Source organism: Prionailurus viverrinus, chromosome C1 (assembly GCF_022837055.1).
Source record: "Prionailurus viverrinus isolate Anna chromosome C1, UM_Priviv_1.0, whole genome shotgun sequence".
In the NCBI taxonomy this organism is placed as follows: Eukaryota; Metazoa; Chordata; class Mammalia; order Carnivora; family Felidae; genus Prionailurus; species Prionailurus viverrinus.
Window position 1 is genome coordinate 148,403,978 of NC_062568.1, and position 53,486 is coordinate 148,457,463.

The 53,486-nt window shown below is 37.2% G+C and overlaps 2 protein-coding genes and 1 non-coding gene across 7 annotated transcripts; all 3 read right to left on the bottom strand.

The window, feature by feature from the left end:
* Positions 1-3,184: 3,184 nt before the first annotated feature.
* IFI44 (interferon induced protein 44) lies at positions 3,185-24,718 on the bottom strand. 2 transcript variants are annotated; one of them, XM_047871577.1, is made up of 9 exons: positions 22,846-24,718; positions 22,138-22,601; positions 17,177-17,213; positions 16,273-16,468; positions 15,736-15,885; positions 10,617-10,788; positions 9,462-9,562; positions 7,069-7,270; positions 3,185-5,998 (listed from the first exon to the last, which is right to left on the bottom strand). In XM_047871577.1, exons 2-8 carry the CDS (start codon positions 22,589-22,591, stop codon positions 7,079-7,081), a joined length of 1,302 nt encoding a protein of 433 aa, XP_047727533.1. In that variant the 5' UTR covers positions 22,592-22,601; positions 22,846-24,718; the 3' UTR covers positions 3,185-5,998; positions 7,069-7,078. The 2 variants fall into 2 exon arrangements, with proteins under 2 accessions (XP_047727533.1, XP_047727532.1); XM_047871576.1 differs by having other exon boundaries at positions 3,185-7,270.
* Positions 24,719-27,911: 3,193 nt separating this feature from the next.
* On the bottom strand, positions 27,912-50,750 carry IFI44L (interferon induced protein 44 like). 4 transcript variants are annotated; one of them, XR_007154941.1, is made up of 9 exons: positions 50,629-50,750; positions 42,348-42,837; positions 41,772-41,820; positions 40,618-40,813; positions 36,779-36,931; positions 33,854-34,025; positions 29,348-29,448; positions 28,850-28,951; positions 27,912-28,100 (listed from the first exon to the last, which is right to left on the bottom strand). XR_007154941.1 is itself a non-coding variant. In XM_047872038.1 (9 exons), exons 2-9 carry the CDS (start codon positions 42,823-42,825, stop codon positions 28,078-28,080), a joined length of 1,344 nt encoding a protein of 447 aa, XP_047727994.1. In that variant the 5' UTR covers positions 42,826-42,837; positions 50,629-50,750; the 3' UTR covers positions 27,912-28,077. The 4 variants fall into 4 exon arrangements, 3 of the variants coding, with proteins under 3 accessions (XP_047727994.1, XP_047727995.1, XP_047727996.1); XM_047872038.1 differs by having other exon boundaries at positions 28,850-29,021; XM_047872039.1 differs by lacking the exons at positions 41,772-41,820; positions 42,348-42,837; positions 50,629-50,750 and adding an exon at positions 37,339-37,397 and having other exon boundaries at positions 28,850-29,021; positions 40,618-40,717.
* LOC125174131 (U6 spliceosomal RNA) lies at positions 35,587-35,693 on the bottom strand. Its single transcript, XR_007155263.1, has one exon. It is a non-coding gene; the product is annotated as a U6 spliceosomal RNA (small nuclear RNA).
* Positions 50,751-53,486: the final 2,736 nt, after the last annotated feature.

The window sequence follows — 53,486 nt, forward strand, 5'->3', positions numbered from 1 at the left end:
CATATAGTGTGATAATGCTTGGATGGTATCTACAAAAATCCAACAGAATGCAAATGGTAGAGAAAACAATGGTAGGTGGTAGATGGGAATGGGGGAGGAATATTACAGAAGGACGGTCAGGGGGAAATGAATAATGGTAATAGACACTTATTTACGGTTTACTGTATTTTGGACACTTTTCAAAAGGTGCTTTACCTATACTTTCTCATTTAATCCTCAAAACAATTGAGGTAGGTAAAGTAGCCACATGTACCAGATGAGAAAACAAGGCAAATAGAAATTAAGTAACTGCCCCCAAATTATGAACAAAGGCGTGGGGAAAGGAAGATGCATAAAAGAGTAAAGAAGAGTAAGTCACTGAGTGCAGCTCTGGTTTTACGGTTTGAGATCAAATATGTCCAGATTAGGAATGCCACCCTAAGAAGTTTGCACTCAGTACTATGTAGCTGAAAGGAATCCACTGTTAATCTCTGTGAAGGCAGCATTGGCAGGGAAACAGGTCATATTTAATTTAATGTTTTTGTGGCAATTTACTATAATAACTAACTTGCAAACCCTTGTTTCATATATAATAATCCTAAATCAAATAGAAATTAAAATTGAGAGAACATGACGCTTGAAGTATAATGTTTCTCCTGTTCCACTGGACTAGGATTTGCCTGTGCAAATTAACTCATGTAGAAGTGGGTTCAAGACTTCATTATCCAAAAGTAATGTAATTGGGGATCACATTTATGAAAAGCAAAAGGCAAAAGTACCCATTTTGTGTGTTCTTTGATCATCATAAGCCGTAAGTATTATATATTCAAATTTCTATTCTGCAGACTAACAAAAATGCTAAAATAAAACACATTAATATTACCTTAAAATGCAAATATGCATAAATAATAAGTCTAGGGGTACCTGGGTGTCTCAGTCAGTTGGGTGTCCAACTTTGGCTCACATCATGATATTGGGACTTATGGGCTTGAGCCCCGCATCTGGCTCTGCACTGATAGCTCAGAGCCTGGAGCCTGCTACAGATTCTGGGTCTCCCTCTCTGTCCTTCCCCTCTCTCACACTCTGTCTCTCTCTCTCTTTCTCAAAATAAATAAACTAAAAAAAAAGATAAAAAATAATAAGTTTAGCATAATGCCAGAAATAACAAAACATAACAGAACACAGCATTTCCAAATACTACCACATTTTCAGCACCAGGAGAGAATTATCTTCTATTTAAATTTTGCATACCTTTTACAAAATTAGACATTTAAAATTTTTTTAAAATTTAAAATTTTTCTGTTGTGATAGTTTTTTTAAGAAGTAGAAACTGTAAGGGCACATGGGTGCATCAGTCAGTTAACCATCCAACTTCAGCTCAGGTCATGATCTCACAGTCTGTGAGTTTGAGCCCGGCATTGGGCTCTGTGCTGACAGCTCAGAGCCTGGAGCTTGCTTCGGATTCTGTGTCTCCCTCTCTCTCTCTCTCTCTCTCTGCCTCTCCCCCAGCTCTCTGTCTCAAAAATAAATAAGCATTAATTTTTTTTAATTAAAAAAAAAAGAATTAGAAGCTTTAGCAGTTTTTATTCAAGCTTCCAAATTCAGCCTTCAGCATCATTTCTACTTTGTAGAGAATTGGCCAGTAGGGGGCATACATGACCAAGCCATTTAATATGTTTCTATCTGCTATTACAAATTTTGAATTTTAGATAACAGCATGCTCTTGAAGCCAAAGGTATATTTTCTTTAAAACCACCTATCAAACAGGCAAAAACAAAAACTTTGATAATTTGACTTTCAGTCTCTTTTTTTCTCATGAGCTACCAAGTCCAAGTCTTACCTTTGTTTTCAACTACGATAAAATTAAATTTATAATAGAGAGACATAGTAACTTATCAGTTTGTTGTTATACAAGATCGGTAATGTCCATCAGCATCTGAGTGTCTGTTTCTAAGTGCCTACACTGATCATCTAGTTATATATATTATCTAATCTAGGCCTTACAGCATACCTATGAATATAGTGTTGTTGTCATCTGTAAGATGGAGAAATGAGAGATTTTTTAAAAAATCACAAATTATGTAGCAGAATAGAGAACTGGACCCAGTTTTGTCTAATTCTAAAGTTTTTGTGTGACATTATTTCTCATTTTTTTCTGTTTTAATTGTGAAGTATACAACACATGCAGAAAAGTACACAAAATACAAATGCACAACTTAAAAATAACTATAAAGCAAATATCCATTTCACCACCATCTTGTTCAAAATAAAGGACATTTTCGCTCCTACAGAACCACCAGGTGAGCCCCTGATTCTTCACAACCCCATACCCTTGAAAGGTAATCACCGTTTTCATTTTTATAGTCATCATTTCCTCTCATTTAGAAATTTTGTGAAATTTATATAAATCTATTCACAATGTAAACATTAATTCATGTCTTTATTCTTTTGGTCAATACTGTATTTGCAATATTTATACTGATACATATAGTAACCCTTCTTTAATTTTCTTTCCTACGTGAAATGAAATACTCTATGTAGTATACATCAATTTATTATCTTCCCTACTGTTGATGAGCAGTACTGTTGATGGGTTGTTTCTGATTTGGGATGATAATGAATAATGCTACAATAAAAATTCTTATACATGTATTTAGATGCACATATAAAGAGTATCCCTAAGATACATAATTGGGAGTCAAATTGCCAGTTCATCAGGTCTGCCTGCGTATCTTCACCTTTACTGGAAACAATCCAAAAGTCTGTTACCAAGTGAACAGATAAAGAAACGTAGTATATTCACACAATGAAACACTACTCAGCAATAAAAAGAAAGAACTACTGACACACGCAACAATATGGATGAATCTCAAAACGTGCTGAATAAAAGAAGCCAGAAACAAAGGAACATATTCTATAAAAGTTCATTTATATAAATTCTAAAAAATGAAAACTAACTTCCAGTGGCAGAGTGCAGACCAGTGGTTGTCTGAGGACCAGAACAAGAGGTGGAATAAAGGGAATGGATTACAAGGGCACTTGTAGTTTAGGGGGGTAGGGAGTGATAGAAAGATTTCTTATCATGATTGTCAAGATTATTTTACAGATGTATTCATATGTCAAAACTCTCCCAATTTTACACCTTTACTATATGCATTTTATATGGCAATTAAATCTCAGTAAAAGTAAAAAAGAATCAGATTACTTTAGTTTCAATATTTTTTATTACTAATGATACAGAACATTTATCTTCTGTACTGGATATTATAATCTCCTTCTTCTTTAGAGTTCCTTTTCAAGTCTTTTGTTCATTTTCTTTTATATTTCAGTTTTCTTCGAGATCTGTAGAATTTCTTTATATATCTTTTCATTAGTTCTTTGCTAGCTGTATGTTCTTCCACACCTTGCTGTGTCTTTTCACTACCTTAATGGGATTTCTTGAATATAAAAGTTACTGATTTCAATGTAGCTGAATTTTCACCTCTTTTGAGGTTAAGCTTTTTGTATCTTGTTTAAGAAATATGACTTAAGAAATATTTCCTCCCAAGGAATAAAAGTACTCTTCTATTTTATCTTCTAAAAGCTTTTTAGCATTTAGAGACTTAGTCCACCTAAAGTAGACTTTTGGTTATGATGTGAGGAATTCAGAGCTTTTTTCCCCATATGGATGACCAACTGACCTTGACCATTTATGAATCGTTTGTTTTTCTATTCATCTGCGATGCTACCCCAACATAGAACGAATGTCCAGACATGCTTGAGTCTGATTCTGGACTCTCTGTTCTGTTCCATTAATTTATCAATGCATCAAAGTCAACGTACATTTTCTTGATATATCTCTTTATACCTGTTTTCCCACTTTGCTCTTCTTAAAGAAAGTCTTGGATATGTTTGACCCTTAACACTACTTTGTTAATTTTAGGATAATGTCAACTTCTTCATGATGCTACTTCTCATTTTCAAGCTATATTTACAAATTGAAACATGGTATGTTCACATTATGAAATCTTTATTATGATACAAAATCAGAAACACCCAAAATCATATGGCTTGTTTCCATATAGCTATAAATCAGAAAAAGCTTAATGCAACCTATATAGAATATATTGTTGACCTATAAGGAAATTATTAGAGCCACCCATTAGCATTAGAATAATAGAATCGATGAGAATAAATTATCTTTACCTATGTAAATGATATGAATCAAACAAATACACTATCTCATGAAAGAAGTCAGACCCAAAAGAGTAAATAGTACATGATATTATGTAAGGGATAAAAAAGCACAAGGCTAATCTACACAATTAGAAGTCAGAATAGTGGATATCTGGGGCATAAAGGGGACTTGTAGGATGTTCTGTTTCTTATCTGAGTTCTAGTTTCATTGGTTTGTTAAGTATCAAAATGTACTGAGCCATACAATTGTGAACTGTGTACTTTTTATGTGTATATATTACTTTAATAAAAGGATTTTTAAAGTAATTATTAATGATTTTAGACTTATTAATAAGACATTCTTTATAATATAAATGAGAAACTAGATGTAAGACTTCCCTAAATATAAGATACATATTGTGGTACCTCTCCAGCTCAGTTAATCCAACAGTGGTCATGTCCATAATAAGCTCCCTTCTTCTTCTTTTTTTTTTTTAAATTTTTTTAATATTTTATTTATTTTTGAGACAGAGAGAGACAGAGCATGAGCAGGAGAGGGGCAGAGAGAGAGTGAGACACAGAATCTGAAGCAGGCTCCAGGCTCTGAGCTGTCAGCACAGAGCCAGACGCGGGGCTCAAACTCACCAACTGCGAGATCATGACTTGAGCCAAAGTCGAACCCTCAACCAACTGAGCCACCCAGGCGCTCCATACTCCCTTCTTCTAATAATATATCACTCTTTCTGGGCAATTATGACTTAATTCTCTTCTGGAAAAGAGAAGTGATTGTTCCCAGAGGTCAAATATATGATTTGAGCTAGATCAATTGCAGTCCTTTTTTGGAGTATTTCACAATGACACGGGAAAAGAAAATCCTCTTCCTTTTCGGGTCATGAGGCTAAGTGAATGCCAATTTGAAACCTGGATTCGGGTAGTTTAAGATTTATCAAGAATGCTAACCTGAAAGAATGACAGCAATAAGCACAAAGAATGAAGCAGAGGGTGTATATCTGTGTGTGTGTGCATACACATGTGTGTGCACTTGTGTGTGTGAGAGAGAGTGAAAGAGAGAGAGAGAATACCTTTTGAATCCCTAGACTCAACCATTTCTGAGGCAGTTTGGTTCAACCCCAGCCTTTTCTATGGTTTGATTATTTTTTATTCATGTAATTCAGGTTGAGTTTTGTCACTTGTAGCTAAAATAGTTGTAATTGACAGAGTAATCAGATATAGTCCTTGTTAGTCTTAATCCTCCAGAACTCTTACTAATATTAATAGTCACATCCTGGAAGACAGTTTCAGATATTAAACAAACAAACAAACAAACAGATATCTATAGGGGAAAGAATACATTAACTGGAGACCCAAAGAGAAGCTCAAATACTTTATTATATGTGCTTCTGAAGGGAGCATTCAAATACTTTAGAAATAAAATAAGAAGGCAAAATAAGACGATGTGGGTGAGGATGAGAACATGCTGACAAGTTATATTAAAATAAACTTTTCCAAAGTCACACACACGCACACTGAAGTTAAACTCAAGTTTTACAAGAAGAAGCTTCCATTTTCCACAGATACAGAAAATAAATCCAAAAGAAATCACAATCTTTTTTTTTTTTTTACAATTAATGGCTTTAAATCTTGCTGCTCCTAGTTATTGGCAGGTATTATGATTTTGTAGGGCATCTTCATCCCAGACATAAGTAAAACATGCCCCTTCTGTTTCATCTATTTCTCTTTTTCCTGTATTTTCTTATTTCTCAATTTTCACTCTTCAATGATGAGATAAAAATTACTAGAATGTGAAGGGTTCACGTATTTGTTTCCTCCTTTTACATACTTGATAATTCCTTTTCCCCAATCTCTGATAAAAGAGAAACAAAATATTCTTAATGGTTTATTTAAGGAAAAGCAACCAGAAGGAAAAGGAATATTCCAATCTCCCCTTTGGGAGTGCATGTGCCCATCAAGAAGAGAAGAAATGGAGAAAACAAGATGGCGGAGTTAGTAGTAGCATGAGAATGTCTTCGTAGTTTGCAAGTGAGAGGGAATAAAGAGGATATTATATTCTAATTTGATTTCTCACAAACTAAAATAAGATTTGAGTATAGATTGAAACTTCTTTCTGTCTGATCTTTGATTGAAACAGTGCAGCATATTGTTGATAGAGGTTGAAAGAGACTGCATGTAATGCTAAAATCTGAGGTCATAAATCTGAAAGGCACATACATCTGCCATGGGCATTAAGACCATCCTGACCACATGGCATTAAGAGAAATTCTGAGGAGGGAGACACGTCAAAAAAGTCAAGTCGAAAAAGGCAGAAATGTAGGTACCAAGAAAGAGGAATGTAATCAAGGGACGCCTGGGTGGCTCAGTTGCTTAAGCGTCTGACTTTGGCTCAAGTCATGATCTCACGGTTCATGAGTTTGTGAGTTTGAGCCCCGCATCAGTCTCATTGCTGTCAGTGCAGAGCCTGCTTCAGATCCGCTGCCCCCCTCACTCTCTGCCCCTCCCCTACTCATACTCCCTCAAAAATAAATAAACATTAAAAATTTAAAAAGTAAAAGAGGCATATAACCAAAGATCACATCTGATCAGAAACAATGTTGATCCAATCCATATCAGGGTCCCAAGCAAAAAACGCATTTCAAGAGAAGAGGGCAAGGATACAGCTTGGGATGTTCAAACAGTACAAATGACAGAAGTGCATCATTTCAAAGATTCTATCTTAAGACAGGAGAAAGAGAAGTAGTACAAATCTGTGGGATATACCCCTAAGGGTGGGAAATCAGGAAAAGTGAGGGGAAAGAAAAACACATCTGGCCAGTGAGTTAAAGAGTAGGACCATTCACAGGACAGTGATCCATAGAGACACAATGAACTGCCAGGTACCCAATAGATCCAAGCAGGGAGTAGCCACACAGCTGATACCTTCAAGTGTTTACACCACTAAATTCTTGTTTCCTCGAGCGGTCAAATCTTCTAAGAAGTCATCTGAAATCCACAGCATATGTCTCAGCGCAGAGAGGATCAAAACATCTTTTATAGGGTCCAACTCCCACTCTGAGGTATAATTACTAACCACCAACATATCAGAAAGAGCAAATCCAAGTTTTTTGTGGACTGCCTCTAACTGCAATACAGAAACAGTGACAAATACTATTTTAGGTCAATATGCATTATGAAAGCAATAACAAAAAGCAGGAGCTTGGCAATAGTGTTCCTGTTAGAGAAAATGAAGATAGAGATCTGGTCCCATAAAGTACTTTCTTAAAGAACTTCACAAGGAGTCTTCAAAATCACTGCTAATTTTCATCAAGAATACACATAGTAGATTCCATATGAATTAGAAATTGAAAGGAACTAATAATTCTGTATAAAGCACTTGGAAATTGAAGCATTTTTAATACCCTTATGCTGGAGTCTATAATTTCCCTGTTTCCTATTAAAAGTTATTCTCAGGATTAATCTAGTTTTCCTAGACCAGTTTCATATTGATGTTCAATTTGTGCTTAAACTAATTTATCTATGGAATGATATTGCCCGGATTCAAAATAGGGTTCTGTTATTTCTTAGCACTGTCAAAAACACTGGCAAATATTTTACTCTCTGTGCTTTTGTTTTCTCATCTATAAAATGTGGTAATGACAGTACCCATCTCACAGGGTTGTTATAAGTATTGAATAAGAAAATTTATCACATATTTAGTACTCAACAAATATTAGCTATCATTATATCCTCCCAACTGGTATTCCCAAGTCCAGGTTCCTTTTGACTCTGATTTATTCTGCATGTGGGTGGCAAATTAAGTTTTATGAAGCTTTACTTTGGTTACACCACTACTCTTCATAGTAGCATCATCTACAATAGCCAAATTATGGAAAGAGCCAAGTGTTCATCAAATGATATATGGATAAAGAAGATATGTATATATATGTATATATATAAGATATATGTGTATATATTATATGGATATAGTATATCTTATATATATGTATATATATGTATATATATAATATGATATATATTATGGATATACATATGGATATATATTATAGATCCATATATATGGATATATGGATCTATAATATATATGGATATATCATCAAACTAGATATATGGATAAAGAATATATAATATATAATATATATATATATATATATATATGGAACTATTACTCAGCCATCAAAAAGAATGAAATCTTGCAATGACATGGATGGAACTAGAATGTATTATGCTAAGCAAAATAAGTCAGTCAGAGAAAGACAAACACCATATGATTTCATGTATATGTGGGATTTAAGAAACAAAACAAATGAACAAAGAGAAACACACACACAGAGGTAGAGAGAGAGGGAAAGAGATAAACCAAGAAACAGATTCTAATTTATAAAGAACAAACTGATGGTTACCAGAGGGGAGGCCGGTGGGGAGATGGGTTAAACAGGTGATGGGGATTAAGAAGGGCACTTGTTAGGGTGAGCACCAAGTGATGTATAGGAAGTCTTGAATTGCTATATTGTACACCTGAAGCTAATATTACACTGTATGTGAACTAACTGGAATTTAAATTAAAAGTTTTTTTAAAAAGAAGAGAAAAAAATTGTTATGATTTCCCATAATGCACATCATTAAGTAAAGTCACCTCATGCAAATATAACTTTCATACTCTATCTCCCCCTAGAAGGATTCAGCCCTCCACTAAACTGAATGACTCCATGCTCCCCCTACACACTGCTGTATTGACTTATGCTATCTTCATGGCCTGAATGTTTTCCCCTTTTTGTCTCTTCACCTCCTGAAATCCTCTTTCTCTTTGAAAGCTATTTCTCAGTGACACTCCAGTAATGAAATCTTTCCCATACACTTTAACACAATATTTTCCTCCTTTAATCTTTCAATTTTATTTTGAGTCACTTCATGACATTGTCATAATCGTACTCTGTCATCTTTTTCTCCTCTGACTCCCCCATCCCCTCACCTCCACTGATAAAACTGTAAGCTTTTGAGTGCAAGGAAGTTGTTGTAATTATCTGTGTCTGGTTAGAGACTAGCACACTGACTCGATTATGAAAGGTAATCAATAAATATTTGTTGAATTGAACCTAACTGAATTAAATTATAATAAATGGAATGATCTGTGTCCATGTGAAGATGAATATATATTTAATTTTTAAATCTTGGGATCTGATTTTGAATTATCCAAGTAATTGTTTTCATTCTTAAGTTCAGTAGGTGTCCATTTTTATTTTTACACACAGTAATATCATGTGATTATAGTGACATATCCTAGAAAGTGTGTCTACAAAGAAGGACATCATTACCTTGTGCTTCACAGGAATACATCTGTATATGTCTGTAAGGTCACCTTTTGTAATCAGCTGCATGCTATCCACATGAGTGAGCAAAACCACATGGGGCATACCTAGGTCAAACAGATACGTGTCATTTTGATCATTATAGACAGCATCAGTACTTTTCAGTTAATCAGTTATCAATTACGCAATAGGCTACCAATGAAGCAATTCCAGATATTTGGGAAGGGCCATCACCCATCAAAAATACCCCCCTCTAACTACTCATTAGTACTCAGAATTCCTCTGACATAGGAAATTCCCTTCAAGGCTTTCCGTGGTATGAGACTTCAAATGAAACCACCGCTTGGACGAGATAACTAAAATTGATGCTACAGTGTTGGTGATAGGTTTCATTTCCTCTCCAAACAGTTGTTTTCATGGAGGCTAGAGAAAAGACACCTAATAAACAAGATGGGGGAGAAAAGGCCTCAAGAAGGCAACAGAATGTGTCAAAGCATCCCAAATAAGTTGGTCTTCTGTTACAATGTTAGCAAGCATCGCCCTGCGCACCACCCTTCAAGGCTTTAAATTTCAGAGAGCAAGTAAATCACTCCATGCTTCTAACTTAATCAAAGTTAGAAGTGTGGTAAACTTGCTCTTTCCCAGACAGAATGGATAAGGCCAAGAAAAGACAGAATGGGGCACCATAATTCTCTAATCCTATTTACCTTCTCCTAAGACTTTTAACTGTCCCTTCCCTACCGAACATCTTACTTCCCTGATGCTTTTTCTTACTGAAATACTGTTTTCCATTTCTAATCACTTAAGGCTCAAGGGAAAATCTAGAACTTTTTGTAAATAAATTCATGCTAGGATACAATGGTAGCAGGTAATGAGAACTGTGCCAAACTCTTCATATATGTTGATTTGTTTAATCCTTATAAATCCCTGAGTTAGGTGCTATTATCATATTAATTTTATAGATTAGAAGTTAAGACGTAGAGAGTTTAACTCACTTGCACGAAGTTATAACACTATCAAGTGCTGGATTTGATTGAACTGCACTGATGGGCCAGGGAAGATTCACATATGCAATTTCTTAAGTTTTTCATCCTGTTCTGAAACCGTTCTACAATATAGTCTAATATATTACCCTTAGTGGTAAAGTGGAATGAGACTCACCACACTTTATCAATTGCCTTCGAATTTCTTTGATCTTTGCTATCATCTCATGAGAGATGTATTTAACAGAGTTGACATCAAGCACAAATGCCGCACAATGAATTCTGTCCTTCAGCAACGGGTAGTGAATATAGTTACAATGACTTGGTGTGATTGGTTTCATGGAGTTAAACTATAAGATAAACAAAATGCAACACATTAATTCTATGGATATTTATGAGCACATACGATGTATCAGGCACTGTGCAAGTCTCTAATATTATGAGAATAACAATCTGGCAGAGAAGACAGTCTATGCAAGTAGCTATCAACCCTTTCATGCAGGCAGGTAAAGCTTCTGTGACAGAGGGACACATAATCTGGGAGCTACAAAGTACATGGAGTTTGATAAAGGGAATAAAGGTATGGCAGACGGTGTTCTAGACAGAAGCAATGTGGGCAAAGGCGGAGGTGAGAGCATACAGAAAGAAATCCAGTATCATCACACAGAAACCAGGGATGAAAAGTAGTTCAAAATGGGATGCATTTACTCTTGAACTAGCAATCCCTCTGCTGGGAATCTGTCCCACATGTATACTGGCAAAAATACAAAATGATGTATGTACAAGCCTATTAATTTAAGCACTATTTGTAGTGGCAAAAGTCTAATATATCAATAGCAGAGAGTATTTCATGACTTCTCTAAACAGAGGGGAACCACAAATCTGTATTTCTTATATAGTAAAAAAATGAAAGTAAATGAAAAATTTTTATATGGTTGCTTATAAGAAAAGTATTTGAAGGGGCTTATATGAAATGTATTTGAAGGGGCAGAGAAAGAAAATGAATTCTTTGAATATACATTATTTTGTAAAGTTGAGTTTAAAACCATATTTCAGTACACCAAAATATATTGTATGTGGTTTGGGCAAATTTTAGTTGACCACTAAGCATGGGTTCCATACTTTTGATTAGAATTTTGGTGTACTTTCTATGATGGCTTGGAGAATGTATATAGCAGCAGTCACAAACTCATGTGTTTATAGAGGTCTGGTAGGGAATAAAAATGAATGGAGATGTCTAGTGTAAGATAAATATATTCAAACAGGAAAAAGAGAGCTATATAAATTATAAACATAAACATAAAACATAACTAAATTAAAAAACCCATCCCTAAATTAAAATCAACAAAATGAACTTTTACCTCCATTTGGGGGTCCTCACTACACAAAGAGAGACCATTTCTGATTGTATGTTTTTTCTGATTGACTTTAAAGCACAGTAATTTGTATACTCCTACTACTTGATACACCCCAAATGTAAAATACAATAATATTTTTAAATAAATAAAAAATTAAATAAATAAATAAATAATCTGGTTCAAATTTTAAACTCTTTCCGATTTTGATTACGAGTATGTTATATTTATACTAAAATATTATACTAAAATATTATACTAAAAGTGGTTATGATTAAACTGTTTATGGTACTGTAAGAATTTGTTTTTTTGTTTGTTTCAGAGAGAGAGAGAGCATGAGCAGAGGAGGGGCAGAGACAAAGGGAGAGAGAGAGAATCCCAAATAGGCTCTGCAGTACCAGCACAGAGTCTGACATGGGGCTCGATCTTACAAACCGTGAGATCATGACCTGAGCTGAAATCAAGAGTTGGACACTTAACTGACAGGCACCCCGGCACCCCGGTACTATTAGAGTTTTATTATGAGATCACAGTGAATATTTTGTGAGAGAAAGCAAATGAGTTGTGACATGACATTCTGTCATCTCTGGAGTCCTTGAGAATAGAGACTCTGAGAGAAAGCAGATAGAGAAGCAAGACAGAAGAAGATTAAGTAAAAACTACCTAGTACTGAATTTGAAAGAGAAGTTACTATATGAATTTATAATGCACCTTATCATAAAAAGATCTATTACTTACCTCTGTCCACCAAAAATGGCAAGAATCAATGACCAACCATGTAGCAATAACAATTCTAATAAGCCAAACCAAGACTTCTTAGAGAAATAATTGACTCAAAATCAGGCACTAGAAATATATAATATGTGGCTTGGACATCTCTCATACCAGAAATCAAGGAATATAGTAGGTTTTTAGGTTCATGTCAAAAGGACTCACGATATAACTTGTAGAGGCTCCCACTGGTCAGATATGTTAACTGTAATATAAGTATGGAGAAAATGGCACAGGATTGAAACACATTAAACATGTTCAATTCAGGGGTTCATAATGATAATAAAATAATCACTGGTCATTATTGGCAGATACAAAGAAACCACCTTATGGTTTCAGAAGCTTGTAGTAAAGAAAAAAAATCCTGCCTCTCCCATGTTAACTGTACCACCAGGTAATCAAACAGTAGATGAGGAGACTTTTATCTCCTCATCGAATAAATATAAAATAAAAAAAGAATGATGAAGATAGAATATCACATGTTCACGCCCTAATAAACACATGAATCTAGGCATTGAACATTAATGAATATTGACATTATTAGAAAAGCAAAAAGGATCAAATAGAACAAAATGTGCGTCTCCTCATGGAAGAGCACAGCACCTCTACAAAGTGGAAGCTGAATCTGAACATGCTTCTAGACTCAATTACCAATTTTCAGGGTGCATAGAAAACAAAAGACCACAGGAAACTGCATCAAGGGATGCAAACAGCAAAGTTGAGACTATGGAGAAGTCTACAGAACAATGGGATTTCTAAGAAAACAAACAAACAAACAAAAAAACACATTACAAGGAAAAACACCAAAAGAGATAGAGGCAGAATGTACAGGTTAAGAGTCTGAATAAATTTATTTCAATCATTCGCAAATAAGCTGTTTTTAAAATGCATGATGTTGAGGCACCTGGGTTGTTCAGTTGGTTAAGCGTCTGACTGTTGATTTCAACTCAGGTCATGACCTCACGGTTTCACGAGTTCGAGCCCTGTGTCAGGCTCAGAGCTGATAGTGGAGAGCCTGCTTGGGCTTCTCTCTCTCTTTGTCTCTCTCTCTCTCTCCCCCTCTCACTCTCTACCCTTCCTCTGTTCACACTGTCTCTGACTCTCTCAAAATAAATAAACTTAAACAAATTTTTTAAAAGCATGATACTTACTTATACAACAATTAGGAACTTGGACATTGGGTAATAGTTGATAAATTAAAAAATAATGATTAATTTTAGATACGATAAGGGTATACAGCTATCTATAACAAAAAGGTATATATCCTTACATAGATAAATGCATATGCATTTATGGATTAAATGTTATGACATGTTAAATTTGATTCCAAATACTATAAGAGAAGAGAAAGTGAATAGACAGAGATGATAGGCTATGAGTCAAAGGTTGTTGAAGCTGAGTAAATGAGAAGTCATTAAATCGTTTTGTCTCCTTTTGCATAGATTTAACATTCCCTAGAATAAAGTTGTTTTTTTAAAAAAAAAAGAATATTTTTTAAAAAAGCTTTACCTCTACAAGATAATGCTATACTAAAGAATGAAAAGCCCTTGCATGAATAGAACAATAAAACATGCCGTGTTTCTGGATAAGAACACTGGATACGTAAAGATGTAAAACAACTTTGGGTATAAAATTTTAATGTAATTTTAATCAAAGCAAATTTGAACAAATCAAACACAAACAATCAAAAAAAAAACCAAACAAACAGGCTCACTTGGAAAAGTATACCGTGAAAATAGTCAAGAAAAAAAACACAAGAAATAATGAATATGACTTGTCCAGTGAGACATTAAGACATTATTGATTGCTATGGTAATTAAAACAATTAAGTGATATGGTAACAAAATGAATATCATAAAGGAATTGATAAATGCATCAATAGAACAAGCTAGAGAATATAAAAACCAATCCCTGTATTTAGTAGGGAAAAGATGCAAAGACATTCAACAAAAGATGTTGACCCAATTGACTAATCATTTGGAACAAGGTGAATTAATGATTAATTCAAAATTTAAATGTTTATCAAAAGGACTAGAAAGTTATGGGGCACATGGGTGGCTCAGTCAGTTAAGCATCCAACTTCAGCTCAGGTCATGATCTCACGGTTCATGAGTTCAAGCCCCATGTCGGGCTCTGTGATGTTAGCTCAGAGCCTGGAGCCTGCTTCAGATTCTGTGTCTCCCTCTCTCTCTCTGCCCCTTCCCCACTTGCACTCTGTCTCTCTCTCTCTCTTTCAAAAATAAATAAACATTAAAAATAAGTAAATAAAAGGACTAGAAAGTTAAAACAAAAATTGATAGACTCAAGTGGCTTTCACTTTAATCCCCTCCTCTTTCTTGCCTGGAACACTGACAAGGCTCAGTATGAACATCTGGAGAGCATAATGATGAAAGCCCCATGTCTTAGCTTGGACTGCTATAATAAATTACCTTGTGGGGTAGCTTAAACAACAAAAATTACTTCTCACAATTCTGGGGGCTAGGAATTCTAAGATCAAGGTGCTGACAGATTTAGTATCTGATGAGAGCCTCCTTCCTGATTTGTAGACAGCCACCTTCATACTGTGTCCTCATATGGCAGAGAGAAAGTTCATCTTTCTTAGGTCTCTTCTTATAAGGATACCAATCCCATTCATGAGGGCTTTACTCTCATGACCTAATCACCTCTCAAAGGCCCCACCTCCTAACACCATCACACTGGGGATTAGGGCTTTAGCCTGTGAATTTTAGGGGGACACAAATACTTAATCCATAGCACCCCATGCTGAGGGTCTCAGAACAGAAAGTTAGAAAGACCCTTGAATTTAATAACCTCAGAGAGCTTCCACACTGACACAAAGCCACCTACCTTCAGACTTCCTATTACATAAGAAAAATGACCAATGTTAGTAAATTGATGTTAGTTGGATTTGTGTTTCATGTAGCCCAAGGCAGCTGAATATGTAACAGCATTCAGAGTTGTTATAACAGCTATAATAGAAGAGTTGTTTGCATGTTTTAATTCTTTGTAAAATAAAATATCAAGAAGAAGCAAATGATCTTGAATGGGTACACTTGAAGAAAATAAAAGATGATGCATCAAATTAGATCGGCATTTGCTGCTGTCCAGAGTGAGCAAAAATAAATGTTTTAAATATCAATTATAATCTTGCAGTGATTGGCCCAATCATACCTGGTATCTGTCAGAAACGTGGCCTTTCAAGATGTAGGCTATGTCATCCACACACAGCCCTTTTCCTCTCTCATGCAGGCCCATTGTGTCACACAGAGTAAAAGGCAGGAAGTTGCCATCCACCGTATCCTTAATGGAATATGTCCTGTACTACAGATGAGAAAAAGCAACTTTAAGAGCACACTTCTTAAAAAATTCCAAACAGAGGGGCACCTGGGTGTCTCAGTCGGTTAAGTGTCTGACTTCAGCTCAGGTCATGATCTCACGGCTCGTGAGTTTAAGCTCTGCACTGGGCTCTGTGCAGGCAGCTCAGAGCCTGGCGCCTGCTTCGGATTCTGTGTCTCCCTCTCTCTCTGCTTCTCCTTTGCTCGTGCTCTGTCTCTATCTCTCAAAAATAAATAAACACTAAAAAATAATAAGATTTTAAAAATTACAAACAGAGATAAAGTCTACACGTAATGAAGTTGATCACAAAGACTTCGAACCCAATTAACTGGACCAAAGAAGCAAAGGCTGAGTGGCCCTGAATGGACATACCGTGTTAGAAACCCCAGTTGGTTCAGAGCCCACCAGAGCCTGGTGTGTGACATGGCCTCGGAAAACAGACTTCACTGAGTTGAAAAAGCTAGACTTCCCAGCTCTAGTCGGACCCAGCAGCAGAATTCGCACTTGGGGAACGAGGTTTTTATGTGGTTTGTAAGTGTTCATGGCTGACAATAAGCTCTTGTGGAGCCTGTACAGACAAGACAATGTTAACAATTGAATGAGGGTAGGTCACAAGAACTTACCATAAATTTTTCTAGAATTTGTTTTCTTTTCTTATATATTATCATTTATTTTCTATTAGCAACTTGTTTTCCTATTAAAAGGGCATGAAACTATTCTACTTCACATCCTACTGAAAAAGAAGAAAAATAACACTTGTAACTAAAGTCAATCAGACATACAACCTTTCAGATTTAAGCAACCAGACCATACAAAACTAGTGCTAAATATGAGCTATGTTAAACATGAAAATAACTTACCAGTAATAAACTTTGAAAAACACAGCATAATATGTGACCTTTGGAGTTTATGGAAGTAATAATTTCTGGCATGTTCTTAAAGCTCTATAAGTATTCTCCAACTACCGACCACCACTTCCAAGGCAATTCCCTAAAGTAGTAGAAACGCTAACTGCAAAAATTCTAAGCAAAAGTGTAGACTTGCAGTCAAATAATTAGTTTCCTTCACATATGTAAAAGCATTAGGAATGTTCCCCCTCCTCGGTGTTCTTTCTGTTTTAACATTAGTATTATCAAATAGTTTTATGATTATAAATATAGTTACAGCTTATTCTTCACAATCCACAAGTTATCTGTTATAATTTGTGCTACCGATTTATTGACAGAACTTAGAATAAGTCTAAGATCATTAGCAGAATAACAGAACATTGACTTACTTGTTAATTCCTTCCAGAGTCCTTCTGTCCAACAAATCTAGGGAAATAATCAAATAAAAATGAAAATTACAAGTTGTTGAATGACTGGCTGACTGAATGAATGTCAATGCATTCACTAGGGAAAAATACAAAAATAGCTTTTCCATGATAACAGTGCAGTATAATGAAAGCAAGTGGAAAAAATTATGGCAAATCTCCTAAACATGTCATTTGCAGAATCTAGAGCTAGAGGCAAGGTGGGCACTGTAAGACTAGATTGTCTACAAATCTTTTCTCACCCAGTTACCCAGCAGTAGTATGTGGCTTGCTCCATCACTGGAAATGAGAACTGGGACACTTTCTGAATCAGAGAAGCAAAGTGAAGAGACATGGACAGGCCAGGGAAAGAGTGGGAATACTTTAAGATAGTTCCTCTCCATAATGCAATAGGTCTGAAAGGGAAAATATACAGAGGCACACACACAAAAAAACCCACAGACACCAGATTTTCTCCAAAACCTAGTATCTGCAACTGGGGCTCCTGGAACTTCCAGTCCAATTGATTTTCTTCTTAGCTCTGAAGAGAATGTAGAACTCATCCCTACCCAGAGCACAGTGAGTGGTTCAGGAGTCAGCTGAGGACTTTATTTGAACCAATGAGACTAGGTGAAGAAGTATTTATTTCCTGTGAAACATTCTGTGGCGGTGGGTTTAAAATGAGGGGCACCTGGGTGGTTCAGTAGGTTAAGCGTCCGACTTAGGCTGAGGTGATGATCTCACAGTTTGTGAGTTCGAGCCCCTGCACTGTGCTGACAGCTCAGAGCCTGGAGCCTTCTTCGGATTCTGTGTCTCCCTCTCTCTCTGTCCCACCCCACTCAGTCTCTGTCTCTCTGTCTCTGTCTCTGTCTCTCTCTCAAAAATAAATACATATTTTTTTAATTTAGATTTAAAAAACTGAAAGGAACAGGAGGAGTGATGCTGGCAATTCTACACTACCAAAGAGGAATTACTATGTGAAACATTCATAAATATGGTTATATATAGGGATTCTGGGGGGCTCAGTCAGTTAAGCATCTGAATCTTGATCTCAGCTCAGGTCATGATCCCAAGGTAGTGGGATCAGGCCCTGCACTGGGCTCTGCACTGGGCATGGAGCCTGTTTGAGATTCTCTCTCTCTCTCTCTCTCTCTCTCTCTCTCTCTCTCCTCTCTCTCTATCCACCCCCCCATGCATCCTCACTCTCTTTATAAAATAAATAAATAAGGCTATATGTATGGAAAGAAAACCTCTTTAAATTACCAAAGTAAAAATAGTGAAGACTACCTACAATTACTATGATATAATAAAACTAGAAAAGAGTAAGTGTAAGCAAAGAGAAAACCAACCTCTTGGGATTTTACAAATCACTCTCTTAACATTAAAAAGAAATTAAAAATCAAAATTGTAAATATATTGACAATAACAAAAATATGAACACTTTATATCAATCTTGTGCTAAAAATACATTTCATTAACAGCAAGAAAGAAGGAAAGTTTTGAAAATAAAAAAGAGAAACAGAAAAGAATAAAGAAATATAAGAAAGGAATTAGAAATATAAGAAGGAATTAACAAAAACACAAGACAAATTTTGTAAATTAAGAAAAGGGTAGGGGCGCCTGGGTGGCGCAGTCGGTTAAGCGTCCGACTTCAGCCAGGTCACGATCTCGCCGTCCGGGAGTTCGAGCCCCGCGTCAGGCTCTGGGCTGATGGCTCAGAGCCTGGAGCCTGTTTCCGATTCTGTGTTTCCCTCTCTCTCTGCCCCTCCCCCGTTCATGCTCTGTCTCTCTCTGTCCCAAAAATAAATAAACGTTGAGAAAAAAAAAATTTAAAAAAAAAAAAATAAAAAAAAAAAAATAAAAAAAAAATAAAAAAAAAAAGAAAAGGGTAAATTAATATAGTAATGGATTGGTTTAAACTATAAAATAAATTACAGACTAGTCTAATCAAAGAAAGCCAAATTCACAAAATGTCATGCTACAGCTCACATACCTAAATGACTACATACTATATAACCAATAAAAAGTGTTGGGAAAAATTTAGAAGTGACAGAAACTCTCATGCACTTCTTGTGGTGGGTAAAATTGATATAACTATGTTGGAAAGCTCTGTCAGTGTCCACTGAAGCAAACATATATGTTTCCAGTGACCCTGAAGTTTTATATTTATATTCTTCAAAAATATGTGTACATCTGAACCAAAAAACCATGTACAAGACTGTTTATAGCAGCATTATTTGTAATAGCCCCAAACTAGAAAACTCAAAATGTCCACCAGCAGTAATTTTATTAAGAAAAAGTATGATGGAATCATTACAATGAAATCCTATATGAAAATGAAAAGGAACAAATTAGTGCAACATACAATAATATGATGAATCAGTAGAGAGGTAGGAGTTAAAGCAGCTGGCCTGAGATACATTCATTCACTGTAGCAAGTAACACCCTCAAGGAAAAAAGAGAAAAATGACCCAGCCCAACTTCCTTAAAAATTTGCTAATAATCTTATCTCCTGGTATATAGACTAATGATGTTTCCTACAAGGAAAGGATGTACCTCTTGAATGCCCTTAATAAGATGTTCCTGGCTAAGGATTAATTAGAATAAATAAATACAGATTCTATGGATTTATAAGGCACATCTTCATGGGAAATGTCATGTAGGCTGCTTGTCTTAGGCATCTCAGGCTGCCATACAAAATGCCATTAACTGGGACAACAGAAATGTATTTCTCCTAGTTCTGGGAGCTGAGAAGTCTGCGATCACTGTCTGGCAAGGTAGATTTAATTCCACGGACTCTTCTCTTGCTTTGTAGTAGCCGCCATCTCACTGTGTTCTCCCATGACCTCTTCTCGTGTGTTCATGTGGAGAGAGCGAGCCCTCTGGTGTCCCCTTCTTATATGAATGCTTATCCTATTGAATTAAGGCCCCACTCTTATGACTTCATTTAACCTTATATACTTCCTTAGAGGCTTCTTCTCCAAATATAGTCACATTAGAGGTTAGGGTTTCAACATACAAATTGGTGGGGGGAGTGGGGGGGGGGGGGTTGGGGACATATTCAATCCATAGCACTGACATACCAATGTTCCATAACTTAACCACTCTTCAATATGTAAAGTGGCCCATAAACTTCCTTTAAAAATCTTGCTGGTAGGGCGGCTGGGTGGCTCAGTCAGTTAAGTGTCCAGCTCTTGATCTCACGGTTCATGAGTTCAAGCCCTGCATTGGGTTCTGAGCTGTCAGTGGGGAGCCTGCTGGGGTTCTTCTCTCTCCCTCTCTCTCCGCCCCTCCCCTGCTCTCTCTCTCTCTCTCAAAGTAAATAAATAAACTTTAAAATAAAATCCTGCTGGTTGTTTTTAGCCAGAAAGCATATGTCTAATATGCAAAAGAAGGATCTAGGAGCCACATAGAATATTCCTGTACCCTTTCTACCTACTCTGAGACTTCTGATTATCTTTATCTTTGAAATTATTAGTAAAACTTTATACTGGGTGAGACACCTGATTCGTAGAGGTCTGATTTTAGAATCCATTACCTTGTTTAGTTTAGTCCCTCAAGAGTAATGTTGAATGAAAGAGGTCAGACAAAAAAGAATACATATTTTGATATGATTCCATTTATATAGAATTCAGAAACAAGAAGTAATTAGTGTCAACACAAGCCAAAGTAATAGTTATCTTTGGCTGGCAATAACCAGGAAGAATCAGCAAGGAGTCTTTTGAAATGATGGTAATAATCTATTTCTTCATCTAAGTAGTGGTTACCTTAGTGCGTCTAATTTATAAAAGTTTATTAATTGGTACATTTATCAATTGTGCATTTTTCTGTTTATGTGTTATACTTCAATAAAAAGTTTACTTAACTGATCCAGGATGCTCAATATCATGACATATCTAATTAAATTTACCAGACATCAACAAAAGAATTTTTAATGTTTGGAGCAGCCAGGAAAAAAGATCAAATCATTCAAAGAGAAACAACAAAGACAAATAAGTAAGTCTGTACCTGTGTTTTCCACAGCAATATCAATGCTGTGGAAACATTACAAAATCCCCCACAATAAAATGTGATTCAAGAATTACATACTCTGACAATAATTCAAGTATGAAGACCACAGACAATTAGTTTGGAACATGAAAATACTCAGAGAGTTATTCCCAGGTTTCTTCTTTTAAATGGATAGACATAAATAACTATTTCATGGAAGAAATGTAAATGGTTGATACACACAGACTTCCGAGTAATCAGGTATAAGCAAAAAAGAAAATGAAAAGCCCTCCTTGACCATCAAATTGGCAAATATTCTAAAGTTTGATAATATCAAATAAAGGCAAGAAGACAGGGAAATAGGCATTTCTATAACACTCTTGGGGATAGTATAGACAACTGAAGCTTTTGAGAGGTGTCTGTCAAACTGCAAATGTAAATATTTCTTAAACAGCAATCCCACTTCCAGGAAGTTACTATAAAGAAGTAACTTCTTGTGTGCACAGTTATATGCATGAAGATATTATATAAAAGCACTGTTTATAACAGCAGATATTGGAAACAATGTCCTCTGGCAGAAAAATAAATTAATTAATTTTGGTCTTTTGATATAATGGATATAATGGGAAACTGCAGGATCTAGAACGAATCAAGAGAAGTTCAAGCTTTGGTTTCATTCCAAGAGCAGCCCTCTTCAAGTTTGCTCTCTCTCTCTCTCTCTCTCTCCTCCTTCTACCTTTCCTCCCCTTCCCCTACCCTTTGCCCACACAAACACCCTCCAGAAAACTCTGTATATGCTCCTTTTGACCATGGTTGTGTCTCAGCAAACAATGTGTGGCCAGGTTTCAGTCTGGGTCACCCAGAGACAAGGACATTCTTCCTTAAAGAATGGGTCACCTCAAATCCTCCAAACATTCAGGAGAGAACTCTATATAAGGTTATCTAATTAAACCTACCTTCACATCGAAAAACTTCACATTCCTGAAAGGGAGAAGCTTGCATATGAGGTAATCGAAGTTTTTCACTTGTATCTAAGTTCAGAGTCATCACTTGTTTCCTCATATTTATGTGGAATTCTAAGTCATTCCTTCTTCCACTACCATCATAAAACAATTCAGTTGGTACATATGAGCTTATTTTGCATTCTGAAATTGTATTCTCTTCAAGAGCAAAAAGGACGATGGGAACTTTCTCCTCTTTCTTGCAACTTGTTTTCATATATGCCCCGACAACATAGTGTTCCTTATAAATCACCACCAAAATCGGCCCTTGATCACAGCATCTCTTAAACAAATCATATGCAGAGAATTCATGAACACTAGCTTTATAGAGAAGGGTAAACTGTTTTCCTCCAAAATAAGTTTGCAGATTCTTTTCTTGCATCCATGTCAAACGAGTTCTCACCGCCATACTTCTCGATCTAGCAGAAAATCAAATACATTTTCCAATAAGTATTGAAAAATGGGTAACACATACTGTCACAAAGCTTGCATTTGTTCCTCTTCTCTACTCTACATTATACATTGAAAGAGTAAACCAAGGATGAACAGACAGCAAGAAAAATCATTGACTAGTTTTCCATTCTAAAGGATTTCTTTTAATTAAAAAAAGAAGACTATAATTTGCAAGGGGCTAGGAAAAGTGGAAAGCAGCAACTCATTTACCTGTTTGTAGAATCTGTACAAGGACTGAAGCGGAGCGTAGCTGCTCTGGACAGCTAAGCAGACACACGATAGGAGCAAAAAATTCTTCAGCAATGTGGAGGCTTCGGTGACTCAGAGAAAAGGAAACTGAAACTTAGTAAGGCCCAGCCCAGTCGGCAGAGTGCCAGCTTCCTTCTTCCAGGGAGCACAAGCTGATCCACTTAAATTTGTGAAGTAAAGTCACATAAAAATATGAGAGCCAAAGAACTGAAGTCAGAGAAAAGAAAAGCTAACAGCTTGCCAGATTTTTAAGTGGACTTTTTTAAAGAAAAATTTAGTCAGTTTCTGTATGTTGAAATACACACACACACACACACACACACACACACAAATGCTGTTTAATCTGACTCCGAGACACATGCCCCAGATTCATCCACTTCTCTACAATCAACTTATTTTCATCAGGGTCCACTGCTTTCTATACCGCTGGTGGTAAGACAGGTTGCAGCAAAAAAGAGTGACGATTTCTGATAAGCTGTGACAGAGGAGCAACAATCTCAAACAGAGAACACTGGGGTAGGACATAAGGATTTTGGAGACCAGCAAGTATAAGGACAGCATCGCCACCATCTGAACACCTTCCGCAGTCAGGTCCCACTGCTCCCCAACAGGCTCAAAACAGCAGGAGGTTCTCTCTTTGTCATTTTGCAGACTGCCTCGAGAACTCAGACTGAAGCAGGACTGTCTCACACTGCCTGGCAAACGGCTGTCAGTTCATTAAGGAAGCCAGGAATGTTAGAGTAATTGACAAGTTGCCTGTATCATCAATGGAATGGAAATAGAAAGGCCTAGCTCCTTAATAATAAAGAAACAAGATGGGGAGATGGTAGCAGAGACCATTTGGTAGTCTGTACTTGCCTCATATTCTTTTAAGAGATCCTGTAGAATTGGCAGTTTCAAACCTTCCCCACACCCCCCTACACATACAAATAATCCAATAATTTAGGTAGCCCTTGATCATAAAGTATGTCATTTGAACGAACCAGCACCTTCAAGAAATGGTTACTTCCAGCTCTCCCTTCCTTGAGCTTTTGGAAGACACCAGCCCCCCACATGAGCTCAGAGGTGTGATAGGTCCCACACAGAGACCTGTGTTGGTGTGACCACACACTTCCTGTGGGTCCCCCAGTTCTGTTCCTCTTTCAGATTTCTACCAAAGTTATGCCAAATTTCTCTTCCCCTTTACTTCCCAGCAGGGGGGCTATTTTGCAGTTTCTATGGAAATGGGAAAAGTAAACTTCCCTCTATTTTTTTCCTCTATTACCTTTTTAATTCATAGAATTCCATAAATTCTATGTTCAGGTTCTTTCATGGTCTGGACTCTCAGGGGTCTACTATGGAAGTTAAAGAAAATCTAAACATTGTTTCAGGGGTTTTTTTCTTCACTCTTTGGTTTAAACAATCTTCTCAGGAGGACAATGTGAGTGATTCTGTAAATAGGGGAAGAACTATATACCAAGAATTACAGAAAAAATATAAAGGTTGCTATTTTAAGGGGTTGTCGAACCACACACAGCGTCCATTTGATATATTCCAAGTCTTAAGATGCAGATAAGTTACTTTTTTCCCCCTGAACTCTTCAGTCATGATTTGGAAACCCCCTCTCTCTATATCCAACAACCAGAACAGAAACACTAACTGATTATCTGCCAGACAGGAGAGTCTCATACACTTGGAATACCACACATGTATTTGTCTTAGTATGCTTATTTAAATTGTAGTAGTCCATTCAAATTTGAATTGCTTCCACAACTCAACACCAAAATGGAAGGCAAACAAGTTCAAAGGCTTAAATATGTTCCTTGTGTCTTCTAATTTTTTTAATGTTTATTTGTTTATTTTTTTGAGACAGAGACAGAGTGAGTAGGAGAGGAGCAGAGAGATAGAGAGAAGGAGAAACAGAATCTGAAGCAGACTCCAGGCTCTGAGCCGTCAGCACAGAGCCCAACGGGGGGGGCGGGGGGGCTCAAGCCCACATACCATGAGATCATGACCTGAGAAGAAGTTGGATGCTTAACCAACTAAGCCATCCAGGCACCCTTGCATGTTTTAAATTACTGTCAGATAGACGTTATCATGAAATGTGCAAAAGAAATCTATTGTTTTAAAAACTTTAAAAATTAAAAATTATGACTGTGTGGCTCAGTCTATTAAACATCCCAACTCTTGATTTTGGCTCAGATCAGTATCTCACAGTCGTGAGTTCAAGCCCCATGTCAGTCTCCATGCTAAGCATGGAGGCTGCTTAAGATTCTCTCTCTCCCCCTCTCCCTCTGCCCCTCCCCTGCTTTCACATGCATGTGCGCATGCCCACACACACATTCTCTAAATAATAAATAAATAAATAAATAAATAAATACCATATTCACAACATTGTTTAACATAGCTTGTTATTCTTCTTCCCCATCTCTATTCCCATTGCTACAATCTCTACCTGCAGTTTCACCTCCACTATCATTCCTGTCCTGGAGTCTGGAACAGCTCAAATCCATTATGTGAGCTGTGTTGGGAAAGGAGTGAGGGGGCATGCAGTTGGATATTAGCCATAATTCTAATTCTATTGTCTGGCTGACCCCAGTGGTCTGCGTTTTCTCCAACATCAGAAAAAAACATTGTGATTGGCATGCAAGTTTCCATCTTGCTTAAATTGGTGGCAAAACTTAGATCTTAAATCTACTGTCCTCCATTAATAGGCTCAGAGATTCATCACCTTGGGATGGGATTTGGGAACTTCCAAATTCCCACAGCTTTTAGGAATACCATGAAGGCTTCAACCAGCTTTGCTATCAAGTAGTGACTTTAGCATTAAAATGAGTTCTGTCACTTCAAGATGATTACTCTTCAGCTGGTCTCTGAAGCATCTGGGGCTTACTTGAGTCTCTCAATTTCGCCATATTAGATATGGACGGCCTTTAAAATTTTTTTTAATGTTTATTTATTTTTTAGAGAAAGAGAGACAGAGCATGAGCAGGGAAGGGGCAGAGAGATAGGAACACAGAATCTGAAGCAGGTGCCAGGCTCTGAGGTGTCATCACAGAGCCCGACATGGGGCTTAAACTCACGAACGGTGAGATCATGACCTAAGCTGAAGTCAGATGCTTAGTCGACTGAGCCACCCAGGAGCCCCTGGGCCTGCCTTTTTTATGAAGAAGCAACATGATAATCTTTAAAATTAGCTTTCTAAAAGAGACACAGGCTTACACATCACCTACCATAACGACTCTTGGTATTTTATTAAGGTGGATGCTGGGTGAATTTGTATAATGCTACAAACTTCTGTCAGAAACAGCCACCTTTACTTACTTTCCAGTTTTATTATGATATAATTGTATAAATATACTCTTACATATAGATAACAAACAGTGTTGCTAGAGAGGAGGTGGATGGGGCGATGCATTAACTGGGTGATGGGGGTTAAAGAGGGCACTTGTGATGAGCACTGGGTGATGTATGGAAGTGATGCATCACTAAACTCTACTCCTGAAATTACTAGTACACTATATGTTAACTAACTGGAATTCAATAAAAGCTTGAAACTACAAAAAAAGTAACCAAAATTAAAATTGAAAAAATATATAAAGAAATAAGACTCAGGAAAGTTGATTGTTTCAGACTTCATGGGTTAGTCAAGAATCAGTGGATTTTAATACTAAATAAATAAATTAAAATCCCCAGGGGAAAAAAATATAATTAATATATAACATTGTGTAAGTTTAAGGTGTTCAGTGTAATGATTTGATACATGTATATATTGCAACTGGTTACCACAATAAGGTTAGTTAAAACATCCATTGCCTCAAATAATTACCTTTTTTGCACATGTGGTGAGAACATTTAAGATGTACTCTCCTAGCAACTTTCCAGTATAAAATCCTGCACTGTTAAGTCTCTGTTTATCTCTCTTGATCTCTCCATTACTCTTCTTCCTTTCAGGGTCCCCATCTCCTTCATGAGGTATCCCACACTACCCTTCAAACAGAGTAAGGAAGTTCCATCTTGAATATACTTCTGCATGTAGCAAAACCTTCCTCTGACCAGACTTTTGCTGACTCCACGTGAAGATTGATGAGTTATGGCCCTATAGTCAGTAAAGGACAATGGTGGGTCTTCAATCACCTTCAGTCTTCTACCCAATTACAGCTGTGGCTTGTTTGTATCGTGACTACATGGAAACGAACACATACTACTCTTTGGACCCGTTGCTCCCTACGTCCATGTCGTAACTATCCCGGCTGGAACTCTTTGTTCCCAACATCGACTTCTGGCTATACTCCTCAATATCTGTCACCATCCTCCTCCTCTGTCTCTTTTAAAGATACCATCCATCTCTTGCTCTGAATCATGCTACCAAACATTCATTTGAGCACCACTTCACCTGTAGCTTTGCTTCAGGAAATAGTTGTTTTTCCACAACTATCCCTAAGGAATTCTTGCCATGATAATACCCAGGACTTCCCAAAGAAGACAGTAATTCTGACTAAAAGTATATTCGACTACTTTAATATAGGTAACTACTGAATCAAAGCATATCATCTGAAAAATACTAAGAAATTTGGAGAAGAGAGTTAGGGTTTTATGGAAGAAAAAAACCTAAAACCTGTCTTCAGAAATTCTTTTTTTATTTATTGCTAGTCCTAACTTCACAGCTACCCAGAGGAATTTAGAATCATTTGGGAATACCTGTATAAGACAACCTTCTTGAGGTGCCTGGGTGGCTCAGTCCATTAGTGCTGGACTTTAGCTCAGGTCATGATCTCATGGTTGGTGGGTTTGAGCCCTGAGTCGGGCTCTGTGCTGACAGCTCAGAGCATGGAGCCTGTTTGGGATTCTGTGTCTCCCTCACTCTCTACCCCTCCCCCACTCATGCTCTTTCTCTTTCTGTCTCTCAAAAATAAATAAACATAAAAAAATTTTTTAAAGACAACCTTCTTATTGCCTTGCACTACTAAGTAGCCTCATTTGATCACTCTACTTGGGAGACATGGCTAGGATGGTTTGGAATTCAATTAATGAAAATCAGGCATGAGTTCATTAAAGGAACAAGCTTTGTTTTTGTTTGTTTGTTTTTCACAGAAATAGCACGTAAGTCCTTAAGAAATATTTGCTTTTTTTAATTCCCTTAAATTCATATCTTCATCCAGAGATAAATGAAACATTCTCCCTCCTTTATGTCCATTTCTTGTCTCTGGCATTTCATTTTCTTCCAGCCTTCTTCCCTGTAAGGAGGAAAAATTTAAGTACATGTTATCACTCTGGGGAAGTTGGGAGGGATGCATAATGGCAAACATGCTTACTCCCTGTCAGGCACTGTGCTAAACTCTGTCATACAAACGTGCGTAAAATCCAAACCCTGCTTCTTGAAGAACTCACAATCTATTTAGGGAACTAAACATCCATGTAATCATGTTTAAACTATTTTTCAATGTATTAGTACTCACATAGAGCTTTAAATACAGAGCTATAGACAAATACATAAGGAGACAGTTAATTTTGCTGGGGAGGTTTAAAAGGTGTCACAGAAATTAAAATCATAAATAGTGCAGGAATCCAGAGGGTGGTCTGCAGTGGGGCATATCTTGGCCCACCAGTGCTCAGGATTGGCCTTTCAGCTTGAGGTCCTAGAAGAAACTGTCAGTTAGATGCTGTCAGGGACTGAAGGTGAAACATGAGTGAAAGCAGAAGTCATAAAGAGGCTGTCAGCAGAGACTGACTCTAACCAGGGCATGCCAATCCAGGTTTGGGCCAAGTATCAGAATCAAAGCAACTGATGTCACATGTAAAGCTGAACACTCCTACAATTTTACCTGAAAACAAAAGGAAAAGAATAGAAACAAAGCACATATCTTAACATGGTTGTCAGGTCTAGAGCAACCAAGTGGGCACCAGCCGCCCAATAAGGTAGAACTCAGGGATTTTCAAAAAATACCAACTCTTTATGACAAGAGTGGAAAAGGGGCCAGATTACCTGTTTCAAGAGGCAAATCCTCTAAAATGTCATCCACTATCCGTAACATCTGCCTCAGGACAAACAGGATCAGAGTGTCCTTTAAAGGGTCCAGCTCCAACTCTGATGCATAATTTTCAACCATAAAGATATTATAAATAGGAATATCTAGCATTTTGCTGACTTTTATTATCTGTGGAAAAATTATTAAGCATAACTCATATCTGAAAAAGGACTAAATTCAAATATAATTCAAGAAAGAAACTGAAAAAGCAATAGCTTGATAAATTATCTTCTGAATATAATTATAATGCAGATAATTATTATTTTAAAGTAGGACATAAACTTGAATTAATCAGACAATTGATCCACTTCTTCATTTGCCTGTTCACATTTGTAGTGTGAACACACACACACACACACACACACACACACACTCACACACCCATACACCCCCCCCACACACACACACAATATAACACTATTACAATAATGCCTGGTTAGAAATATATTCTTTACCTGGCTTTGGGATGTCATAGAATTATTCATGTTTAAAAAGTTGTCTTGAAGAATTTCACTGCACTTATCAATTTTAGTAAGCAAGACCACAAGTGCTGTACCTATATCAAAGAGATAAATCAGTGATTTTGTATCATAAACAGTAACGTGTCAACAAGGCAATTCAGTATGTGTGAAAGCAACTCTCTGTGGGGTGAATATTTAGAGAATGAAATGTCCCCAGTAAATGTCAATATGGAACCTGAAGTTCTTCTAATAGGAGAAATGATCTTTTCTTCCAAAGTGAGATATAATTTCTAAATGCAACTGAATTCACACTATGTTGCAATCATCTACCATTCCAAATAGTGTGTTTTAAAGTGATAAGGTGGGGTGGGGGGCAGGGTGGTTGCTGGATATTGAAGAGCAAAAAAGACCCCAGAAAGTGAAGATTGTGTGAGAGTATTTGTAAAAACAAAGCACACTGATTTCACAGTTCTACTAAGGACTTCTTGCCCTCTCCCAATCAGCAGCTAACCGAATCAAAAGCCTTTTTACTAACACCTGCTTCCCCAGGAAAAAATATTATAAAACTAAGATTTCCAAATGCCATTCAAGAATGTCCCTGAGGTTCTTTACAAGAGCTTTCAGTATTTTCCCCTTACGTGAATCATATATATGAGTCATATATATGATATAGATATTCCCTCTCTACCCGCTTTGTTGAGTTTTTATCATAAGTGGATGTTGAGCTTGTCAAATGATTTTTCTGCATCTATTGATATGATTTTATCCATCATTTTGTTAATGTAGTGTATCACATTGATTGATATGTGAATGTTGAATCATCCTTACATCTCTGGAATTAATCCCACTTGTTTATTGTATATGATTCTTTTAATCTATCATTGAATTCAGTTTGCTAATATTTTGTTGAAGATTTTTATGTTTCTGCTTATTAGGAATATTAGCCTGTAATATTCTTTTCTTGTGGTGTTCTTGCCTGGTTTTGATATCAGGGTAATGCTTATCTTCTAAAATGAGTTTGAAAGAGTTCCCTCCTCTTCTACTTTTTGGAATAGTTTGAGAAGGATTGCTATTAATTCTTATTTGAATGTTCAGTAGAATCCACCAGTGATGCCATCTGTTTCTAGACTTTTGTCTGTTGGGAGTTTTTTGATTACTGATTCAATATCCTTCCTCATATTTGGTCTGTCAAGATTTGCTATTTCTTCATGATTCATGAAGGATACATGATTCATGAAGGATACAACAGAAGGTTGTATGCTTCTAGGAATTTATCCATTTCTTCTAATTTTGTTTGTGTATAATTGTTCATCGTAGTCTCTTATGATAATTTGTGTTACTGTGATATCAGTTGTAATATCTCATTTCTGGTTGTGTTTATTTGGGTCTTTTTTTTTCCTGGAATTCAGTGAAAGGACTCCCACTTCTGGACCAAATGGAGCCAATATACTTTTCCCTATTCTTCCTTCTAAATACAACTAGAAACACTAGACATTATTTATAAATCAAACACAAACATTGAAATGTGGAGAGAATAACAAAATAACAGAAATCAGCTAAGGACCACAGGATCCAACGAAAAATATGGTGGTGAGTTCTCTAGGCTTTCTTTTTACTTCAAATAGCCTATATTGGCTGCTGGAGAAGTGCACAACTAAGGAATGCTAATTGGAACTGGTGAAAAGAAAGGGAAAGAAAGGAACAAAAGGGAAAAAGAGGGAAAGGAAGAAAGGGAAGGGGAGGGGAGGGGAGGGGAGGGGAGGGGAGGGAAGGGAAGGGAAGGGAAGGGAAGGAAAGGGAAGGGAAGGGAAGGGGTCCCTCCCCTCTAAAAACCAGAAAAAAAGAAAGCTGATTATATACAAATCAAGAAGATGAAAGAAACCCTAAGGAGCAGAAATCAAAGAACAAACTAAAAACAGAAAAACAATTTAAAACATAAATGAAACAAAAACATGGTTCCTTGAAAAGAACAATAAAATTGACAAACCTTTAGAAATAGTGACAGAGAAAAACAAAAGAAAAGACACAAATCACCAATATCAGGAAGGTCACAGAGATATCCCTACAGACCCTACAGATGTAAAATGAATAATAAGGAAATGCTATGAACAATTCTATCCACATAAATTTGACAACTTAGATGGAATGAAATGAATTAAAGTCTACAAACTATCCCAACTCACCTAATATGACATAGATTAATAGCTTGGTAACTATTTTAAAATTAAATTTTTGGTTTGTTAAAAACCCCTGAAAAAGAAATCTCCAGACTCAGATGATTTCAATGGAAAACTCTACCAAACATTTACAGAGAAATTAACACCAATTCTTCACAATCCTTTCAAGAAAATGGAAGAGGAACACTTCCCAACTCATTTTATGAAGCCAGTGTTACCCTGACACCAAAACCTGACAAAGCATCAGGAAAAAAAAAATATGAATCAATATCCTTCACTAATTTTTAATAAAATATTATCAAATAGGATTTGGCAATATATGAAAAAATATGTTTCATAATACATGGGATTTATTCTAAGGAGACAAGACTGGCTCAAGATTCAAAAATCAATGTAACCCATCATATTAAGAAGATAAAGAGGAAAATTTTTTCATGATTATATCAATCTATGGAGAAAAATTATTTGATCAAATTCAACATCCATTCAGGACAAGAAGGAAAAAAAACTCAGAAAACTGGGAATAAAGAACCTCCTCAAATTGACAAAGCACAACTGTAAAAAAAAAAAAAAAAAAAAAAAAATATATATATATATATATATATATATATATATATATATGGCTAATATCATAATGGTGAAACACTGAATACTTTCCCCATAAGATCAAAACACCACAAGGGTATGTGCTCTCACCACTGATATTCAACACAGTACTGGAACTTCTAGCCAGAAAAATATGACAAGAAATGGAAATTAAAGGCATACAGATTAAAAACAAAATTATCCCTATTTAAGATGGTATGAAAATCCCAAGGAATAAAAAAAAAACTTTTGTAGAACTAATAGGTGAGTTCAGCAAGGTCACAAGAAACAAGATTGACATACAAAATTCTATTGTAAATTGATGTACCAGGAATAAGCATCTGGCAGCCAAAATTCAAATATGATATCATTTTTTAAAAATTAAATACATAGGTATAAATTTAATAAACCACGTGCAGGACTTGAATGTCAAAAACTGTGGAGAACTTGTGAAAGAAATCAAAGATCTCAATAAATGGAGAGACATATTATGTTCATGGATTGGAAGACTCAGTAGAGTAAAGATGTCAATTCTCCCCAAAATTTATACATGTGGTTAATGTTATACATGTGGTTAATGTTATACATGTGGTTAATGTAATTATACATGTGGTTAATGTAATGTAATTACAAGCAAGATTTTTTGTAGAAATAGACAAGGTAATTCTAAAATTCCCATGGAGGATGAGTTAAAGATGGCAACATAAGAAGACCCTGACCTCATTTCTGCCTATGGACACAACAAATTTACAGCTACGTATGGAATCACTGTCCTCTGAAAAGGACCTAAGAACTAGAAGACTAGCATGTCCACAACAAAAAAACACAAAAGTAGTGCATCCAGAAGGGTATGAGAGGCAGAGACACTGCCCAGGATCCCACTCCAGATGCAGTGACCTCACAATCAGGTGGGATCCAAAAAAATACAAACTCTTTCTCAAGGGAATGAAGGGACTGTGCCCCACATCAGGCACCCCAATGCTGGGGGCTGACACCAGAAAGACAAAATGTCTGGTCTTGAAAAACAATGGGGATTAAGACCAGGGGAATCACAGAATTATAAACAACACAGATCCCAATCTTAAAGGGCCCCACACAAACCCAGTCGCCCTGACATCCAGTGAGAAAGCAACAGACTGAAAAGCACCCAGACCATAAATGAGGGTGACTCACTTAACTACTTTTAAATCTACAAATGTGATAAAACAACACAGGGCTACACACACACACACACACACACACACACATAACAGTGGCAATTTTCTGGTTTTGATCTTCCTGGTCAGGTCAAGTAATATGAGGAGGTGACTTGCCTATCAAGCCACTGGAAAATCACACGTGACAAAAAAATATGTAAATGATCTCTGTCTGCTGTTGCCAGTAACCAATCTAGGACTCAGGAAATTCGGTAAAGGGTCCATAGGACCTCTCTGTATGCTCGTTGCAATTTCCTGTGAATCTATAATTATTTCAAAATAAAAGGTGTTTTAATTTTTTTAATGTTTTAATTTATTTTTGAGAGACAGAGAGAGACAGAGCACGAGTGGGGAAGGGGCAGAGGGAGACAGAATTTAAAGCAAGCTCCAGGCTCTGAGCTGTCAGCACAGAGCCTGACTTGGGGCTCAAACATACAAACTGCAAGATCATGACCTGAGCGGAAGTCGAACACTTACCCAAGTGAGCCACCCAAGTGCCCCTCAAAATACAAGTTTCTTTTAATAAGGACAATGAGACTCACCACAGTTTAAGACCTCTTTTTGAACTTCTTTGAACTTTGCCACCTCCTTAGAGGTGATAGAACTGATAGAGTTGATATCTAAGACATAGGCCACACAGTGAATCTTGTCCTTCAGTGACGGAGAGGCGATGAACATAGGATGGTCTGGCGTAATTGATTTATGGGGGCTAAACTGTTATAGAAACGTAAGGTCACATTTAGAAAGTCTTTGCTGACTTCATTAAAACACATCCATGCTTGAAATGCGACTACCACTAACCTCCAACCCAAAACTTTCCTCCCCCTAGCCACTTTTTCCCCAGGTTAATTAGTAATCCCCCTTCCATACTTCCTCTCCACTATGAGTGTAATGTTATTATATCTTTCGTATAGAAAAACCACTTCATTGTTTTGGCAAAAATTATAAGTATCCATACTTTACATTATCCATAATGGAACTATTTCAGAAAAATGCAAACAATGTTTGTTTAAAAAGTTAACTTCAGAGGCTCCTGGGTCACTCAGCTAGGTGAGTGTTCCACTCTTGATTTCAGCTCAGGTCATAATCTCATGGTCTTTTAGGTGGAGCCCCACAGTTGGGCTCCACACTGACAGGATGGAGCCTGCTTGGGATTCTCTCTCTCTCCTTCTCCCTCTGCTCCTACCCTACTCCTGTGTGCACGAGTGCTCACGCACACACGCTCTCTCTCAAAATAAATAAATAAATATATTTTTTAAAAAGCTAATTTCAAATCCCAGTCTCCAGAAAAAAAAATGACCATTGACATTGGTTACACATCATTTAAGACTTTAAATATTTTGCATACTTAAATGGACTAATGAATAGAGGAGAAAAACGGAGGGGGGATGGGAAATGCCATTTAAAATAAAATGCCATAGGGGGCACCTGGGTGGCTCAGTCCATTAAGCCTCAGACTTCAGCTCAGGTCATGATCTTGCAAGTTTGTGAGTTCGACCCCCACATCAGGCTCTCTGCTGTCAACACCAAACCCACTTCAGATCCTCTGTCTCCCTGTCTCTGCCACTCCCCTGCTCACACACTCTCTCAGAAATAAAATAAACATTCAAAATAAAATAAAATAAAATAAAATAAAATAAAATAAAATGCTATAGGAGTGCTTGTTCAGCTCATTCAGAAGAGCATGAAATTAGGGGTGCCTGTGTGGCTTAGTCAGTTCAGCATCTGACTTCAGCTCAGGTCATGATGTCACAGCTCATGAGTTCGAGCCCCACGTCAGGCTCTGTGCTGACAGCTCAGAGCTGGAGTCTGCTTCAGATTCTGTGTCTTCGTCTCTCTCTCTCTCTCTCTCTGCCCCTCCCCAGCTCGAGCTCTGTCTCTCTCTCTCTCTCAAAACTAAATAAACATTAAAAAAAACAAAAAAAAAGAGCACACAACTTGATTTCAGGGTCATGAGTTCGAGCCCCATGTTGGGTGTAGAGATTACTAAAAAAAATTAATTAAAAAAAATAAAATAACATAATTTCTTTAATTTTACAGGAGAAAAAGAAACTAAAGAGAAACAGAAGAAAAATCCCAAATTCCAAGTTAACATCTTCATACCAAGAATGATAATCTTTCTAGGATTAAGAAAATAGATTTAAAACTACAGTACAGGGCTAGGTTCATTATTTTTTTTTCGAATAATATCAAATAACTTTATTTCCCTCTGTGCTTTTCTAGTAATTTTTTTCAATATATGAAATTTATTATCAAATTGGTTTCCATACAACAAAAAAATATGGAACACTTCACGAATTTGCGTGTCATCCTTGCGCAGGGGCCATGCTAATCTTCTCTGTATCGTTCCAATTTTAGTATATGTGCTGCCGAAGCGAGCACAGGTTCATTATTTTTTAACTATATGTTCAATGCTGAACTGAGTAGATTGCCTCTCTGTTGTGAACAACAAAGGTGTTAGTAGGCTCACAAGTTCTCCAATCTCTCTGCTCTGTTCCACCTCCTTATATCTTATGTTTCCGTAAATTTGAGGATGAGAATTACGTTCCTAGTTAACTATGTGTTTCAATTAGCATAGCATCTGTAACAAAATAGGTTTTTAATAATGCTTTTTTTAATATATGAGTCCATAGTTAAGGTTTCCAACCAAGCACAACTGAGCGGCAACAGAAGTCACGTTTAGAAATTGAGGCTGATTGTATCACACCCAATGCCTAAAAGAAAGGTGATAATAATGGTTGACTTTTTGAGCATTTAAAGTACATTCTCTCATTTATCTTTGCAGGCACTCTACAAAATGGGCTTTATTATTACCTACATTTCACACATAAAAAAGTAAGACTTGCAGAGACATATATGTAACTTCATTATGAGTACACATCTAATTACTGGCAAAGCCAACCTTTGGATGTAGGTATTTAGGTAGCATTTAAGTGGTGAAATGTAAGTACTTATAGTATAACAATATCACACTTAAACAAAAAGTGGTTAAATGTTCCAATATTTTGTCTAAGTGATCAAAAAAGTGCATGAGGTTAAACTATTACTTTTCTACTTATTTTACATTATTGTAAAGAGTGATATAGGAACAATCTTTTCCTGAACGTTTTCTGAAATTTGTATAAGTAAAATACTGCTTTTGACTGTATTTCTTTCTTTTGAGATTACCTTATTTTTTTAAGTAATCTTTGTGCCCAATGTGGGGCTCAAAATCATGACCCTGAGTTCAAGAGCCTTAAGTTCTACCAACTGAACCAATCAGGCACCCCAGCCTATATTTTTTAATGCCATAGAAAATAAGTTCTTCTACTTTACTTATATGAATATTTATTCATTTAAAAGTAGAGTAGTGTTGGTTGATGTTGAAAATACCTTATAACAGTTGAAATTGCCTTATAGGGTAAAAATTTAACAAAGAGCATTGATGGAAATGATTTGAAAGGTTTTCGAGATTGGAGAATTCTTACCTCATACCTGTCTGACACACAGCCTTTTAAGATGTGGGGTATATCATCCACACACAATCCTACTCCCTCTTCCTCATGTAGCCCCATGGAGTCACACAACATAAATGGCAGATATTTGCCATCTTTCCCATCTTTAACGGAATAAATCCTATACTATAAAACAAAGTATATCAAATGTAAAAATTCGTTCTTCAACAAGCATTCAAGACATGACAATAGGAAGAACACAGGGTGGTTAATATCTAACACTGTGGTCCTCAAACATTTTAGTCTCAGGATCACCTGATACTCTTAAAAATTACTGAGAATAAATAAAGAGATCTTTATTTATGTAGATCATATCTACTGACATTTAACATACTAGAAGCTGAAACTGAAATAATTTTAAATATTTCTTAAATCATTTTAAAGTACAATTATGAATTTATTGCATGTTAACCCAAATAACATTTTTACAAAAAAATTACTTTCCAAAAAAATATTAAAAACAGCAGGATCAATTTAGTTTTTACAATGCTCTTTAGTATCTGGATTAATAGAAGATAGCAGAATTCTCATACCTGCCTCTGAATTCAGTCTTTTGTGATAGATCATTTTGGTTGAAGTATATGAAGAAAACCTAGTCTCACGTGTATATATGTAGTAAGAAAAGGAGAGAGTATTTAATTTAACAGCTTTCAGAAAATTGTGGATATTCCTCATTAATAATGCACCAAAGCTCAACAAGTGATCATTTCTCAAAGGTTAGCTGTAATGTGGAATCTGTGATATTTTCATACTCAGTTACATTAAATTCATTGATCTATCCTACACTTTGAATACACTTTGTATCCATGCATGGCTTAGTAACCCAATGCATTTGTTTATTTGAAAATATTGGTTCACTGGCTTACCTAGATCTTCCAAATATTGGCACATTTCCCTGGACAATATTAAAACATCATACTTTTTACTAGCACCGCTAATCTTACCAGATAAGTCTTTAAGTCTTAGGAAGTTATGAAGCTCAAAATGGTGGATACAAGCTGCTCAAAGTTCTAATTTTCTTTAAAACTCAAATGTTACCATTGGCAACAAACATCGTTGGTTGGTTGTTTTTCTTGAAGTGATATGCTCAGTTAGTGCATTTTCCATGAATTTCTACTGAATAGCTACGTATGAATAAGCAAGCCTGCCAATTGTCTTCTCAATTAAAAATGATGTTACCTGAGAAAAGTTCAGCTCACAACTCAATTGCACCAGTGTCTTTGCTCAGCAACCACCACATTTTGGCATGCCTTAGAAACCCTTTATATGTACTTCCCATTTCATCACACAAAATATTAAAATAATGTGTTCTCAAAAGCTGAGTTTAAATAAAATCCATGTTACTTATTCATCAGTTACATTCTTAAGTGAAAGCATTTTGTTTGTTTTTCCTGCAAGCTGAGTGGTAGAAAGGAATACAATGATTACTAACAGTGTTTGGTGCCATTACTTGATTTGTGCAAAGGTGCCAGGCAACAAATAAAACTACATTTGTATGGGGGCGCCTGGGTGGCGCAGTTAAGCGTCCGACTTCAGCCAGGTCACGATCTCTCGGTCCGTGAGCTCGAGCCCCGCGTCAGGCTCTGGGCTGATGGCTCAGAGCCTGGAGCCTGTTTCTGATTCTGTGTCTCCCTCTCTCTCTGCCCCTCCCCCGTTCATGCTGTCTCTCTCTGTCCCAAAAATAAATAAAAACGTTGGAAAAAAAAATTTAAAAAAAAAACTACATTTGTATGATAAGTTCAAATGTCCATACCCTACAAAAAGCAAAACCATCTTAGTATTATTATGAAAATAATGTTAAACTCACAGACCCCATAAAATTCTCTCAGGGACACTCAGGGGTCTACAAACCTCACCTTGGGAAGCTCTGCTTTAACAAATCGTCTTTCCTTAATAAACACACTCAATCTGATACCAAGAGTATTTCTCGGAACCCTGAAAAATCTTTACTGGTCAAATATACTTCCAAATAGGCACAACTATGGAAGATTTAGGCAGAATCACAAAGAAAAATGCTAACTCCGAGATACCAAACAACAATTTGAATCACAATTCTCCCATTCCAACCAGGAAGCAGAGAACCCCTCTATGACCTATAGTAATCTGTAATGAAGTCAAAAGCTCCCATTGGTCCATAAGTCCAATGCCTAGGAGCAATACCACTGGATATTTTGATCTAAGTAAATGGGACTTTACTGGTGCCTCCACTGGAAAGGAATTACACAAAGCAGTAGAGTCACATACTTAAAGTGCACTGTGTAATTTTAGTATCAGTAGGCACATTCATAGTTTTCATTAATCTGTTTCCTTCACAAATTGAGTTCTTCAAAGAGAAGGGTCCCTGAGCAATAAACTCCTGCTTCCTTGGGACGCCCGTGTGTCTCAGTCAGTTAAGCATCTGATTCTTAATTTGGGCTCGGGTCATGATCTCAAGGTTGCTGAGACTGAGCTCTGCTTCAGGCTCTGCACTGTCAGCACAGAGCCTGCTTGAGATCTTTCTCTCTCTCTCTCTCTCTCTCTCTCTCTCTCTCTCTCTCTCTCCTTTCCTCTCTTCTCTCTCTCTCTCAAAATAAGAAATAAATCATTTAAAAAATACATTGTTTCCTTGATAAATATTCTGTCCTGTATTCCTTCAGTTTATATAGTAGTATTTGCATTTCATTTGGACTTCAGGATCTACATCTTCTCTTAAAGTAATGTGAAAAGGAAGGAGATGAATCCTGTCCTGGTGAGTACCTCTACTACAGCATCTATCACAGTGAATAGTACTTATTTGTTTATTATCTACACTGAAATCCCTGAGTAATAAGACCAGTTATTTGTAGTTAGGTCTTTACTGCCAACACAGTATTTAACAGAAACATTTCCATCAATGCTTAGTGTATAGAACTGCTGTTGCCGTATCTTGCTTTGGCTTTTGAGGCTAGACTAATACATCAAGATAAAGCCAGCCAAGTAGATAGAATCTAGCCAACCTCAAGAAATAAAATGTGTTTCTTGAAAATCATACAAAATGCTTTCAGTTATTAAATGTGACACAAAACTAAAATGAGCCACGTCTGTCCGATGCAAAATTTTGTACTGACGGTGCACAGCACATTTCCAATCAGAAGATAACAATATTAGGTTGTAGCAATCCCGGAAAAATACAGTTTAATTATGAAATGTCCTATTCATTCCCCTTAATTTTTTTTGTTTGATTGTATAACATTGAGAAGCACAGAATGGGAGAGTTTTTCCACAATAATTTGTAGGTCTTTGGAGTAACAGTTTTAAAAATGGTATTAGTACTCCTGTTTGTTTACAAATAGGATTGTGTTCACAGGAGCACTGTTAGATTTACCCTTTGAAGGTTGACTCACCAAAGTGAATTGTTGCCTTGCTTTTCATGATCATTTCTTATAAAATGGTTTTGTAAAATGGAAAAGTGTTTCATCATTTTATTACAAAAAAAAGAGAAAAGAATTTCAATCCAGGTAAAACCATACGGGACATAAGTAAAAACACATTTGTTATATAACAGACAAGGACTTACACAAAGTTTTTTTTAAATTTTAGGGTTGTATTCTACAAGTTTAAGCATTCTAAATATAAGTGCTTCTTGCGTGCATAAAAATGAAAAGCCTCTCAGTAAAACACAACTCAATGGAGGCAATTCAGATTCAACTTTTACTCCTGTTTTACATTTGATTTAGCATTTAATTGCTTGTAGGTGAGAAGGTTAACATTCCTAGAGAATGGCAAAGAAATGAACAAATCTAATAATTGTAATCAATAAAACAAAACCCGCAGGAAACCCTTGAGTAACTTACCTGTTCAGTAATGCTGGTGTCATCAGACCCCACTATGGCTTGGCGAGTCAGACGGCCTTGGAAAACAGACTTCACTGAATTGATAAAACTAGACTTTCCAGATCCAACTGGACCCAGCAAGAGAATACAAATTTCTGAAATCACGTCTACTTTGGGCTTGAAGGCTCTGAGCTCTGCTAGAAGCCGATTCCTCTGCCTGTGAAATAACATGCAGAACTTAAAACAGCCACACCCCCAGAGGAACAACAGCACAATTCTCCTGGACCTTTTTTCCTTCCTTTTACAAGTATTTTGTAATTACTTATGTATTATTTGGGTATTAATGCCCATCTCTCATCTGATGTGAAATGGTCTATGGTTACACATTTTGTGCTTGAAGAAAATGCATTTATCTATATCTTAATAAAGCTAAACATTAACCAGCAACCAAATCACTGTTAAACTATTAGCCTTGACAACACAAGTCAGAGAAATATCAGCAACACTGAAGATGTGTGTTATTTCAGTAATAATATTATATTAAGGAGAAATAAAATATATACAATACAGATATTTATAAATTGGGGAAAGGAGGTTTGCTTTTATCTTTTTTATTTTTTTAATGTTTATTTATTTTTGAGACAGAGAGAGACAGAGCATGAATGGGGGAGGGTCAGAGAGAAGGAGACACAGAATCTGAAACAGGCTCCAGGCTCTGAGCTGTCAGCACAGAGCCCGACGCGGGGCTTGAACTCATGAACTGCGAGATCATGACCTGAGCCGAAGTCGGACGCTTAACCGACTGAGCCACCCAGGTGCCCCGGAGGTTTGCTTTTAAAACTTACTGAAATTCCCCCAAAACTTTATTCCCAAGGAAAGGTTTCAAAGGAATTATCTGAAATAGCCATCTAGAAATTTCTGTCTGGAAAACTTTGGATCTAGCCAGCTCAAGTGAAAAAGAAAGTCAAATTGCTGTCAGGTAGATTTTTAAAGGTTCACAGTTGGTAGTCATTCTATTTTTGCTGTTGCTGTAAATTGCCTCAAACATATTATTTAAATAATATTATAATTCATTTTTATCACCCAAGTTATATTTTTTTTATTTTATTATTTAATTTCCAATGTCATTTATAGAAGTGTTCTAAATAAAGTAATAGTCCAAAAACCTAACTTACTTTGAGGCTCTTGTTACCTTGTGCATATAGGTTGTATCATCCTTAATTCCTGTAGGAAATAAACATAGCATAATAAGGTTTTTAACTTGTCTTGCTAAATATGCCAAATCAACCTTTTCAGTGGGGCAGCAAGTCTGCTTATATAAACCAGGGCCGAGCTGTCCAGTTAGGAGTTAGTGTTGGTAACCTAGTGAAGAGAGAAAGGAAAATTACCCCCCTTCTAGGGAGGATAATTAACTCACTCTGCAAACTCTCACATAAGTATACCCAGAGGTCCTAGAGCTGACCCAAAAGGGGTCATATATCAAAACAAACCCCCGCTATCACTCACTTTCCATCTCCATCTCTCCACTTCCACTCCTCAACTGACTCTGTTCAAAGCTGTCTACACCTTCTGGGTAATACATCATAACCTTTATGCTTCCCAGGTTACATTTTGAAGTTTATGAAACAGTAATTTGATGGCATGAAACCTGACTGTTCCTCTCATTTATCCTTGTTCTTGTAGCTCAGTGATGACCAACAAATACAAAGAAAGACTAGAACCAGAATGTAGGATTATCTCATTTAACATACCTTCAACTCGAAAGACTTCATTTTCCAAATAAGTGAGGTCAGAGGAGATATGTACTCCTAATTCAGAGCTTAACGAAGGATGTATAGAAAGTTTGGTTTTGCTTGAATCTATACAGAACATCTCTTGATCAAAGGAACAAAATGTCAGTTGCCCAGAAGCAATTTTCACTTCTGCCTCTAGAACTGCAATTGCCATTTCTGTAGCTTTATTCCTTTGAAATGAAAAACAGAAGGAGGGGATTGGCTCTCTAAACTCTTTACCTGGTGCAGGATAATGCCCAGGTATAAAGACCCCAATAATCTTGTCATAAAAGTAAAGAATTGTTATAGTAGATCCCTGAAGCTGGCACCTATCAAGCAAACTAAAAGTTGTATGTCCATGGACACTAGACTTATGAAGAAGTCTCAAGGAAACGTTTCCAAGCAGCTTTTGCAGACTTTTCTCCTCATTCCATGTCAATCTCGTTGTCACTGCCATGATTTTCTGTATCTGATAGAAAAACAATAATAGGTTGAGAGACTAGTTAGTATACCACAGTGGCTTAAAGTACAGATTTCTGCTTCTTCTAGTTCCAGTGCATTATTTTTTTCTCCGACCCAATTAAAACATGTTGGTTGGGCGCAAACACCCAACTCTGCGCTTCTGCGGAGCCAAACCTCCGGCAGCGGATCTGACTCCCTCCTGCTGCCACAGGGCCCCTCCTGAAGTGGATCACCTAAGGAGAAGCGATCTAAGCCTGCCCCTCCTGCCCCCGAGCACCTTGCCTACCCACCCCAGCTAATACGCCAGATCCCCAGCATCACAAGCCTGGCAGGGTGCAAGTAGCCCAGACGAGCCACACCACCCCACAGTGAATCCCACCCCTAGGAGAGGGGCAGAGAAGGCACACACCAGTCTGACTGTGGCCCCAGCGGTGGGCTGGGGGCAGACATCAGGTCTGACTGCGGCCCCACCCACCAACTCCAGTTATATACCACAGCACAGGGGAAGTGCCCTGCAGGTCCTCACCACGTCAGGGACTATCCAAAATGACCAAGCGGAAGAATTCCCCTCAGAAGAATCTCCAGGAAATAACAACAGCTAATGAGCTGATCAAAAAGGACTTAAATAACATAACAGAAAGTGAATTTAGAATAATAGTCATAAAATTAATCGCTGGGCTTGAAAACAGTATACAGGACAGCAGAGAATCTCTTGCTACAGAGATCAAGGGACTAAGGAACAGTCACGAGGAGCTGAAAAACGCTTTAAACGAAATGCATAACAAAATGGAAACCACCACAGCTCGGCTTGAAGAGGCAGAGGAGAGAATAGGTGAACTAGAAGATAAAGTTATGGAAAAAGAGGAAGCTGAGAAAAAGAGAGATAAAAAAATCCAGGAGTATGAGGGGAAAATTAGAGAATTAAGTGATACACTAAAAAGAAATAATATACGCATAATTGGTATCCCAGAGGAGGAAGAGAGAGGGAAAGGTGCTGAAGGGGTACTTGAAGAAATAATAGCTGAGAACTTCCCTGAACTGGGGAAGGAAAAAGGCATTGAAATCCAAGAGGCACAGAGAACTCCCTTCAGACGTAACTTGAATCGATCTTCTGCACAACATATCATAGTGAAATTGGCAAAATACAAGGATAAAGAGAAAATTCTGAAAGCAGCAAGGGGTAAACGTGCCCTCACATATAAAGGGAGACCTATAAGACTCGTGACTGATCTCTCTTTTGAAACTTGGCAGGCCAGAAAGAATTGGCACGAGATTTTCAGGGTGCTAGACAGAAAAAATATGCAGCCAAGAATCCTTTATCCAGCAAGTCTGTCATTTAGAATAGAAGGAGAGATAAAGGTCTTCCCAAACAAACAAAAACTGAAGGAATTTGTCACCACTAAACCAGCCCTACAAGAGATCCTAAGGGGGACCCTGTGAGACAAAGTCCCAGAGACATCACTATAAGCATAAAACATACAGACATCACAATGACTCTAAACCCGTATCTTTCTATAATAACACTGAATGTAAATGGATTAAATGCGCCAACCAAAAGACATAGGGTATCAGAATGGATAAAAAACCAAGACCCATCTATTTGCTGTCTACAAGAGACTCATTTTAGACCTGAGGACACCTTTAGATTGAGAGTGAGGGGATGGAGAACTATTTATCATGCGACTGGAAGCCAAAAGAAAGCTGGAGTAGCCATACTTATATCAGACAAACTAGACTTTAAATTGAAGGCTGTAACAAGAGATGAAGACATTATATAATAGTTACAGGGTCTATCCATCAGGAAGAGCTAACAATTATAAATGTCTATGCACCGAATACCGGAGCCCCCAAATATATAAAACAATTACTCATAAACATAAGCAACCTTATTGATAAGAATGTGGTAATTGCAGGGGACTTTAACACCCCACTTACAGAAATGGATAGATCATCTAGACACACGGTCAATAAAGAAACAAGGGCCCTGAATGAGACATTGGATCAGATAGACTTGACAGATATATTTAGAACTCTGCATCCCAAAGCAACAGAATATACTTTCTTCTCGAGTGCACATGGAACATTCTCCAAGATAGACCATATACTGGGTCACAAAACAGCCCTTCATAAGTTTACAAGAATTGAAATTATACCATGCTTACTTTCAGACCACAATGCTATGAAGCTTGAAATCAACCACAGAAAAAAGTCTGGAAAACCTCCAAAAGCATGGAGGTTAAAGAACACCCTACTAACGAATGAGTGGGTCAACCAGACAATTAGAGAAGAAATTAAAAAATATATGGAAACAAACGAAAATGAAAATACAACAATCCAAATGCTTTGGGACGCAGCAAAGGCAGTCCTGAGAGGAAAATACATTGCCATCCAGGCCTATCTCAAGAAACAAGAAAAATCCCAAATACAAAATCTAACAGCACACCTAAAGGAACTAGAAGCAGAACAGCAAAGGCAGCCTAAGCCCATCAGAAGAAGAGAAATAATAAAGATCAGAGCAGAAATAAACAATATAGAAACTAAAAAAACTGTAGAGCAGATCAACGAAACCAAGAGTTGGTTTTTTGAAAAAATAAACAAAATTGACAAACCTCTAGCCAGGCTTCTCAAAAAGAAAAGGGAGATGACCCAAATAGATAAAATCATGAATGAAAATGGAATTATTACAACCAATCCCTCAGAGATACAAACAATTATCAGGGAATACTATGAAAAATTATATGCCAACAAATTGGACAACCTGGAAGAAATGGACAAATTCCTGAACACCCACACTCTTCCAAAACTCAATCAGGAGGAAATAGAAAGCTTGAACAGACCCATAACCAGCGAAGAAATTGAATCGGTTATCAAAAATCTCCCAACAAATAAGAGTCCAGGACCAGATGGCTTCCCAGGGGAGTTCTACCAGACGTTTCAAGCAGAGATAATACCTATCCTTCTCAAGCTATTCCAAGAAATAGAAAGGGAAGGAAAACTTCCAGACTCATTCTATGAAGCCAGTATTACTTTGATTCCTAAACCAGACAGAGACCCAGTAAAAAAAGAGAACTACAGGCCAATATCCCTGATGAATATGGAGGCAAAAATTCTCAATAAGATACTAGCAAATCGAATTCAACGGCATATAAAAAGAATTATTCACCATGATCAAGTGGGATTCATTCCTGGAATGCAGGGCTGGTTCAACATTCGCAAATCAATCAACGTGATACATCACATTAACAAAAAAAAAGAGAAGAACCATATGATCCTGTCAATCGATGCAGAAAAGGCCTTCGACAAAATCCAGCACCCTTTCTTAATAAAAACCCTTGAGAAAGTCGGGATAGAAGGAACATACTTAAAGATCATAAAAGCCATTTATGAAAAGCCCACAGCTAACATCATCCTCAACGGGGAAAAACTGAGAGCTTTTTCCCTGAGATCAGGAACACGACAAGGATGCCCACTCTCACCGCTGCTGTTTAACATAGTGCTGGAAGTTCTAGCATCAGCAATCAGACAACAAAAGGAAATCAAGGCATCAAAATTGGCAAAGATGAAGTCAAGCTTTCGCTTTTTGCAGATGACATGATATTATACATGGAAAATCCGATAGACTCCACCAAAAGTCTGCTAGAACTGATACAGGAATTCAGCAAAGTTGCAGGATACAAAATCAATGTACAGAAATCAGTTGCATTCTTATACACTAACAATGAAGCAACAGAAAGACAAATAAAGAAACTGATCCCATTCACAATTGCACCAAGAAGCATAAAATACCTAGGAATAAATCTAACCAAAGATGTAAAGGATCTGTATGCTGAAAACTATAGAAAGCTTATGAAGGAAATTGAAGAAGATTTAAAGAAATGGAAAGACATTCCCTGCTCATGGATTGGAAAAATAAATATTGTCAAAATGTCAATACTACCCAAAGCTATCTACACATTCAATGCAATCCCAATCAAAATTGCACCAGCATTCTTCCTGAAACTAGAACAAGCAATCCTAAAATTCATATGGAACCACAAAAGGCCCCGAATAGCCAAAGGAATTTTGAAGAAGAAGACCAAAGCAGGAGGCATCACAATCCCAGACTTTAGCCTCTACTACAAAGCTGTCATCATCAAGACAGCATGGTATTGGCACCAAAACAGACACATAGACCAATGGAATAGAATAGAAACCCCAGAACTAGACCCACAAACGTATGGCCAACTCATCTTTGACAAAGCAGGAAAGAACATCCAATGGAAAAAAGACAGCCTCTTTAACAAATGGTGCTGGGAGAACTGGACAGCAACATGCAGAAGGTTGAAACTAGACCACTTTCTCACACCATTCACAAAAATAAACTCAAAATGGATAAAGGACCTAAATGTGAGACAGGAAACCATCAAAACCTTAGAGGAGAAAGCAGGAAAAGACCTCTCTGACCTCAGCCGTAGCAATCTCTTACTCGACACATCCCCAAAGGCAAGGGAATTAAAAGCAAAAGTGAATTACTGGGACCTTATGAAGATAAAAAGCTTCTGCATAGCAAAGGAAACAACCAACAAAACTAAAAGGCAACCAACGGAATGGGAAAAGATATTCGCAAATGACATATTGGACAAAGGGCTAGTATCCAAAATCTATAAAGAGCTCACCAAACTCCACACCCAAAAAACAAATAACCCAGTGAAGAAATGGGCAGAAAACATGAATAGACACTTCTCTAAAGAAGACATCCGGATGGCCAACAGGCACATGAAAAGATGTTCAGCGTCACTCCTTATCAGGGAAATACAAATCAAAACCACACTCAGGTATCACCTCACGCCAGTCAGAGTGGCCAAAATGAACAAATCAGGAGACTATAGATGTTGGAGAGGATGTGGAGAAATGGGAACCCTCTTGCACTGTTGGTGGGAATGCAAATTGGTGCAGCCGCTCTGGAAAGCAGTGTGGAGGTTCCTCAGAAAATTAAAAATAGACCTACCCTATGACCCAGCAATAGCACTGCTAGGAATTTATCCAAGGGATACAGGAGTACTGATGCATAGGGCCACTTGTACCCCAATGTTCATAGCAGCACTCTCAACAATAGCCAAATTATGGAAAGAGCCTAAATGTCCATCAACTGATGAATGGATAAAGAAATTGTGGTTTATATACACAATGGAATATTACATGGCAATGAGAAAAAATGAAATATGGCCTTTTGTAGCAACGTGGATGGAACTGGAGAGTGTGATGCTAAGTGAAATAAGCCATACAGAGAAAGACAGATACCATATTGTTTCACTCTTATGTGGATCCTAGAAACTTAACAGGAACCCATGGGGGAGGGGAAGGAAAAAAAAAAAAAAAAAAGAGGTTAGAATGGGAGAGAGCCAAAGCATAAGAGACTTAAAAACTGAGAACAAACTGAGGGTTGATGGGGGGTGGGAGGGAGGAGAGGGTGGGTGATGGGTATTGAGGAGGGCACCTTTTGGGATGAGCACTGGGTGTTGTATGGAAACCAATTTGTCAATAAATTTCATTAAAAAAAAAAATGTTGGTTGGATTACAATGTAAAAAAACAAAACAAACAAACAAAAAACACACACACACACACAAAAAAAAAAAACCAGAGATAGAACAATAGTAGGTAGATATGAAAAAAAAAACCCAGATAATTTAGAAATAAAAAATATCATTAAAATATCATTAAATTTTTTAAGTCAGTAGACAAATGGGCAACTAAATAAAGAATAAAGTAAAATTAAAATTAATAAATTAGAACACAGGTCAGCTAACTTTTTCTTAATGACAGATATAAATATTTTAGGCTTTGTGGAACATACAATCTCTGCCATAATTAACTCAACATTGCCAATGTAATGCAAAAACATAGATGATATGTAAACAAATGGACATGATTATGTGCCAATAAGGTTTTTTTTTTACAAAAACAAGTGGGTGGTACACAGGTCATGGTTTGCCAGCCCATGAATTAGAAGATAGGAAAGGGGAATTTATACATAAAACAGTTCACAGAGCAAGAAATTGAAATATGAGAGGAGTTAATAGACATGGAGGTCCCACAGTGGCAGGATAGACCATGAGTCATCTTTCATGAGCCAATTCTTTCAATTCTTTCAAAAACTAGAACACAGGTTAAACTGTAAATATATATATTTGAAAGCACTGAAGAGATAACAAAGGAGTGAAACTATGTCATTGGCTAAGATTTGGAAAAGAAGTGAAGACGGAGAGGGAAGCTTGGCATTTGGGAGCACGTTTCCCTGAGGAGCATCTGTGAACTTTAGAAGAGGTGCCTGAGATGCTGAGAAGTTAGGCAAAACTTTTGTTAGACTCACAGAGCTAGGGGAATATAGTGCAAGAAAGAGGGTGCGTTGGCAATCTTCCTCCCAAGCTGTGGGCAAGGATTCTGAAGTGCTACAGGGAAGAAAAAAGGGTGGCCTAAAAATGTACAGACCTAATTCCATCTCCTGGTAATTTCAGTCTCTGAGTGGGTTCACATACATGAAGATTGCCTGTGCCTCTAGTTGTAAGGCAGGAGCAAAAACAAATCTTGTCTGGATGAAGAGAACATTTTTCTAGCTTCAAACTATCCCCACAATGTTTTTAGATTTAGTGACTCACATTCATCAGAAACACAAAGCAGGAAATGAAACAACATGATAGAAAACCAAGAGAAAAAGCAAAATACAGAAATAAACCCATACTCTATTAATTTGTTTTGTTTTTCTAGATTCCACATGTAAGGGAAATCAGATGGCACTTTTCTTTCTGACTTATTTCACGTACCATAATACCCTCTAGATCTATCCATGCTATTGCAAATGGCTTATCTCATCTCTTTTTATGGCTGAGTAATATTCCACGGTGCGTGTGTGTGTGTGTGTGTGTGTGTGTACCTCACATCTAATGGAAAAACTGTCTCTAATGGAAAAACTGTCTCTAATGGAAAAGTAGTCAAAGTATATGAAGACATTCACAGATGAGGTAACTCAAATCAACTATAAACACATGAAAAAAATGTTCAACTATTCTAGAAAGAGAGCTGTAAATTAAACAATAATGAGATAGCAGTTTACATCCAACAAGGGGCCAGCAATACCAAGTTGACCCAAATATGGAGATTCAGTAATATTCACATTGTTTTGATGGACATATATCATTTTGAGGAGCAAGCATATTCATGGCAGCTTTGTTTAGGATAAATTAGAAGCCTGGATATACAAATTTTGGCATATTCACACAATGAAATACTAAAGAGCACTGAAGTGACTGAACTAGGCCTATTTGTATCAACCTTAATAAAGCTCAAAAGACTAAGCAAGTTGAGAACAATACACTTAGTATGATAGCATTCATATAAACTGTTAACACAAAGCAATACTAGAGATCATGTTCAGATACAGAGGTATATGTGGCAAAAGCACAAAAACAAGCACAACAATAATTATACCGCAGTCTGGATAATATTTGCCTCTGGCAAGGAAGGGAAGGGAAAGGAGTATAGGAGAGATTCACAGGTAACTTCAACATTATCTGTAATGCTTTTGTTTTTTCAGGAGGAAAAAACTACTCTAATTAGATAAATCATCTTAAGAATCTGATAGAACTTACTCTCTAGCATTCCCTGTATTTAAATTTTTCATTAAAAAACACAACAAATGAAAGAGAAAAGTATGATCATTAGCAGCCATTTCACTCTGAAATTCATTTTCAAAGAAAGGAAAACAGGCAATTTTCTTTACACACAGCTAGGAAGCATCAGATGGCAAAAAAAATCACTTACCTGGTTTTAAGAGTTGGATGAAGCTTAAATGTAGTCTTAGCTGGATCCAGCAGCCACAGTTTGGAGACAGAAGGTTCTGCCGAGATCTGTGGCATCTGTGTTTGAAAGAAAGGAAAGTGAAACTCAGCAGCAATCAGTGGCCAGCATGAGAACGTCATTATGTTTCTTTTTCCTTGTTAGAGAGGAAGAGACAGAGAAAAGGAAAAAGAAACTAAGATTTCTGCCAAACCCATGAGAAAGATCTTTGGTCCCCTCTGTAGCCCACATGTAGGCACTCAGGAAATGATAATTAATAAAAACTGCAATAAAACCAATAGCCAACATTTCTGCACATTTTACTATGTGCTTGACACTGTGAAACTGCTCGCATTTCCTAGTGTCTTCTCCAAACACGGTAAACACTCTTAGTATCTTTATTTCTCAAAGTATGCCAATGAAACTTAAGTGTGCAAGTTAATTCAGCTAACAGAGCGGCAGCACTGGCTGGTATTTAAAACCATCTTTCTACACTGGAACACACAGATGAAAATTTGGCTCTTCCCTAATTCATTTATAAGGCAGTGCACAGCTTCTTTTCCCATTTACACATTCAGTCATTCAACAAGGGCTTAGACCCTGGAGAAGGATAATGCTGAGTAAGATAAAAATAATGCCCTCAAATCGTATGCTGTGCAATCAGGGAGATGGTCAGGTACACAGACAGGTATATTAGTGTTCCAAATGCTGCAAGAGGAGTAAAAACAAGATCCCCTGGGGACCGGAGTGACAGTGGCCTCACCTAGCCTTAGGGCACTAGTAAAAGCTAGCAAAGCAAAGTTCAGACTGAGACATGAAGTTATAGTCAGGAAGAAACTTCCTTCTTTTCCTCCAAGGTTCTTCCAGATGGTTTGGGAATTAAACTGAAGGGAGACAGATTGACAGAAGGAAAAAACAAAGTTTTATTATGTGTGCCTGGAAGCCCAATAATAAAATTGAGACTCAAAGAAATGACAAAACAGGCAGTTTTTATACAATTTAGACAAAAAGACAATCAATTTGTGAGAACTCGATGGGCTAAAGAAAACAGATGTTTGGGAACTTTAATTAGTAAGGAATTCTAAGTGGAATTTGGGCCAGGTAGCTATAGATTGGTAAACACACATACACATACCAAGGTCTATTTCTTCTGCTTTCTTGACTTTAAAGTCCTTATCTCTGGTGATAAGGATGTCTTTTTACTTCTTAGTACAGGGAGGATATTTTTTCATACGAGAGGTTTATTTTCTGCTTTCAGGGGGTCAGAGGTCTAAGGGTGTAAGTGTCCTTACACCGGCTATTTCGCAAGTAGCTTCAATTCAAAATAATCAGTATGTCACTGTGGTACATTTGGGGGCAGCCCACAGGGGGCCCCTACAAAGTCCAAGAAAGAAGTGAAGCAAGAGAAAGCATAGTGTCATCAGGGGCCTCCACACATTTCTCGTGGCTGGAATGGATTGAACTGCATCGAACTGGCAGGCAATGAGGCGAGGGGGCTGATTAGGATTGTAAAAATCTTTAAGCTGGATTTTATCACGAAGACAATATGAAGACTCCAAGGCAGAGTAATGGCATGATCAAAACTGAATGTCAGAGAAAGAAGAGTTAGTTTTTCTGGACTTGTAACAAATAATCATACACCTAGAGGCTTTAAAACAACTCACACTTATTATGGCACAGTTTCCGTGGATCAGGAAACCCAGCAAGGTTCAAATGGATTTTCTGCTCAGGGTCTCTCACTCCAGGTATTGGCCAACTGTCTCCTGTAGCAGGATTCTTGCAGAGTCGTGACACGGAGGCTTTTCTCTCCAGGAAGCAACTTTATGTGCTGGCACAACTCAGTTGGGTTCATACCCAAAGAATTGAGCCCCAAACACCATGTGGTGTAGTTTTTTTATATACATTTTACTTCTTTGTCTCCCATATATGGTAACACACAAACATGTAGTCTGATTAAGCGGTCTCACATTACAAGGTTGTGAGGGATGTTGTCATGTACAGGTATAACAAAGTTGCCTTGAGGTTTTTGTTCTGTTTTGTTTCGTTTCATTTCTTTCCTTAGGGAGGGGACACTACTTCAATCCCATCTTTCTCTGGGAAAGAATCTGATTGAAAGCTCATTCGGGTTATTGGCAGAATTTAGTTCCTTGTAAGTATAAGACTGTGGTCTCCTTTTCTTCACTGATTGCCAGCCTGAAGGTACTTTCAGCTCCTAGAGGTTGCTCCCAGTTTCTTGCCAATGGCCTTTGCATTCATCTTATACAACATGGCAGCAACAGAATCTCCAAAGTCAGCAGCAGAATCTTCTCTGTGTCAAACCTCCTTCATGCCTTGAGTCTCTGCCTTCAGAAAGATTTCCCTCTCTTATAAGGGCTCACCTACACCTAATTTTTTCAAGGTCACTGAAGATAATCATTTTCTTAAAGACAATAAATGAGGGGCGCCTGGGTGGCGCAGTCGGTTAAGCGTCCGACTTCAGCCAGGTCACGATCTCGCGGCCTGTGAGTTTGAGCCCCGCGTCCGGCTCTGGGCTGATGGCTCAGAGCCTGGAGCCTGTTTCCGATTCTGTGTCTCCCTCTCTCTCTGCCACTCCCCCGTTCATGCTCTGTCTCTCTCTGTCCCAAAAATAAATAAACTTTGAAAAAAAAAATTTAAAAAAAAAAAAAGACAATAAATGAATCATGGAAGTGATATCCCATCATTTTCGGATTTCTGCCATACTCAAGGGGAGGGAGTTGTACAAGGAGGTAGGCCATTGGGAGGCCACCATAGATTTCTGATTATAACAAAGGACAAGACTAGAATCAAAGAGACTAGTTTTTAGCCTTTTGCATTTACTCATT

Bases quoted from the DNA above. Each gene is read 5' to 3' on its own strand.
- IFI44 (XM_047871577.1), bottom strand. From the start codon at position 22,591: ATGGCGGTGAGAACTCGTTTGACATGGATGCAAGAAAAGAATCTGCAA. The intron at 15,886-16,272 runs GTATGTCCATTC...TCTCATCTGTAG, and splicing joins CAACTGGGGTTTCTAACACG to TACAGGACATATTCCATTAA. The intron at 7,271-9,461 runs GTAATGATGTCC...TCTGTATTGCAG, and splicing joins GTATTCCTGTGAAGCACAAG to TTAGAGGCAGTCCACAAAAA.
- IFI44L (XM_047872038.1), bottom strand. From the start codon at position 42,825: ATGGCAGTGACAACGAGATTGACATGGAATGAGGAGAAAAGTCTGCAA. The intron at 36,932-40,617 runs GTAAGTTACTCA...TTTGTTTTATAG, and splicing joins ACACCAGCATTACTGAACAG to TATAGGATTTATTCCGTTAA. The intron at 28,101-28,849 runs GTAATCTGGCCC...TCCTCCTTACAG, and splicing joins GGATTTGCCTCTTGAAACAG to GGAAGAAGGCTGGAAGAAAA.